The 71,888-nt window shown below is 40.9% G+C and overlaps 7 protein-coding genes and 1 pseudogene across 7 annotated transcripts; all 8 read right to left on the bottom strand.

Annotated features, from left to right (window-relative positions):
• Positions 1-6,182: 6,182 nt before the first annotated feature.
• Positions 6,183-7,416, bottom strand: LOC100705006 (olfactory receptor 1468-like). Its single transcript, XM_025911074.1, has 4 exons — positions 7,337-7,416; positions 6,703-7,092; positions 6,438-6,469; positions 6,183-6,376 (listed from the first exon to the last, which is right to left on the bottom strand). The coding sequence occupies exons 1-4, from the start codon at positions 7,414-7,416 to the stop codon at positions 6,183-6,185; spliced, it is 696 nt and encodes a 231-aa protein (XP_025766859.1).
• Positions 7,417-20,648: 13,232 nt separating this feature from the next.
• Positions 20,649-21,629, bottom strand: LOC100705272 (olfactory receptor 1-like). Its single transcript, XM_013265597.1, has one exon. The coding sequence runs from the start codon at positions 21,627-21,629 to the stop codon at positions 20,649-20,651; it is 981 nt and encodes a 326-aa protein (XP_013121051.1).
• Positions 21,630-24,333: 2,704 nt separating this feature from the next.
• LOC100705540 (olfactory receptor 1-like) lies at positions 24,334-25,305 on the bottom strand. The gene has a single exon (XM_003457553.3). The coding sequence runs from the start codon at positions 25,303-25,305 to the stop codon at positions 24,334-24,336; it is 972 nt and encodes a 323-aa protein (XP_003457601.1).
• A 7,310-nt stretch (positions 25,306-32,615) lies between these two features.
• On the bottom strand, positions 32,616-33,581 carry LOC100705803 (olfactory receptor 6C4-like). The gene has a single exon (XM_003457554.4). It carries the CDS (start codon positions 33,579-33,581, stop codon positions 32,616-32,618), a length of 966 nt encoding a protein of 321 aa, XP_003457602.1.
• A 1,689-nt stretch (positions 33,582-35,270) lies between these two features.
• On the bottom strand, positions 35,271-42,499 carry LOC109203809 (olfactory receptor 1F1-like; annotated as a pseudogene).
• Positions 42,500-56,282: 13,783 nt separating this feature from the next.
• On the bottom strand, positions 56,283-57,236 carry LOC100706329 (olfactory receptor 1-like). The gene has a single exon (XM_005462346.2). The coding sequence runs from the start codon at positions 57,234-57,236 to the stop codon at positions 56,283-56,285; it is 954 nt and encodes a 317-aa protein (XP_005462403.2).
• A 2,899-nt stretch (positions 57,237-60,135) lies between these two features.
• On the bottom strand, positions 60,136-61,119 carry LOC109203810 (olfactory receptor 1-like). Its single transcript, XM_019363546.1, has one exon. It carries the CDS (start codon positions 61,117-61,119, stop codon positions 60,136-60,138), a length of 984 nt encoding a protein of 327 aa, XP_019219091.1.
• Positions 61,120-63,979: 2,860 nt separating this feature from the next.
• Positions 63,980-64,963, bottom strand: LOC109203811 (olfactory receptor 1500-like). Its single transcript, XM_019363548.1, has one exon. The coding sequence runs from the start codon at positions 64,961-64,963 to the stop codon at positions 63,980-63,982; it is 984 nt and encodes a 327-aa protein (XP_019219093.1).
• Positions 64,964-71,888: the final 6,925 nt, after the last annotated feature.

Here is a 71,888-nt window from a genome sequence, read left to right as displayed (position 1 = left end):
GCACAAGAGCTTCAGTTTCCCTGGGAGTGCAGTGTTGTTAATCCACCTGAGGTCTTTAGCCATGTTCTGCCGTAGTTGTTCAAGTTGCCAGGTGCCATTGAGGTCTGCATTATACCACCACCCCAGGCTCTTGATGGACTTCTCTAAGACTGTTGGAATTGGTTCTCCACTGATATAGAATTGCTCAGCTGTCAGTTTTCCTTTTATGATGGAGATGCTGCAAGATTTACTTGGCTTAAACTTCATTCTTGCCCATTCAATGTTTTCCTGGAGCTTCTGTAGCAGTCACCTAGTACATGGTTTTGTTGTTGTAATCATGGTCATGTCATCCATGTAGGCTCTAATGGGAGGAAGGTGAAGGCCACTCGTGAGTCTCTCACCTCCCACTACCCACCGAGATGCCCGCATAACCAACTCCATTGCCATGATAAATGCCAGAGGGGAAATTGTGCAGCCTCCCATAACTCCAATTCCCAGGTGCTGCCAGGCGATGGTGGTGTTCTCAGCTGTTACACAAAACTGTAAGTCCTGAAAGTAGGTCTTGACCAGTCCTGTGATGTGGTTTGGTACGCTGAAATAGTTGAAGGCCATCCACAAGATGTAATGCACAACTGACCCAAAGGCGTTGGCAAGGTCTAAAAAGACCACATGAAGGTCTCTTCATTCTTTCCTGGCAATTTGAATCTGGTGCCAGATGACACTGGCATGTTCAAGACATCCTGAGAAGCCCCTAAGTAACATTGAATTAAGTGTGTGTTTTGATGATTTATTCATATTTTCAAACCTGTCAACTTAACTACTCTTTTATGCACACTTCCTTCTCTGATCGTCATTATGAACTAAACATGGGAGTGACAGAGGTTTTAGCGTCACTTCTTTGATGATGACCAGTCACACTGGGCCCCTTCTGCTCTCTAAACTATAAAAAGTCACACTAGTTTAAACGTCAAGAGCAGAGTTATCCAAGATAATGAAAAACTGCTGCAGCCTTCACCGAGCAGACATGCTTGTGATACTGCTTTTGCCTGCTTGGCTGCAAAGTTTTTGTTGAATTTACACACAAAGAATTCAATTGCACAGGTAGTAATAAATATCTTTGACTGTAACCCCCCCCCCCACCCCAAAGGGACGAAGTGTGTACTCAGTTGTGTATGTTTGTTTGTTTGTCTGTCTGTCTGTTAGCAGTTTAGCACCCACAATTACTGCCAAATTTATTATAACAGTAGTTACCAATTACAGCTCAAGTTGATTTCATTTAGGTGAAAATCAGGTCAATGATTACAACAATGTGTAAAAAAAGCCAGTAAAAACTTTATATTACCCATAATTTTTTATGGATCCTCTTCAAATTTCACAATATCAATACTATACTAGGACTTAGGCACCTAGGTTGGGTACCCTAGGTGGGTACCCTAGGGTACCCTAGTACCCTAGTACCTAGGTTGGCTAAGCATTTGACAAGTCAAAGTTGACCTTGAAAAGAAATTTCAAGTTTCTTTTCAAAGAAATTTCATTAACCTGCCTGCCACACAGCGACTCATGACTGTAAGATAGTTCAAAAGTAAATGATGATAAGTTTATCCTTTTGTCCTGTTACTGGCATGAATTTTTTTTTTTTTTTTTTGCAAAGATTCTTGATAAAGTTAATCACTTCTTCGGTCTTGCAAGCATACACTATGGGAATAACCAAAGCTGGTATTGTGTGGGTCAATGTGTAATTTATTATTCTGGCTTTAGAATGAATGAATAAGCTTACAGCAGCTACATAAGTACCAACATGTCCATGGTAGGAAGAAAATCACAACAAAGATCAGGTGAGAAGTATAAGATTTTAACGATCTGACTCGTTCCTCTCTTGATGTTATCCTCCTCAATGCTATGTAAATGCAGACATATTTGTTACTATGAATGCTAGGGGAACGATGAGAATTATAATGACTAAAAAACTGCTAAGTTGAAATTTAAAGAGGTGTCATTACAAGCTAAAAAATATACTGGTCCATGATCACAAAAAAATGTTTATCACCAAGATCTACAGAATAAGAGACAATTATTGCTATTGCGTGCCACAAAAATTCCATGCAAAAAGCAGGACTGCAGTCATTTTTGTTTCAGTCACAATACTGTGTCATAGTGACAAGTGTCCATGACTGCATGCTTTCAAAGAACACAACAATGAACATTTAACTTAAACAGGCCTCACTAACAATGTAGCATCTGCCAAACAGAAATTAATCGACTGTAAAACTTATAGGATCAGAGCTGTGCTCCCACACAAATTTGTCAAAGCCATGACCATTGATCAACTGTCATGAGTAGCGTTCGCAGAGAGTTGGGGAATGGCTGCAATCACAGCATTGTAAGATGGTAAAAGATGCACCCTTAGCCCCCTCTTTGATTCAGAGATGGTCTTTCCCATCCATCCATCTTCATCCGCTTTATCCGAGGCCGGGTCGCGGGGGCAGCAGCCTAAGCAGAGAAGCCCAGACCTCCCTCTCCCCAGCCACCTCCTCCAGCTTATCCGGGGAACACCAAGGCGTTCCCAGGCCAGCCGAGAGATATAATCTCTCCAGCGTGTCCTGGGTCTGCCCCGGGCCTCCTCCCGGTGGGACATGCCCGGAACACCTCACCCAGGAGGCGCCCAGGAGGCATCCTTGTCAGATGCCCGAACCACCTCAACTGGCTCCTTTCGATGTGGAGGAGCAGCGGCTCTACTCTGATCCCCTCCCGGATGGCCAAACTTCTCACCCTATCTCTAAGGGAAAGGCCAGCCACCCTTCGGAGGAAGCTCATTTCTGCCGCTTGTATCCACGATCTCGTTCTTTCGGTCACTACCCACAGCTCGTGGCCATAGGTGAGGGTAGGGACGTAGATCGACCGGTAAATTGAGAGCTTCGCTTTTACACTCAGCTCCCTCTTCACCACGACGGACCGGTGCAGCGTCCGCATCACTGCAGCCGCAGCACCAATCCGTCTGTCGATCTCCGGCTCCCTTCTCCCATCACTCGCGAACAAGACCCCGAGATACTTGAACTCCTCCACTTGGGGCAGGAACTCATCCCCGACCCGGAGTGGGCACTCCACCCTTTTCCGGCTGAGAACCATGGCCTCAGATTTGGAGGTGCTGATCCTCATTCCCGCTGCTTCACACTCAGCTGCGAACCGTTCCAGTGCGAGCTGGAGGCCTTCACCTGATGAAGCCAACAGAACCACATCATCCGCAAAAAGCAGAGATGAGATTCTGAGGCCACCGAAGCGAAAGCCCTCCGCCACTTGGCTGCGCCTAGAAATCCTGTCCATAAAAATTATGAACAGAACCGGTGACAAAGGGCAGCCCTGGCAGAGCCCATCACCCACCGGGAACAAGTCCGACTTATTGCCGGCAATGCGAACCAAACTCTTGCAACAGTTGTATAGGGATCGAATGGCCCGTAGCAATGGGCCAGACACCCCATACTCCCGCAACACCTCCCACAGGACACCCCGAGGGACACGGTCGAATGCCTTCTCCAAGTCCACAAAACACATGTAGACTGGTTGGGCAAACTCCCATGCACCCTCAAGTATCCTTGAGAAGATAAAGAGCTGGTCCAGTGTTCCGCGACCAGGAAGAAAACCGCATTGTTCCTCCTGTATCTGAGGTTCGACTAGCGGACGAACTCTCCTTTCCAGCACCCTGGCATAGACTTTCCCAGGGAGGCTGAGGAGTGTGATCCCCCTGTAGTTGGAACACACCCTCCGGTCTCCCTTCTTAAAGATGGGGACCACCACCCCGGTCTGCCAGTCCAGGGGTACTGCCCCTGATCTCCACGCAACATTGTAGAGGCGTGTCAACCAGGACAGCCCTACAACGTCCAGAGCCTTCAGGAACTCGGGGCGGACCTCATCAACACCAGGGGCTCTGCCACCAAGGAGTTGTTTAACTGCCTCAGTGACCTCGCCCCCGGAAATTGGCGGGTCTTTCCCTTCATCCCCAGACTCTGCTTCCTCCTCGGAAGACGTGTCAGTGGGATTAAGGAGGTCCTCGAAGTATTCCTTCCACCGCCTGACAATTTTCTCAGTGGACGTCAGCAGCGCTCCGCCAGCACTATACACAGTGCAGGTAGAGCACCGCTTTCCCCTCCTGAGACGCCTGACGGTTTGCCAGAATCTCTTCGAGGCAGTCCGAAAGTCTTTTTCCATGGCCTCTCCGAACTCCTCCCACACCCGAGTTTTTGCTGAAGCCACTGCCCGAGCTGCATTCCGCTTGGCCTGTCGATACCTGTCGGCTGCCTCCGGAGTCCCACAGGCTAACCAAGCCCGATAGGACTCCTTCTTCAGCCTGGTGGCTCCCTTCACCTCTGGTGTCCACCATTTGGTTCGGGGGTTACCACCACGGCAGGCACCAACCACCTTGCGGCCGCAGCTCACTGCAGCAGCTTCGACGATGGAGACGCTGAACATGGTCCATTCAGACTCAATGTCCCCAGTCTCCCTCGGAATGCTGTTGAAGCTCTGCCGGAGGTGTGCGTTGAAGATCTCACGGACTGGGGCCTCTGCTAGACGTTCCCAGCACACCCTCACTACACGTTTAGGTGCACCGGGTCTGTCCAGCGTCCTCCCCCGCCACCTGATCCAACTCACCACCAGGTGGTGATCAGTTGACAGCTCAGCCCCTCTCTTTACCCGAGTGTCCAGAACATATGGTCGCAGGTCTGGTGATACGATTACAAAATCGATCATCGACCTGCGGCCTAGAGCGTCCTGGTGCCACGTGCACTTATGGACACTCTTATGTTCGAACAAGGTGTTCGTTATGGCCAAACTGTGATTTTCACAGAAGTCCAATAACAAAACACCGCTCAGATTCAGATCAGGGAGGCCGTTCCTCCCAATCACGCCCCTCCAGGTCTCGCTGTTGTTACCCACGTGAGCATTGAAGTCTCCCAGCAGGACAACAGAGTCTCCAGATGGGGCACCTTCCACGCCCCCAGGGACTCTAAGAAGGCTGGGTACTCTGAACTGCCACTCGGCGCATAAGCGCAGATGACAGTCAGGACCCGTTCCCCGACCCTAAGGCGCAGGGAACAAACCCTCTCATCCACCGGGAAAAACCCCAACGTACCGGCAGCAAGCCGAGGGATATTAGAATACCCACCCCAGCCCGCCGCCTCTCACCAGGGGCAACTCCAGACTGAGACAGAGTCCAGCCCCTCTCTAGGAGACTGGTTCCAGAGCCCAAGCCATGCGTAGAGGTGAGCCCGACTATATCTAGCCGGTACCTCTCAACCTCACGCACTAACTCAGGCTCCTTCCCCACCAGAGAGGTGACATTCCATGTCCCTATTGCCAGTCTTGGCAGCCGGGGGTCACTCCGCCAGGGCCTCCGCTCCTGGCCGCCGCCCAGCACACAATGCACCCGACCCCTATGGCGCCTCCTGCGGGTGGTGGGCCTGCGGGAGGATGGGCCCATGTCTCCTCTTCGGGCTGTGCCCGGCCGGGCCCCATGGACTAAGGCCCGGAATTCTTTACGTGGTTTTATTTCTCAAATGAAAGTGAATACATGGTGCCAGCCAGGCAACTTCTTGGTTAGCAAAACATACTGAAATGCACAAGTTTAGACACCCATGTTAAACTATAATCAAGTGAAAGATTTTTACAACTGAATTTCCTTTAAAAAAGAGAATGGGGACCTAAGTTTTCATTCATTCAATATATTAATATTTTCTCATCTAACCATTAAATTACACTATAATGTACTGTAGTAAAAACATAAGTACATTTTTTTTTATAACTGGTTGGGGATAAACTGTAATCAAAAAACACTTTCAGTTTAAATTTTCACAAATTACTTTTCAGATATGTTGTGAAAGGCAGCTCAGTTTGCACACATTTATTTTCTTTTGGAGGGCCTAAGATGACAGGAATGCATGTGTGTGCATGTGGAAAACATAAAGTAGGTACACACGTAATTTGTTTTGTTTTGTTTAAATTATATGTGTTAAGCTTGTAAAAATTTATCTAAAATATACTATTATTTTATACAATATACAACATTTAATTGAAACATGATATACAGTAATGAACATATAACACATTATTATTATTTCTTAATATTATAGCACATATAGTGAGCAGGTCAGTAGTTGTAGTTTATTTGCTAAAAGAAATCTACTGTAATAGTTGAAGTAGAGGCATATGATTCAGCATTTTGTGACTGTATTGCTAACATTATTTCTTTTGCAAAGCTTTTTTATTGCATTTTTCACTTCTTCTGTCTTTAAAGCATATACAATAGGATTGAGCAAAGGTGGTATGGTGTGGGTCAATGTGTAATTTATCATTCTGGCATTAGGATCAATGTAGGAGGCCCATGCAACTATGTTAGTGATCCCAACTGGCAAGAAGAACATGACCACAAGGATCAGGTGAGAAGTACAAGTTTTTAACGCTCTGACTCTTTCTTCTCTTGACGTAGTCCTCCTCAGTGCTATGGAAATATAGACATATGTGACTACTATGAATGCTAGGGGAATGATGAGAATTATAATGACTAGGGAAATTGCCAGGTTAAAATTTACAGATGTATCATTACAAGCTAGACGAAAGACTGGCCCATGATCACAATAAAAGCTATTTATTACTAAAGATCTACAGAATGAGAGATGATTTATAAGCCCAACCATGGTTGCAATTACACTCACCAAAAAAATCCATACAAACAGAAGAACTGCAGCAATTGATGCTTCAGTCACAATACTATGATACCTTAAAGGGAGACAAATGGCTATAAGCCTGTCATATGCCATCGCGACAAGTGTCCATGACTGCATACTTGCAAAGAAAACAACAAAGAACATATAACCTAAACAGGGATCATAGAAAATGTATCTCCTGTCAAACAGAAAAGTATCTAAGACTTTTGGAATGAGAGCTGTGCTCCCACACAAATCTGTCAAAGCCATGTTGAACACAATCATGTATTTAGGAGTATGAAGAGTCTTCACCAGCCAAATAACTAAGAGAAGAAAGCCATTACCCAAAACAGTCATGATGTAGACAAAACACAGGAAGACATAGAAATACCTAATATGAGGGATGTTGGAAAACCCACTGAGATAAAATTTTTCAGGCCGAACAAATGTGTTATTAAACATGGTAGTGGCTTGATCTTCTGATCCCATTCAAATATTTGTTTCCCTAAACATAAAAAGAGCAGAATACATAAAAGATAATGATGTACAAGATTCTTGCTGTGGCAAAACCTAACCCCACACCAGACTCTATCAAGCACATGATGCAGCAAAGAATGTTGTAGTGTGAGAGATGTGGTATTTATATTTTATGTCTATGTGACAGTAGAAATTCAGATATGTGTGTCACATGCTCATAAACTGAATTCAGTTTATGCCATCCATCAGTGAGCTGATGTAACATGGGTGGTGGCTATGTTGCATAGAGTTTATGTAAATGGGGAATGTCATCCCAGCTGGTTTATGTCTGTGAGTGTGTACTGTCTTCCTCAGGAATGAGAATTGATAAGAATTGATAAGATAAGAATGGTTGCCACTTTAAAAATCCCAGCATTTACCCGGGGTCATAGTCAGCTACAAGCAAAAGATGTGGAAGAGACACGAAAATTTGCACACATCAGGATCCATGTTGAATGAGTTATAGGCTGTCTACGCTCAAAGTACACCATACTGAATGACACCATACATCTAGGTTTAGTGGTGCTGTGTGGAGGTGAAAACTTGACTTTGCTGGATAAGATAGTCGCTGTTTCATGTGCGCTCACAAAGATATGCCCAAGTGCTGTATTGAGGCAATCAAGTGATGAATAACTGTTTTCCAATATGTTGTTTTGAATTTTTTTTTTTTTTTGCAGTGTTGATGTGTTTCTCACCAAAGCAGCTAATAAAGCACAATGAAATACAACTTTGCCTTTGTCTTGTAAGATTCTATTATAAAATGAAACAATAATGCCAGTTATAAATAAAGACAATAAATTGAATGAATTATGAAACACTTATTTTACTTCAATTGGATCTGAAAATGTTGTGTAATACTACAACCTGAAAAGCCAAATTGATTGTGTTGGCCTGTACAGGAGATAAAGGAAACATTTTAATGACAGCTGTCCAAATCACAAGTATGTGAATGACATTTGTAGTAATTTTAACATGATCTATCACAGTGAGTGATAGAAAAACTGGTAAAATAAAGCGCAGAGTACAGGAAGATGGGTCCACCCTAATATGACACTGAACCAGAAATCTTAAAACAAACCTGCAATATAAGAGTTGAGTCTAAACAGGTGTAACCGGAATACTGTCTGATAACTTTTCTTAACAAGCTTTTTTCTTTCTTTTTTTGATTGTCACTGCAACATCCATGGAAGGTTGTCCTTGTGAAACACTGGGTTCTGGATTCTGTAGTGATTGGCCAAGAGCTCCTTCACATTTGAGGGCACTATCCAGTAAGCCTGATCATCTGTAGGTGTGATTACCCCTCGTAGATGCACTGCAGTGTCAATTTTGTACAGGAGAGCTGCCACATGTACACACTTCTCTGCCGCACCAGCCATGCATGTGCACTGGGCACTCTCAACCTCCCCATTAGATTTAAGGATAACCCAGGGCTGAAGAGGCTTTTGGCTGAGGTGCATGGAGTGATTTACCTGAAACAGTCAATACAGAAAAACATGTTTTAGAGGATACACTGTACAGTAAATCTGCAGTGATTTATAAATAGTGAATTGTCTTGACAGAGTATTGCATTTTACTTTTATTATTACTGTACTATGGTACATTGAAAAAAAGAAATACTTGTATTCTCAGAATTTATTTTAGATTTTTGTTTCATTTTTGTCCAGTATGATTAAAACATACACTACTATTGTCACTGCTACATTTTCTTAATTTGGAAGAGAAATTATTTCCACTTCTAATTAATTTCCATTGATCTTTGAGTACGTATCATTTCACGGTTTTCTAATGGGTATTTATGAAGACAATTTGTGAGACTGGTAAACTTACCTTTGTACTGATGATGGTCTTTTGTTCTACTCGGAACATCTCAAGGTCCTGTACCCATCTGTCGGTAAACTGGACCGGGGCTTGTTGCAGGGATCTGAAGTTACCAAACACTTCATGAGTGTATGCACTCACACTAAGGATCATATAATTATGAATATGAGCGTGATGAAAGTGAGCGTGATGAAAGTGAGCGTGATGAAAGTTGGGCAGCACGCTAACGTCTTTAGTCCACTCTGTAAGCTCGTATGGGTCTAGCCTTTTCACTCCTTTGATTTTTTCCTCTTACCTATTTTTTGCTTGTCAAGTCTGTCTTTGTATGGACCTGCTGTGTTCTCTTTCGTTTTGTGCGTAACTTTTTGGGGGGCAAATAATATGCAAGTAGGGATTAAAACCGCAGAATGAATGGTTACCGGTGCTGGAAATGCTAGCGCTTGATGCAGTGTTTCGATTTTGCTGCCACTAGTACCTACAATGCAACACGAGCAAATCACTTGGTCTGTCGATGTGTGGGCATGTGTTTCGCGGTTAGCTGACTGGTGTCACTGGCTTCAGTCTCATCTGACTGCAGGTTTCCCCAGCCTTATAAAAAGTATCTTTGCACAATAACTGAAACCAGCCCACTAAATGAATAATGGGCTGCTTGGTCAGTTCCTTGACAATTAATATGCAAATTGTCATGACCATTGATCAACAACCATTGATCACTGAATAGTACTCATGACCATTGATCACTGGTCATGAGTAGCATTCGCAGAGAGTTGGGGAATGGCTGCAATCACAGCATTGTAAGATGGTAAAAGATGCACCCTTAGTTCCCTCTTCGATTCAGAGATGGTCTTTCCCTTTTCATGTAAAGGGCCTCATTGACTCTCCGCTCAAACCAGCATGTCCCTGGACGTGTACATCTTCATCACTAAAAGAGTGGCCACAGGCCAGGTGTGAATAGACTGCGGATTCCTGGCTTGATGAGTTAGCTCTCCTGTGTTGTGCCATCTGCTTAGCCAGAGGTTATCTGGTTTCCCTGATTTATAAAGCATAGCAATCCTCCTGGCACTTAACAACGTACACTATATTACTCTGTTTGTGTCAGGGGACCCGATCCTTGGGGTGGACCAATTTTTGACACAGCGTGTTTTGGGGTAAGGCACAGGGACTCTGTGTTTAGAGAAAATTCAAGACAATGTGGATATTATTGATCAAGGAACTGAGCTCACAGCCCATTGTTCATTCAGTGGGATAGTTTCAGTCATTGTGCAAAGGATGACTGAAACTTGGATGGAGAAACCTGCAGTCAGCTGAGACTAAAGAAGTCACTTGAATGACTGATGAAACGTTTCTCCCACTGAAAACGCCACGTCCAGATGACCAGACCATTTTCTTACCTGGATGATTGAGCATGCATCAAGTCATGCATTTAGAAGTATAAAGAGTCTTCACTAAACAAAAAACTGAGAGGAGAAAGCCACTCTCCAAAACAGTCATGATGTAGACAAAACAAAGAAAAAAAACAAAGAAATAAAAAGTGAGGCATATGTTTTAGTGTTACAGTTTTTACATTTGCTGTCTTTTTTTTTCTTTTTCTTTGCATGCTGAGATTCCAACTTTACTTCTTTTTTTTTCCCTGTCCCGTTCGGTACTTTAGTAATCAGAATTGTTGTCTGAAAGCCAGGAAAGAGCCCAGCGGATTGATATTTTCAAGTAAAGAAAATATGCCAATGCCATATTGTCCCACTTTATTAATCTAATTTATCATTGTTTATTTATTTTATTTTATCTTAAGTTATTACAAATTGAAAAGACAATTATATGGAAAGGGAGAAAGAGAAAGAAACAAAGAAAACAAGAAAGAAAACAGAGTTGTGGCCGGCTCTGGTGGACAGAACGTGGATGTAAATGTCTGTTGTATTACTTTGACAGTGTGAGCAGTTGTTAGAAGACGTAAAGCCGATCTTGAACATCCGATGACCTGCACTGTTCCAAAAAATAGTAATGTCAAAGTATCTTACTGTATATTTTACAGTTTTGTTCTGTCTTTCTAGAATATCATTAAAGTTACGTAAATAGATTGTGATTTCACATTTCAAATGTCAATTAACGTAAAATCACTGTAATGTAATAAAACATAATTTTCATGATTATTAAATGTATCTGTCTGTACATATGCATATTTAGATTGTTAAAATACATTCACAAATGTATCATGATTTCACAAATATCTGTCCATTATTTGAAAGATTGAACTGTTGAATTCAAATGTAATGCTATGGAAAAATATATAACATGATTCCTATAAGCTTGTGTTACATCACATAAGTGTTATTATCATTGCTATCTAGGGCGATCGTGGCTCAAGAGTTGGCAGTTTGCCTTGTGATCAGAAGGTTGCCGGTTCGAGCCCCGGCTCGGACTCTCTCGGTCGTTGTGTCCTTGGTCAAGACTCTTCACCTACCCTACTGGTGATGGCCAGTGGGGCCGATGGTGCGATATGGCAGCCTCTGTCAGTCTGTCCCAGGGCATGCAATCCATTATTATTTAAACCAACTGCTAACTGTATATTTCTGTACATTTACGTATTATGATTCATATTGCTACATTCATCGACCTTGTTTATAGGTAATTTCATTGTTTGATCACGTTAAAATGTTCCTAATTTAATGTCTAAAAGCACTTGGAAAAGGCAGAATCCCATGTAAAATTAGCGCAACAAACTCTATTTTCATTACTGAAAATAACTGTATTTTTATGAGGAAGTTATTTTCTGTTATTTTACGGTAGTATTTTGGCGCCCCAGCTGCTGGAATATTACTGTTTTTTTAAGATTTTTTTTTAACAGTGTGTATAGTGCACTCTGTGTAGTATTTCGTGTTGTATTAATTGCAGACTGGGATTTCTAATCAGTTGAAAGGTTTTTAACCATAACTGAGACCAGAAGTTTTGGTTTAAGCTGATCGATAAATCTGCTTCCCATTTTGTAATAGGAAGGAATATTGATTCATCTATTTTAGAAAGTGTTCTGTATATTTTAGATAATAATTTGGGGGTTTTAATAGTAAGAAATTGTACCACACTTGGTGGTGTTTGTAATTCAACTTGACTGGGTTTAAATTTCTTTTTTACTGTGGATTTAATTTGTTTATATTCTAAAAATCTTTTCTTGTTGATCCCATATTGTATAACTTGTTTGTCAAACAGAATAAAGTCTGTTCATTCTAATATATGTTATATATAAGTATTTCATTCCTTTGCAACTCCAATCTGGGAAGTTAATAATATTATTGTCTTCTAATATGTTATGGTTGTTCCAGATAGGTGCACGTTTGCATGGAATTAATGAAGACTCCGTCATTTTTAGAAACTCCCACCATGCTGTCAGAGAAGAGCTGATGTTATGCTTTTAAAGCATTCCTGTTGTTTGATGTTTAAGCTGATAAATGGTAGGTCTGATATCTCTAGATTGCATAGTGCCTCTTCTACATCTAGCCAAGGCTCATTAGGAAGGTATGTTTTAACCATCCTGAGATGAATTGAAGCCTGTTGGCTAAGAAGTAGTGTTGAAAGTTAGATAGATCTAGTCCTCCTTTATCCTTGGTTCTTTGTAGTGTTTTTAAGCTGATACGCGGGGGTTTATCTTTCCAAAGGAATTTAGAAATATGCAAATGTAACCGGTTTCTGCTTCACCCCGCTGCAACAGGTCGGCCCAAACAGACTCCTCGACTCTGCGTTGTGTGGTGTTTTTAAGAAGACAAGGAGTCTCTGATTGATTGTTGCCACTTTATTTCCTGAATGGAAACAACGGTGTTGTATCACTGCAAAGGGCTCGCCACACACCAGTCCACACAGCACACTATGGCAGAATATCCCATTAGCATTCCGCTTTAGCATACAGTTTTACACAATAATAAACAAATTAAAAGTACATACTGGTGTTGGACATGTGTTCACTAAACACTTATTATACCCGGTGCCCATCAGTTGGTCAAACATGTTTTATGTGTCTGTACTAGTTAGCTACATTATGTGCGGAACAATACAACTCACCTCTCCTATGGCTACGGCAGACTGACAGCGAATACTGCAGCCAGCCTCACCTAACCAGCCACAGCGAGAGGGGGGCGCTGTTTCCCAATTGCACTAAAATTTGTGGGAAGTGGAATAATACCACATAAACACTGTAACACAAATCTAGAGATCTGAACCAGTCTTGTGATGATTTACTCAGGAACATTCAAAATAAATAATTTATTTTTTACAAGACCATCATTTTTATTGCAGCGACCCTTCCCATGAGTGATATAGGTAGAGATTTCCATCTGGCCAAATCGCCTTCTACTTTCTTTAGGAGTGGGATGTGGTTTAATTTAATTAAATCTGCAAGCATAGGAGAGATATTAATACCTAAATATTTAATATTTCCAGACTGTAGTGGGATTCCAAATTTACTAAAAGCATGTTACAAAAAAAAGTTCACTTTTCTTTACCTGAAAATGTTTCTGTTTAATGTATGCTGCATAGAATATGGCACTAAAAAAGCAAATACTGTTGCATTTTCAGAATTTTAGTAATAAACTGTGCCCTTAGTATTGCTTGTGGGGACATCCCCATACTGCTCACTACTTGCTTTCTCTGGATCATATCAGACATTTCTGCTGGATCCTTTTCAGCTCTAACACTGTAGATAGGGCTGCTCGATTATGGCAAAAATGATAATCACGATTATTTTCACTGAAATTGAGATCTCGATTATTTGACGATATTTATTTAACAATAACAATGTATTGAATAATGGCTTTAAAGATTGTCAAAAAATAATATAAAATATTGTGCAAATACTGATTACAGTGCAAATGTTTGCAATATAAAAAATAAATGAAAAATGTAAACATCTATGTTTAGTGAACTTCAAAATACTGCACAATATTTGATCCACGTCTGACTCCGCGAACCCATAATGTTTCCACCAATGTTCCCTCAAATTTTTCATGTGTCTGAGCGATCCCTTGGACCACTGTGAGCGACAGCAGACATGTGCACTGTGGTCATGCCAGCATCTAATCCATCCAAGTTACATGGTTTATTAAAATAATCAAATTACAGCATTTACATTTATGTTAGACTACTTTAAATTAACTGCTTTAGCCCACTTACAATGAAAATTTAAAAAATCCTGTTCATGACCTGTGTAGTATGTTAACACTATTGGAAGTAAAAATAACTTGAACTCCAATTTTGAAAACACAACTTTCTCTCTTTCTTGTTTTTTTTCATAAAGCTCTGACTTGAATTATGAGTCTGTGGTCTGGGAGAGAGTCTGTAACTCTCTGTCTGCCAAATACAGTATATAATGACCAATGTTGGGCAATTAATTATATAGTTACTCCTCAGTTTGGCAAACAAAGTTTTTTGCAGCTTTTTTTTTTTTTTTTTTTTTTTTTAATGCAGCCAAGGCGTTTTTTTAAATAAACATTTCAAACTATTTACAGAACAATCAGCTGTTCTGCATCAAATCTGATGCCACACAAATTATTTTTGCCACTCCAAAAAGTAATTTCTGATGCACTATGAGATAAAGGAGAACAACAGCCTGATACCTGCAGGCTTGACAACAGGAGATGTATCACTCCTGTAACACTTGTAACATTCAGCAGTCGCCTCATTGTTCTGACACACACAACAAAACTATTGACTACACTACACACTAACTACACAAGATTTGCGCTAAACGTCTCAAATCTCTCACATCTCAGAACACCGCCGTCACTCCTAAAACTTCCCCCCGTTTCTTAACAACTAGATGCCACGTTGCCATATCATTTTTTGATTGGTCGACATGGTACTTTTTTCGACCAATAGGAAAGGGTGGGGTTTTTTTTGGTTTTGGTTTTGCTCACAGGCAGAGTGCTTTCGACGTTTTCCTTATAAAACGCCGTTTTTACCGTTTCTTCCCGCAGTAAATATAAACAACGATAGTATTCAGGAAGAAAACCAAACATTGCAGATATTTTTATCATAACTCTGGTTTTACTTGGCCTATCAACACAATTTAAAAACTGGTATAAAGTCCACACTTTTTCCGTCAATTGTTCCGTCTGTCCTGCTCACATCTCCAATGGTTGTACACGTTGTCATTAATGTGGCTTCACTGCACATCAGCACGCCGCTTTGCTAGCTAAAACACCGTTGTCGGCACATAAGGACGCTGTCATAGCCTGTCAACGACGTTGATTGGCTGCGTATATACGAATGTGAATCGCATTATTGGCTGGACTATGGGATAAGGTGGCATCGTTCTAATCCCATACAGGAGCAGCCAGTCACTTACTGACTAACACTGCAAAACAGAATTGTTAAAGTTTTAATTTTAATTTCAATTCAGGTTAGACTTTTTTTTGTGCGCAACGCAGATTTTCTGTGCGCAGAGACCGTGCCAGCAGTGCGCAATTGCGCACGTGCGCAGCTTAGAGGGAACATTGGTTTCCACACCACTGAAGTCGTTTTACCTCTCTTTTCAACCAACGGCATTCTTTCTTCAGCAGCCATTATCCTCTCCTCTCCAACTAACTTCTGCTTAGCTTTCCGAGCTTCCCTTGGGTCCTCTTAATTGCTGTGACGTATGTTCGAAACGCAGAGAGGTGCGCTCGATTTGTCACACGGAGCAGCGCGAGAGTAAAGCACGAGGGAGGTGCTAATAATTGGCTCAGTCATTTTTAATGATCGTTGAAAACCCAGATCGTAATCGAGATTAAAATTCGATTAATTGAGCAGCCCTACTATAGGGTCTTTACCTTTCAATATAAAGTGCCTTAAAGTAATTATATATAAAAAAAAAATTGGGTTTAATCGAACTGATGGCTGTGTGCCATTGTGCTGCGAGTTGTCAGAATGTGTTTCAGAGTGGCAGAAAATCTACAAAACAGACACCCGATTCAATTCAGTTATATTCATATAGCTCTAAATCAGGGGTGTCGAACTCCAGGCCTCAAGGGCCGGTGTCGTGCAGGTTTTAGATCTCACCCTGGGTCAACACACCTGAACCACATGATTAGTTCATTACCAGGCCTCTGGAGAACTTCAAGACATGTTGAGGAGGTAATGTAGCCATTTGAATCAGCTGTGTTGGATCAAGGACACATCTAAAACCTGCAGGACACCGGCCCTCGAGGCCTGGAGTTCGACACCTGTGCTCTAAATCATAACAACAATCCCCTCAAGGCGCTTAATATTGTAGGGTAAAGATTACAATTATACAGAGTGTCACTGCTGGGTGGCCAACACAGATGAATGGACTCAGGTGCAGACAACACTCGGACACGGGGAGCGTGAATGTAACGCGATTGTTTATTACAGCAAACAAGATGTGACACACAGTGGGGAATAGTTAAACGCAAAAAACCACAAACCATGAACTAAGAGTGAGAGGCACTAAAAAATCTCTGGAGGAAATTCAAAAACATATGCTGCACTATGAAAACAACTCAAACATTCCCATGTTATGCTATGAACAAGTCTATACTATGATTTAACTAGACAGCGCTAAGAGAGAAACAACAATATAAACCATGAGCATGAACTGTGAACAAGAATGACACTTTATGTGCTGTGGGAGAGTCCAGTGAATTAGTCTCTTGCTGGCAGGGGCAGCAGCCAGGGAACCCGACACAGGGTATTTTCCAGTGCAGGAACCATGTACTGCGGGACAAGGCAGGATTGCAAAGCGGGGCTCTCAGAGTCACTAAAAATAAGGGAGACAAGGATTAGAGTGAAGCTGGGCACAGGGCAGGCAGGTGGGTGAAACGAAGACCAGCTGCTGTATGAAGACAGGTTTATGGCGGTGAGGCACTGGCATCCGACAGACTACTGAGAGCAGAGGAAAAAGAGGTTAGTACTGAGTTTAACTATGATGAGGCCCTATGACTGTGAGGCCTTCACCAACAAGGGTAAGTTGATGTTCTAGCCATGAGTGTTTCTGAGTGCTGGCTCCACCCGTAAGTGGAATCACTGGCAAGTTGGAAAAATCCAGCACACACCCGGACCATGACACAGAGAAATCCTTACAATCAAACAAACCCCAAAGCAAGTACTTTTGTGACAGTAGAAAGGAAACTCCCTTTTAACCGGAAGAAACATCCAGCAGAAACAGTGCATCATGAGAAGCCCCCAGCATCCTAAGTCTATTCACTAAGAGTGGCACAACTAAGGGTGGATTCGGGGTCACCTGATCCAGCCCTAGCTTTGGCAAAAAGGAAAGTTTTAAGCCTAATCTTTAAAGTAGAAAGGGTATCTGTCTCCCAAATACAAGCTGGGAGTTGGTTCCACAGGAGAGAATCCTGAATGCTGAAGGCCTTTCTACTTTTAAATAACCCAGGAACCACAAGTAAGCCAAAGTGCTCTGTTGGGGTGATATGGTACTATACGATCTTTAACATAAGATAAGGACTGATTATACAAGACTTTATATGTGAGGAGCAGGATTTTAAATTCAATACTGGATTTAACAGGGAGCCAATAAAGCGAAGCCTGTATAGGGGAAATAGACTCTCGTTTTCTATTCGCTGTCAGTACTCTTGCTGAAGCATTTTGGATCAACTGAAGGTGAAGAAGGAAGTTTTTAGGACATACTGATAATAACAACTTACAGTAGTCCAGCCTAGAAGGATTCCTTTTTCAGGAGGGCGGCGCAGACACATGCAGGGACTGCTCTCTGTCCCAACAAAGCAGTGTTCCCGTCTTTGTTATGCTCTTTTTCTTGTTTTTCACAAAAACGCTCATACAGTCGTGAGTTCCTGCTCAAAATCAACAAAAGCAAATCCACAAACTTTTCATACATGAAAGAGCTACAAATTACACTAATGAACTGCAGACCGCTTCAGAGGCATTTACCATCAGCGACCCCCGCTACTAGATCTTCCCCACACTGGAAACGTCTCAGGTTTTTTACAGGTGACTCCACTCATCCGTCCAACACTTTTTCATTTTGCTGCCATCAGGAAGGAGACTGAAAAGCATCCGGGCTAGAACCAGCTAGAGACAGCTTCATCCATCAGGCTGTCAGGATGCTGAACTTTCTCCCTGCTCTGTCCCTCTCGACACACACACACACACACAAACTCCAGACCTGCATTCCCCTCTTCCCTCTGAACCCCCACCCCACCTCAGACATTCAAAACTCTGAACCAGCATCATCTCCCTTTCACTGATTCCCCCACCCCGCTTGCACAAAAACTCTTGCCCACAAACACTCAGATTGTGTTGGACACTGTTGTTTATATAAGATTGCATTGTACTGTGTTGTATATAAGACTTTTATTTTATTTTTATCTTTTTATCTTTATGTTGTTTTAGTGTAACAGTGAGGGCTGTAGGAGCACTGCAATTTCAAATTCCTGTGCATAAGCTGTACATATGGTTTTGGGCAATAAACCTGACTTTGACTAAATGCATGAACTAGTCACTCTGAGAAAGGATGTTTCTAATTTTGGAGATATTGCACAAATAGAAGAAAGGAGTCCTACATGATGATGATGATGAAGCCTTATGTCACTTGGAGTTGCCTGCAGCGAAATTGGACCTCTTCCAATCGTACATACATTACACAAACAACACATTGGGGAAACAGGTCAGAACAGGTGGCGTAAAGAAAAACAATGAAATGTACAATACAAAAGGGGAGTGGAGGCGAAAAAAAAAGAACTCTACTCAGACTGAGCTCCTCATAGGGGATCAGTATGAGACAGAAAACAAAAACTCCTCAGCACAAAAGCACAGGAACCTGACACCATAAGACCATGAAAACACATGACAAGCAACAGGGGTGGGTAAATAGGGTTAGAGTAAGCCACTGGAGACAGCAGCATCAGGTCACGGCATATTTGTTTGATATGCGTATTAAAGGAAATGTTCTGGTCATAAACAACTCCAAGGCTTCACAGTGTTACTGGAGGCCAATTGAATGCCATCCAGAGTAAGCACCTGACTAGAAACCGCATTTATATGATTTTTAGGGCTGAGTACAATAACCTCAGTTTTATCTGAATTTAGAAGCAGAAAATTAGAGGTCATCCAGGTCTTTATGTCTTTAGCACATTCCTGCAGTTTAACATATGGATAGTTAAAGTTGGGTATCATCTGCATAGTAGTGAAAATGCATGCTATGCTGTCTAATTTTAGCTCCCAATCAGCTCTTCATGTTCTTTTGGTGCTTTAATTAATTTATTATTAACAACAAGGTAAAATTATGCACAAAGTGAATTACTAATGTCAAAAAACCTTGGTTTTATTTATATATGTTTATATATAAATATATACGTGGCCCCTAGAGACAAAGCATGTACAAACTCCAAATAGCACGTACAAACTCCAAACCATATACAAACTCCAAAACACATTGCTAGCGTTAACTGAACTTCTAAAACAGAGCTACCTAGATCACTTAAATTACACAACTGAAAGCATATGTGTATTGTCTGTGTATTTATACACAAACACTCATATATATTCAAATAATTTAAAAAAAAAAAAGTTTATTTACCTGTTACCAAATCCCATCGTTGGTACTTCCTGGCTTGTGTAGCCACTAGGTAACAAAAGCTCAACACTGCCCCTAGCATCCTAGCATCCTGGAGCACCTCCAATGTGTTTTGTACGTGTTTTGGAGTTTTTACATGCTTTGCCTCTAGGGGCCACCGTAAATATACTTTTATTTATTCACTCCACATAAAATGTAATAAATAAATCATATAATACAAAAACCAACTATTTACATTTCAACTTTTAACTATTTAAATTTTCAGCTTTTTCCTTTTAAACAAATTTAAAGTGAAACAATACAAAACACTGCAAACCACAACACAATTAAACATAAATTAAAATATGCAAAACAAAAAAAAGATGCGCATTCTCTGTCATATGGGCCTTCATGAATAAACTTTTGAATCCTTTATCATCCGCAACTGAAAATAGTTGTGGATGATTACTATACCTTTCTAATGTGACGTTGTTGTCCCTGGCTCTCTTTCTCTCTCTTTCCCTCCCGCTCTGTTCCTGTGCTACTGAGAGTGTAACTACCGCCCCTCCCCCGAGAGAGAGGGTGACAGAAAGGAGGAGAAAACAAACAACCAAACAAAAAAAACGCTCCCAATAAGGAGCCAGCTTGCGTCGTTCACTTCAAAGAGGCGGCTCTAAAAGCCGTTTCGTTCGCGACCGACACATCACTACTCTCAATGCAGCTTCTTTGTTAAGATTCCTCTGCATGGCACAATATGTTTAAGGACACTATTGCTAAAGAAATTATTTTTTTACTTCCTGATCAAATAAAGGTGAATATACAGTTCCAAACGTCCTCCTGGTTTTTATATTTAAATATATAACTTTAAAAAAAAAATCAGGTACATAAATTCAACTTTCATTCATTCATTGCTTTTTTAAAACTTTTTTTTCAAGGGTTGTGGGTGTTAAAATTATTTTCCATACAAAATACAGTATTCAAAACAGTTTATGTAAACATGATATACAGTGAAGATCATAACATAATACACTATTTCTAAATGTAATATTATAGCACAAATAGCTGGAACTTTTTTTTAAAAAGTATACTGTAATAGTCCCAAATGGGTCAATATAATAGAAACATTTGGTTCAACATTTTGTGACTCCACTGCTAATTTTTTTTTTTTTCCAAAGCTTCTTGACCGCATTCATTACTTCTTCTGTCTTTAAAGCATATACAATAGGATTGATCAAAGCTGGTATGGTGTGTGTCAAAGTTGAGTTTATAATTCTGGCATTAGGATGAATGTAGGAGGCCCATACAGCAATGTTTGTACCTACAAATGGTAGGAACAAAATAGCAACAAGGATCAGGTGAGAAGTACAAGTTTTCAGTGCTTTAAGTCGTTCCTCTCCTGATGCAATTTTGCTCAGCGCTATGGAAATGCAAACATAAGTGCAGGCTATGAATATTAGTGGAATGAAGACTCCTATACTTACACCAACATTTGCCATAATGATATTTAAAGATGGATCATTACATGCTAGACGATATATTGGTCCATGATCACAGAAAAAGCTTTTCACCACAACAGAGTCACAGAAGGAAAGACGATTAATAAGCCCAACAACTAATGTTGTTAGACTCAACATAAGAAGCCATATAAACAGCAACATTGAAGTAATAGCTGTTTTAGTCACAATGCTATGATACCTTAAAGGGAAACAAATTGCTATAAGTCTGTCATATGCCATCGTGACAAGCGTCCATGACTGCACACCTCCAAAGAACAAAACAAAGAACATATAACTTAAACAGGCCTCATAAACGATGTATCTCCTGTCAAACAGAAATGTGTCTAATAGTTTGGGGATGAGAGCTGTGCTCCCACACAAATCTGTCAAAGCCATGTTGAACACAATCATGTATTTAGGAGTATGAAGAGTCTTCACCAGCCAAATAACTGAGAGAAGAAAGCCATTACCCAAAACAGTCATGATGTAGACAAAACACAGGAAAACATAGAAATATTTGACATGAGGGATGTTGGAAAACCCACTGAGATAAAATTTTGCAGGGCGAACAAATGTGTTATTAAACTTAGTAGTGGCTTCTTCGTCTGAGTCCATTACAAATAGGTTTCCTTAGTCATAAAAATCGCAGATAAAAGCATATAACGCAAAGGGAAGCATCTGATCCAAAGTTGCTGTAATGAAACTACATAAGCAGTGCACTAAAGTGAGGCGTCTCATGACCAACCTGGTATTTGTATTTTACCTCTAAGACTGTGATGCAGCAGAGTAACTATGTCACATGGGCATTAATTGGGTAGATTAATGTCCATGTTATTTTCTACTCACTGGGTGGCAGCTCAGGTTTCAGTGTAATATCATAAAATTATATAAATTTAACATCACATAAAAATACTTAGCTTTTCAGGAGGTAAAATACAGAAGATTATTGTAATTTAGCATGATAAATTAAAATACAGATGCTTTAGCTTTAAATCAACATGAAATCGTGTGTAAATTTATTGTAATTTTATTGTTTTTAACAATAAAATTGTTTTTTAACAATAAATTTACAAAATTTAACAATCGTATTCATTAAATAAACTGATTTTTCATGTTATTTTACATTAAATATTTTAATGTGCTCTCTTTATTTTTTGGATTTATATTGATATTTCATGCATCCAAGGAATAGTGCCAGGAAATTAGAATCTAAGTCATGACAAAGCAAGGCAAGGTAAGGCATACTTGAAGATAAACAGGTTAAAACCTACATCTTTCATTTAGTAGTCTGTTTTCTTTACATAATAAATTCAATTACTATTGTTCTTTGAAAAGTTAATTAATATGCATATTTTATAACTGGATCTATAGTTGCAATCAAAGCTTTGACATGTATGTGCCCCGGAAAAAGTAGATTAGTGCCAACAAATTCATTTAAATTATTTAAGGATCCCTGGGTTTTTAGACCCAGGGTTTTATATTTACAGTTCTTTTGGGTTTTGTGATTCCTTTGTTATTGAGAATCTCTTATGCTGTTTGAGTCTTCTTGTATATCAATAGTATACATAGTTTCCTTTATAATTTATTTTATCCTTTGCGGTCTTTGTTTATATTCTGCCTCTTCTTTCCTGTTTTATTGTGAAAGTCTTTTGTCTTGTGTGTGTTGTGTCGAGGTTACTTCCCTTGTCTTGTTATTCCTCAATATTCCCGATTTGTGTTTCCTATGTGTCTCCAGTTCTCCTCCTGTATATACTGTCTCAGTCTTCCTTTGTCCTGATTCAGAGTGTACTGCTCAGTTCCCCAACATTATTCTGTTGCCTGGTCCAATTGTGTCTCAGCTCTCTAGTGCAGGTGTAGGCAACTCCAGAACTTGAGTGCCGGTGTCCTGCAGGTTTTAGATCTCACCCTGGGTCAGCACACCTGAATCAAATGATTAGTTCATTACCAGGCCTCTGGAGAACGTCAAGACATGTTGAGGAGGTAATGTAGCCATTTAAATCAGCTGTGCTGGATCGAGGACATCCAAAACATGCAGGACACCGGTACTCAAGGCCTGGAGTTGCCTACCCCTGCTCTAGTGAATTCTATAGTTTGCATTTGTTTTTTGGTTTAGTTTCATGTTTTGCATTATGTGGTTTTCATATCAGTTCATAAACGGCTTGGCGTTAGTCAAGCTCCACCTGCATCTGCATTTTGGATCCTCACACACTGCATCCTGACGTTATTTACATTATTTATCTATTATTTAAATTTAATGTACCATGTAAGGGAGTGTGGTAATTATTTATTATTAAACAATTTCGTTATGTTTGCAACATTAAAGTCTCTCGCATTAACCTCATGTCTCAGGGCAGTCATCTTAGTCTATATACCAATTAAGATAACTATCTATTACTATTATTATTATTTAAGCTCCTGTTTGATTATGATTGTGAAGTGTGAAGTATGTTATTTGGATGGCAAAAGTAAACATGTAACTGGGAGATGAAATCATGCAGAGTTTGCACATTTGAAATTTTGGGGGGAAAAAAGAATTATGAAGGAACACATACACAATTTAAAATCTGCAAATTCATTTTTTAATTGGCTGATTTTTAATTTGAGGATTAAATCATTGTTTCATAACAGTATAACAGTTATATATATACAGTATATCTGTTAACTGTTAAGTTTCATATGATGGGATGCCAAAACTGTTAAAATATAGAAAAAACACTACCATTTCAACATCGCTTATTTTATTTGGCTGGCAAATTTACTGTATGCCAACCCACACACACACACATATATATATATGTATGATAGTAAGTACAGATAACAATAACTGTGCAGCTTATCAGAATCAGAAAGTCTTTACTGTCATTGTCCAATTGTACAACGAAATTAAAAGTGGTCTCTGATCAGTGCATCATCCATAAAAATATGAAAATATAAATGAAAACAATAAAATTTAATAAATCAATAAATAAAATACTTAAAGTGCTAATAAGAATAGTATGAGCAAACATTCACATACATTCCCACACACATGCTTCAGTCAGTGTATAGATCATTTCAAGAGTGCCGTGATGGACATTTTTTTAGCAGCAGCGTTCAGACATGTTATTGCGTTTGGGTAAAAGCTGTGTTTGAGTCTGTTTGTCCTTACACTAACTGCTCCGTACCGTCTGCCCGAGGGCAAAAGTTCAAACAGGGAGTGCCCAGGGTGTGAGTTATCTTTTACAATGTACTGAGCTTTTTTAAAACAGCGGGTATTGTGAAGAAGATTCTGTAACAGAGTGATTTTATGTCAGGGAAACGTGAAATAAGTTCATCATTTTTATGCTGTGTTTATAAACGGGGTTTTTTTCCAAAGCTTCTTGACAGCATTCATCACTTCTTCTGTCTTTAAAGCATATATAATAGGATTAAGCAAAGCTGGTATGGTGTATGCCAAAGTTGAGTTTATGATCCTGGCATTAGGATGAATATAGGAGGCCACTGCAGCTATGTTTGTTCCCACCAATGGCAAAAAGAAAACAGCAACTAGAATCACATGAGAAGTACAAGTTTTCAGTGCTTTGAGTCGTTCCTCTCCTGACGCAATTCTGCTCAGTGCTATGGAAATGCAAACATAAGTAAACGCTATTAATATTAGAGGAATACAGATGAAACTAACTAAGGCAACATATGCCATTATGCGGTTTAAAGATGTATCATTGCATGCCAGATAAAACACAGGTCCATGATCACAGAAAAAGCTTTTCACCACAAAAGATCCACAGAAGGAAAGGCGATCAATAAGCCCAACAGTAGATGCCATGATGCTTGTTATAAGCACCCATTCAAAGGCTAGCATTGCAGCAATAGATGTTTTAGTCACAATACTATGGTACCTTAAAGGGAAACAAATGGCTATAAATCTGTCATATGCCATAATGACAAGTGTCCATGACTGAATACTTGCAAAGAACAAAACAAAGAACATATAACTTAAGCAAGCCTCATAGAGAATGTATCTTCTGTCAAACAGAAATGTGTCTAACAGTTTTGGGATGAGAGCTGTGCTCCCACACAAATCTGTCAAAGCCAGGTTGAACACAATCAAGTATTTCGGAGTATGAAGAGTCTTTATCAGAAAAATAATTAAAATGAGCAAAACATTTCCTACAACAGTAAATATGTAGACAAAACACAGGAAGATATAGTAATAATTATCATGAGCCATGTCAGAAAACCCACCAAGATAGAATCTTCCTGGGTGAACAAATGTGGCATTAAATCCAATAATTAATTTCTGCTCTAAACCCATTGGAACGTTTCCTCCTACATGTGCAAAGTATATAACTATACATATAACACAATATCAGACAGTTGCTTAACAACATTTGGTGTAATCAAACTCACCACAAACGCTATCATGTGTGCCTCTAAGCTGCAAAGAGTGTCATTTATATTTTACCTCCATCACTGGAAGTTGTGTCACATGGTCATAAACTGAATATTCATGCATTCAAATGTCAGTGAGGTGTCACAGCTGATTAATTTCCTTTTTGTAACAAAATGAAATAATTATTGGAAAAAATAGTAAACTGTAAGAACAATACAAACTAAATAAACAGCAATATTAATTCAGAATAAATAAAAAAAAAATCATTTATACATATATATATATATAACAGCCAAAACTAACAAATTGTATTTCTGATAGATAAAATATTAAAGTTTTGTAACACTCTTTACAGTAAGCTGAAGGAAACTCTCTCTCTTTCTCTGTCTCTTTCTATTTGTCCTCTTCTCAGGCCTTGTTGTGGCTCTGTGCTATCTGTTATGCAAAGCACAGTTAGAATCATGTTCAGTGCGGTTTATGTGAACATGGCGCAGCTCCTACAGAGTCTAGTTATTATCTAGTATTTCCAGGCACATTTTGACGGGTTTTTTTTAATATATCAACTGTTTTGTATAGTTCCGAGACAAGGCTCTTTTTGCTTTTTGCGTTTAGAATGTCGCCTAAGGTTAATAAGAGCGCAAACACCTCTCAGCCGAACTTGCGGCCTGCTGCTAACACTGCATCCCCGCCTCGTGGTAAAACTTCGCCACTGCCTGGGTCGCCCGACACGCTGCTCGTCGATACGGAGAAGTTCGCGAAGCCTGAACTCCTCTCTGAACTTCATGAAGAAATTTCAGCACTGTTTAAAAAGGAACTGATGGCAGCCTTTGCAGAGAATCTCACGTCTATCAGGTCCGACATACAGCAACTAAAAATGGACCTTTCCTCAGACATAACGACCATGCGGCAGGAATTCGCTGGCCTCAGAAGCACAGTTACGGAGATGGAGCAGTCTCTCTCTACATGCACGGATGATATTGTCCACCTCCAAGCCAAAGTGAATGCGATGTGAAAGGAGTTGGCCAAATTGGAGAATAAATCCGAGGATTTGGAGTCCAGGTCTCGCCGCAATAATATACGCATTGTTGGTGTGCCAGAGGAGAACATCCTGTCTGCTACGTGTCCGTGCTGTTGATGGAGGCATTTCAGCTTGGGAAGGAGCCGCTTGTAGACAGAGCCCACCGAACCTAACATCGATGAACGTCCCCGCGCTATGGTTGTGAAGCTGCACTATTACGCAGACTGTGCTAGGATTCTCCAGAAGGCCAGGGAGCTGCAGAGGGTACAGATAAATAATATGACCATTTCTGTGTTCCCCGACCACACCGCTAGCGCGGGCCCGTGCGGCTTTCAATGAGGTCTGTCGGCAGCTTCGCGGCATCCAGGGAGTCCGATTTGGGATCCTCTATCCGGCAAGGCTACGGATCACTTATCAAGGAATGCAGCGCGACTTCGTCTCGCCAGAAGAGGCCAAGGAATATATTAAGACAATAACCATGCGATAAAAACATAGCGGGACAATGTTTATTTTTTTTGTTTGTTTGAAATAGCAAATGATCCAAATCCAAACATCATTGTGGTAAGGTAAGTTTGTTACTCTGCCAAACACTTGTTTTGTTTTACCTGTCTAATAGTAAAATATAATTGTGTTATTTTTATTTTATTTGTGCCTTTTAATTTATTCAGAAATGACTGTTGGAGCTTTAGTTTGACACAGTTCGTTTTGTAGTCGGGAGCGTTTTTGTTCAGATTGATCCAGGTGGGAGCGTGCACTGCCGTCTCCATCGTTTGGGGATGGGGGCTTTTGCTGTGCAGGGGGGAGGCGGCACGGTGTGTTTGACGTGTTATTATTATTTTTATTCTGAAGCTGTACTTCTGTTGTTGTGGTTTTGGTTTGTGTGTTTGTGTGAATGTGTTTTTCCCACTTGTTCTTTCTTTGGGGGTGAAGAAATAAGTATTTTCTCTTTTATCTTTCTGCAATGATCAGCACTTCAGGTCAGTCCTTAGGTAATAGTGGTATTAGATTTTTAACTTGGAATGTCAAAGGTATGAATAGCCCAATTAAACGATCTAAAATATTCTCGCATCTTAAATGTCTAAAGAGTGATGTAATGTTTTTGCAAGAGACCCATTTGCGAAATAGGGATCATCTTAGGCTCAGGTGCCCATGGGTGGGACATACATTCCATTCAATGTTTAATTCAAAAGCCAGGGGGTGGCGATCTTAATAAACAGAAGGGTACAGTTTACAGCCTCTGAGATTAAAGCTGACAAAAACGGGAGATATTTGGTTGTTGTAGGCACCATGTACAATGTACCAATGTTTCAGAATGGTTTTGTAGATCCCTGGAGGTTTTCTAACCCTACTACCAGAGCGTACTCTTTCTTTTCTCAGGTACATCAGTCCTTTTCGCGGATTGATTATTTTTTTGTGGACGGTTCCCTTATTCCAAAAGTACTGTCATCTACATATCATCCAATTGTCATTTCCGATCACGCACCACTTAGCGTTGACATCAAGCTCATAGCCCAGTCCTCTTTTTCCTCACCCTGGAGATTTAACTCTTTGTTGTTTTCGGATGAGGGATTTGTTACCTTTATCAAATCCTCAATTGATGAATTTATGGTGTTTAACGACAGCGATACTGTTACGAGGTCATTGCTTTGGGAATCTCTTAAAGCATATGTGCATGGGCAAATAATTTCTTTCTCTGCCCATTCACTAAAAACCACAAAGCCAAACTTCAAACTTTGACTACACAAATTTGTGACATAGATGGACAGGTTGTAGCCAGTCCCACTCCTGATTTGCATAAAAGACGACTTGACTTGCGGACCGAATTTGATTTATTTTCTACGGCAGATGCTGAGCGCCTTTTACTTCGTGCGCGTGCGACTTATTATGAACATGGTGATAAGCCCAGAAGGCTTTTGGCCCATCAGTTAAAACGTCAGGCCTCTTCTCGATTAATTTCTCAAATTAAAGATACGGCAGGCAACTTGGTCTCTGATTCAAAGGAAGTAAATGAGTTGTTTAAGAAGTATTATTCCTCCCTATATGAATCTGAATCTGCTGCTGACGCCTCTGAGGTGGATTCTTTTTTTAACGGTCTTACAATGCCCACTGTCGATCCTGTTATAGCTGTACAATTAGATGCCCCTTTTAGGTTGGATGAAATTGTGCATGTAATCAAGGCCAAGCACAATAGTAAGGCACCAGGACCTGACGGGTTCTCAGTTGAATTTTTTAAAACATTTATAGACAAGTTAGCCCCACTACTTCTTTCAGTGTATAATGAATCTTTTGAACATGGTCTATTGCCCCCTACATTGTCTCAAGCACTAATTACTGTTCTTTTAAAGAAGGGTAAGGATCCTACGTCTTGCACCTCATATAGGCCTATTTCACTGCTGAATGTGGATGTTAAAGTCTTGGCTAAAATTTTAGCAGTTGGCCTTGAAAAGGTTCTTCCTACTATTATTTCAGATGAACAGAATGGCTTTATTAAAGGCCGCCAGCTGTTCTTTAATGTTCGCATGCTTTTGAATGTCATTCTTTCCCAACACTCGACCATTAATCCAGAAGTAGTTATCTCACATGACGCTGAGAAAGCTTTCGATCGTGTAGAATGGAGCTTTCTCTTTGCGGTCTTACAAAGATTTGGTTTCAAGGACAGATTCATTTCATGGATTCGACTGCTGTACAAGGCACCCCAAGCCAGTGTCTATACAAATGGTGTTTCCTCTGGCTATTTCTCATTGTCATGCGGCACGAGACAGGGTTGCCCCCTGTCCCCCCTACTTTTTGCTATTGTAATTGAACCCCTATCTATAGCTTTGAAGGCCCTTCCTCATTTTCATGGTATTTCCCGGTCAGGCCTTGACTTAAAATTGTCTTTATATGCAGATGACCTGCTTCTATATGTTTCTGATACCATCAATTGTGTCTCTATTAAACAAGTTCGGCTCTCTGTCAGGTTACAAAATAAATCTTCTTAAAATAAATTCTTTAAGTCTTACACTTAAACAATCTGACATTCCTTTTAGACTTAGCCTTGCCGGCTTTAAATATTTGGGAGTTAACGTAACTCGTACTTTGTCTTCTTTATACTCTTCCAATTTCTCCCCTTTAATCACTCAAATTCAATCAGATTTTCAGAGATGGAATTCGCTACCTTTGTCCCTAATTGGTCGGATCAATGCTGTAAAGATGAACATTTTGCCTCGATTGTTATTTCTGTTTCAGAGTATTCCTATATTTTTACCTAAAGCTTTCTTCAAAAAGTTAGACCAGCTAGTTATATCGTTTTTGTGGGGAGGGAAACATCCCAGGGTGAGGAAATCATTATTACAGAGACTGACGTTTGATGGTGGTCTTGCCTTGCCTAACTTTTTATTTTACTATTGGTCCTCTCATATTCACAAATTGACCCATTGGCTTGAATCTCAAGAATTGCTGTGGTGTAAGCTGGAGCGCCTGTCGTGCACTTCCTCATCCTTAGAAGCTTTATTGTTCTCTCCACTACCACTTAAGCCTTCTCATTTCACAAAGAATCCTGTGGTACAGTCTAGTCTAAGGATTTGGTCACAATTCCGGAGTCATTTTAAGTACATCTCTGCATCAGTACACATGCCCATCACACAGAACCATCTGTTTACTCCTGGTCTCATTGATGGGCGGACCTACCGTGCCTAAACATATAGTGAGGGTGTGCTGGGAATGCCTAGCAGAGGCCCCAGTCCGTGAGATCTTTAATGCACACCTCCAGCAGAGCTTCAACAGCATTCCAAGGGAGACTGGGGACATTGTGCACGAATGGACAATGACAATGCTGCCCTTTGTCACCGATTAAAAAACTATCCGGGCTAGTGTGGACACAGCCTCAGGGTCTTGTTCACGAGTGACGGGATAAGGTAGCGGAAGATTGACAGACGGATTGGTGCTGCAGCTGCAGTGATGCAGATGTTGCAGCGGTCTGTTGTGGTGAAGAGGGAGCTGAGTGTAAAAGCAAAGCTCTCAATTTACCGGTCGACCTACGTCCCTACCCTCAACTATGGTCACGAGTTGTGGTTGGTGACTGGAGGAAGCCCATTTCCACCGCTTGTATTTGCAATCTCATTCTTTCAAAGGGTGGCTGGCCTCTCCCTTAGAGATAGGGTGAGAAGTTCAGTCATCCAAGAGGGGCTCAGAGTGTAGCCGCTGCTCCTCCACATTGAAAGGAGCCAGTTGAGATGGTTCAGGCATCTGACAAAGATGCCTCCTGGGTGAGGTGTGGAATGCCTTGGTGTCCCCCCAGATCAGCTGGAGGAGGGGGCTGGGGAGTGGGAGGTCTGGGCTTCTCTGCTTAGACTGCTGCCCCCGCGACCCAGCCAGAGATAAGGGGAAGAAGATGGATGGATGGAACTTGCTACTCTGTATGTCTCACTTCATAAGAGAATTTTTAATTTCGGAATAGAAAAATTAGTTTTGTCGGTGATTCATTTTTTAACTCTCAGAGTAATCCAGTAAGCTCGATCAAATTTGGGTATAAAAATGTGAATTTTTTTATTTGCTTCATAAATAATTAAATTCTAAAACATTTCTAATTTTTTTGTTTTTATGACTTTAATACTTTAATATTTTTTTAAGCAACGTATCTTAAAAGTAGAAATATGTGTTCAGGAAAAGAGAATCATTTGGTAATATAAAAGTATTTGGTTGAATTATAATTCTTTCTAACATTATTTTACAAATTCCTCCCCCTCCTGACCCTCGGGCCTGACCTGTCATGCTTTCAGGTGTAGGTGTTTGGCAGGCAGAGTTGTGGACCTAAAAAATGCAGGACTCAGGAACATAGAACTGAAGTAAAAATCACAACTGTATTGCTGGAAAAACAGGCAAAAAAAAAAAAAATCCAAAACCAAAAAACAGGGAGCAAACGAGCCCAAACAACAAAACAGTTCAGAGGGTTGACCAGGCCTCAGGGCAAAACTCAGGGTCTGAGGCTAGTGGTGGAGACAAGGAGCGTGGCCAGTGGCACTGATGGAGCAGTTCTGGAGGCTGGCAGTGGAGTCAACAGAGACGGTGAAGCTTTGGAGGCCTACCACGACGCCAACGGCAGAGATGAAGTGGACTTGGGGGCCAGGCACATGGCCAGCGGCAGAGATCCTCAAGACCCTTAGCAGGTGGCCAGCATGCTGGGTTTGAGTCCAACCTGTGGCCCTTTGCTGTATGTCTTCCTCTCTCTCTCTCTTTCCCCGCTTTCCTGTCTCTCTACACTGTCACTATTGAATAAAGGCTAAAAAGGCCAAAAAAGATGCTAGATAAGGAATTTCATGAGAAAAAGGAAATCAGAAAGTACTTAAAACTGGAACCTGAAAAAATATATATTTTATGGCTAGTATGAAAGATTGACAGGCCAGCAATCACTAAGCTTTATCATCACTCTTGGTTCTTGGCTAGCTTAGCATTACCACACTGTCTGTGCAGATGCTGGCTGTGATAGTGTCAGAGTGGAGTTCTTTAAGCTTGTATAACTTTTTAAATATTTACATGATGTTGGCTCTAGCTGACTGTAAGACGATAGTTTTAAATAATCCCCTGACTTCATCTAATGTCACTATCAAGTGAAAATTTCAACTTCTCCAGTGTTTTGATTCTACAAAAGTAATCACATCACTTAACTTTCCACCTTATAAACACCAGCACTACCATTGCAAACATTTTACATGCTGATATTTGGCTCTCAGTCAAAGCAGTGTTTGCCTGTGTGCTGCCTTACAGAGAGACAAGGTGACACTGTGAATTTATTAGAAATCGTAGATATGAAAAAGTAAAAAAACAAAAAAAACAAAATATGCATTTGCTTTCTTCATTTAAAAAAAAACCCTCCTAGAAGAAAATTAGACCGAGATAAAATAATTGCATTCTGTTTTGAAATGATTATCAGCACAGAGACAAAAAATAGGTCAGACATTCAATGATTTTTTAGATACTATTGCTTTTTAAACAGCCCATTATCACCTTGATCACAAATAATACGTGCATCCTAACAGACTTTTTGTGTTATCGTTGATTACATTTTGTTTAAAAAATCATCTCCAGTCCTATGAAATTACTTATTCTTTTATTGCAAACAGTCTTAACTCATAATGACATTAGACAATTCTACTTTAAATTCTATTTCAAAGGACAGATTGCTTGAAAGAAACACAATATATAGTGCAAACAAATGCTCACATCACTACTAATATTAAATTGTTATTTTGGATTTTCCTCGCCTTTTTAATAACCTTTTTAAAGATTCTTTTATTTCTTGTGTTTGCAGAACATAAATTATTGGGTTCAACATGGGAGGGAAGACCGAAGTCAAAGACAGGTTTATGATCCTAGCATTTGGTTGTATTTTTTCCATCAAAGTAAACGTAGTTAACAGTGGAATAAAATAGATTGCCACTAATGAAAGATGGCCAATGCATGTTTTAAAAGCCTTGAGTCCTTCTTGAAGTGTGGCCACTTTAACCAGCGTATAGCCAATATAAAGGTAACTTAACAGGATAAAAGCTAGAGGAAGCCAAAATATAATCACTGGGTACAAGCAAGCAATGACATAGCTGGGGAAATGGTCATTGCAAGCAAGTCGGTATATCTGACCATGGTCACAAAAATAACTATTAATAACCACAGATTTACAGAAAGAAAGTCTTGTAAGTAGTCCAACTGCAATTAGTACAGCAATAATAGTAAAAACCCAAAGAGAGGCAATCAAAGAAAACATGAACCTGTGGGTCACCTTTACTTGATAGTGAAGTGGAAAGATGATGGCCACCATTCTGTCATACGAGAGTGCCACCAGATTAAATGACTGCAGTGATAGACAAGTGTAGCAAAAAAACAGGAATGTTAAACAATCGTTGTAGGGGATAAAGTAGTGCCCAAACAGAAAAATGTCAAGAACCTTTGGCACCAGGGCAGTGTTACCAAACAGGTCCACAAATGCAAGGTTAAAAACTGCAATATACTTTGGAGTTCTCAGATTATGATCCAAGCATATTACAGCCATCACAACTGTGTTTCCCACCACAGAAACAATATAAACAAAAAATAGAAAGACATAATAAAATGTTATGTTTGGGATTCCAGTTAAACCACCTATGATGAAAAATGCAGGATGTACAAAAGTTATATTTTTTCCAAGAGCTGAGTTGAATAACTCCATTGTAAAGATGCCTATAGCACAGTGATGTCTACACAGATGCCTCTCCTTTGCGCTAGTATCACGACTCTATACTCTTATGTAGATGGAGAAAAGCACCTTACTCTCAGGGGGAAGAGCTCTGTTTATGTTTACCTGTTTTGAAAGACGATGCTAAAGAGAAGCTGTCTTCTTCTGGATATCTGGTAAATATTGTGTTTAAATGTTTATTTCAGTACATCTGAATGCAATTTTGTTAAAAATATACACAGAACCGTCAATGCATTTTTTATATTTCATGTTGCAATTGGATGGATGATGTTTCAAGTAGTTTACTGTTTTTATATGAGCAATTAGTGTATGAAATAAACAGCAGTCAGTAAAGTGTGAAAAGATACACTTTATTATCACATCAGTCTATAACTTTGCACAACTACGACTTTGAAGTTTTGATAGAAATATTGTGATGAACAATAATATTTTTTTTTAATTTCCCCACTTGCCCATGTGGGCAGACTTTTAGCCTTCAATCTCAGGTTCTCTACCGCCTTGGAGGTTGAGGGTCTTTGCTGTCGCTAGGCAGTGTTGGGAAGGTTACTTTTAAAATGTATTCCATTACAGAATACTGAATACATGCCCCAAAATGTATTCTGTAACGTATTCCGTTACATTACTCAATGAGAGTAACGTATTCTGAATACTTTGGATTACTTAATATATTATCGTGCTGTTTACAGCTACGTGAATGTACTATTGCTGTGATTTATTACTGATACTGAAGGTCCGCGGGTCTGAACCGTAGTAAAGGGACCTCTGGCTAATACGGTGGGTTCCGTGTCGGGCTGGTAGCCGAAAACTAGCTTTACTTTGTTGTCTGGGTCAACTTTGCTTGCCAGAGACAGAGAGAGGCGTTGAAAGACTGCTCCAACGGAACTTATTTTTTCCGGAGGAAAACACGAACACAGTGTACAGTTGAGTCTTAATAGCTTACTTACAAATGGGCTCGTCAGGCACTCTTCTTGGCTGCAGTGGTTATTATTATATTTACATGCTTCCAGCTCCCGTTTTTGCTCCGTGACAGCTCGGACTTTTCCTTTCTCTCCCTCCCTCGCTCACAGACACATAACGTGTATGGCAGTCCATTCTCCCTGCAGCACGGACTACACTGCCCATGATGCTACATTCTTTAGGGCCATGCCTGTAGCATTCTGCCTTTTAGCTTAGCACAACAACAACAACAACAACAAAGCGCTTTCTCACCCAGGAAACACGCAGAGAAAGAGCGCGTCACCCTGTAACCATGGCAACCGTAACGCTGCCGCCTGGAACAACATTACGTAGCTGTCAAACAAACCCAAACAGTCCTGACCCGTGACAATATGAAACAGGAAAGAACCGCCGTGTAATCCATTTATTTCAACAAAGTAACTGTATTCTGAATACCACCTTTTTAAACGGTAACTGTAACGGAATACAGTTACTCATATTTTGCATTCTAAATACGTAACGGCGGTACATGTATTCCGTTACTCCCCAACACTGTCCCTAGGACTGTATTCTTCTGGATAGAGATCTCAGATGTCGTTCCTAGGATCTCCTTTTCTTTCTCGGGTTTCTGCTGCCTGAGGTATTCAGTAAGCACATAGTCAGTTGAATCTTTGTTGTTTCAAATAACAAAGATAGCTGGATAGTGGTTCTGACATTCATTAGTCCTCAGCCTCCTTCCTTCCACTTAGCGTGCAATCTCATGGTGCTGGACCTGGTGTGAAACCCTCCATTCGTGGCAAGGAGATTTCTTGTCTTGATGTCAGTGGATTCTATTTCCTCTTTTGGCCAGCTTATTATCCCAGCAGGGTATCTGATAACTGGCAGGGCATAGATGTTGATTGCCCCATTCTTGTTCTTGGCATTCAGCTGACTCTTCAGGAACTTGCCTGTCACTATGCAGGTATTTTCCAGTTCCAGCTTTCCTGGTGATCTTGTTTCGGTTCCCATTTGCCTGTGGGATTCCAAGACACTCATAACTATTCTCGATGTCTCCAATGTTGCCTTCTGGTAGTGCAAGTTAGCGACCATTGTCCCAATGGCCCCATGGTTATGGTTTGTTACCATCCAACCATGCTCCTCCAGTCCCAATGACGCTCTGTCATTGCTGTAGATGTTAGAGGTATAGATCAATGAATCGATGTCCTACATCGCCTTGTTCTCAATAATCGCATTCACAAGATTTTCAACTCGTTCGAGATTTTTATTAGGTACACCAAAGGGATCAATTTGAAACTCCTACATCACATCATTCTTGAGTTATAGCATTCACAAACTTGGGTGCCCATGTTGTCTGCTAGCCCACCCAGCAGGGTGGCAGCAATACCTCATCAGCCCTTTACAGCTGAAGGGTAAAAACGTTTCTCATCTCTCAGCTTGGTCAGTCTGTTACAATTTATTATAAATTTCGTCAGACACTTGTTAAAGCAGTAATAAATTTTAACAGACATCTATTTACAAACAAAAAGCCACAGGAGTGAGAAGCTGGGGTAGATCATCAGTTATTCTCACAGCTGATGATGAATAAATACAGTTAAGTCCAAACGTTCAGGGACAATGACAATTTATGGTGCCTTTGTACCCCACAACAGTGTTTTTTAAATTACTCAGAAAAATGTCATTGAACTGAACGCGTACACATTTATTTCAAGGAGTTTTAGAAATATTTTATTAATTCCAATTACTGTGTGACTATGTACACAGATACAGCTTACTTTTTCTTAAATCCTGCTTGGCTCCTGAGTCTGCATTTGGGTTCTTATCCTTTAAATCGTGACACAGCAAATTGAAATGATAAAAGATATCACCCTCTGGTTATCCTTTTCTATAAAAAATATTTTTTTAAAAATCTCAACAGAAAAATGATAATAAATTGGCCATGTGAGAGTGTATAGTTGTCTCTCTCTTTGTGTTGACCTAATGACCTATCCAGGGTGAACCACTTTGTTTTGCTCTATGATAGCTAAGGTAGGCACGAATTCACCTACAGGCTGTAACTTGCTATTTACTATACAGACATGAAAATACTATCAAAAACCTAAAAAGACTGAAAACAACGGTTAACAGCTATTTTTATGTCCAAAAGTTTTAAAGATAAGTCAGCCCCATATTAACTGTTAAGTAACACATTATAGCTTCTTTGTTAATTCAGTTAAAAGTCAATATGTCAGAAGACCCTTATGAAGAGAACATCGAGGGAACAGTTTACCCTGCCCGGGATAGGGTTACCGGGGCCCCGCCCTGGAGCCAGGCCGGGGAGGGTGCCTGATGGCGAGCGTCTGGTGGCCGGGCCTTAGTCCATGGGGCCCGGCCGGGCCCAGCCCGAAGAGGAGACATGGGCCCATCCTCCCGCAGGCCCACCACCTGCAGGAGGCGCCATAGGGGTCGGGTGCATTGTGTGCCGGGCGGCGGCCAGGAGCGGAGGCCCTGGCGGAGTGACCCCCGGCTGCCAAGACTGGCAATAGGGACATGGAATGTCACCTCTCTGGTGGGGAAGGAGCCTGAGTTAGTGCGTGAGGTTGAGAGGTACCGGCTAGATATAGTCGGGCTCACCTCTACGCATGGCTTGGGCTCTGGAACCAGTCTCCTAGAGAGGGGCTGGACTCTGTCTCAGTCTGGAGTTGCCCCTGGTGAGAGGCGGCGGGCTGGGGTGGGTATTCTAATATCCCCTCGGCTTGCTGCCGGTACGTTGGGGTTTTTCCCGGTGGATGAGAGGGTTTGTTCCCTGCGCATCAGGGTCGGGGAACGGGTCCTGACTGTCATCTGCGCTTATGCGCCGAGTGGCAGTTCAGAGTACCCAGCCTTCTTAGAGTCTCTGGGGGGCGTGCTGGAAGGTGCCCCACCTGGAGACTCTGTTGTCCTGCTGGGAGACTTCAATGCTCACGTGGGTAACAACAGCGAGACCTGGAGGGGCGTGATTGGGAGGAACGGCCTCCCTGATCTGAATCCGAGCAGTGTTTTGTTATTGGACTTCTGTGCAAATCACAGTTTGGCCATAACGAACACCTTGTTCAAACATAAGAGTGTCCGTAAGTGCACGTGGCACCAGGACGCTCTAGGCCGCAGGTCGATGATCGATTTTGTAATCGTATCACCAGACCTGCGACCATATGTTCTGGACACTCGGGTAAAGAGAGGGGCTGAGCTGTCAACTGATCACCACCTGGTGGTGAGTTGGATCAGGTGGCGGGGGAGGACGCTGGACAGACCCGGTGCGCCTAAACGCGTAGTGAGGGTGTGCTGGGAATGTCTAGCAGAGGCCCCAGTCCGCGAGATCTTCAACGCACACCTCCGGCAGAGCTTCAACAGCATTCCGAGGGAGACTGGGGGCATTGAGTCCGAATGGACCATGTTCAGCATCTCCATCACCGAAGCTGCTGCATTGAGCTGCGGCCGCAAGGTGGTTGGTGCCTGCCGTGGTGGTAACCCCCGAACCAAATGGTGGACACCAGAGGTGAAGGGAGCCACCAGGCTGAAGAAGGAGTCCTATCGGGCTTGGTTAGCCTGTGGGACTCCGGAGGCAGCCGACAGGTAACGACAGGCCAAGAGGAATGCGGCTCGGGCAGTGGCTTCAGCAAAAACTCGGGTGTGGGAGGAGTTCGGAGAGGCCATGGAAAAAGACTTTCGGACTGCCTCGAAGAGATTCTGGCAAACCGTCAGGTGTCTTGGGAGGGGAAAGCGGTGCTCTACCTGCACTGTGTATAGTGCTGGCGGAGTGCTGCTGACGTCGACTGAGAAAATTGTCAGGCGGTGGAAGGAATACTTCGAGGACCTCCTTAATCCCACTGACACATCTTCCGAGGAGGAAGCAGAGTCTGGGGATGAGGGGAATGACCCGCCAATTTCCAGGGGCGAGGTCACTGAGGCAGTTAAACAACTCTTCGGTGGCAGAGCCCCTGGTGTTGATGAGGTCCACCCCGAGTTCCTGAAGGCTCTGGATGTTGTAGGGCTGTCCTGGTTGACACGCCTCTACAATGTTGCGTGGAGATCAAGGGCAGTACCCCTGGACTGGCAGACCGGGGTGGTGGTCCCCATCTTTAAGAAGGGAGACCGGAGGGTGTGTTCCAACTACAGGGGGATCACACTCCTCAGCCTCCCTGGGAAAGTCTATGCCAGGGTGCTGGAAAGGAGAGTTCGTCTGCTAGTCAAACCTCGGATACAGGAGGAACAATGCGGTTTTCTTCCTGGTCGCGGAACACTGGACCAGCTCTTTATCTTCTCAAGGATACTTGAGGGTGCATGGGAGTTTGCCCAACCAGTCTACATGTGTTTTGTGGACTTGGAGAAGGCATTCGACCGTGTCCCTCGGGGTGTCCTGTGGGAGGTGTTGCGGGAGTATGGGGTGTCTGGCCCATTGCTACGGGCCATTCGATCCCTATACAACCGTTGCAAGAGTTTGGTTCGCATTGCCGGCAATAAGTCGGACTTGTTCCCGGTGGGTGATGGGCTCCGCGAGGGCTGCCCTTTGTCACCGGTTCTGTTCATAATTTTTATGGACAGGATTTCTAGGCACAGCCAAGTGGCGGAGGGCCTTCACTTTGGTGGCCTCAGAATCTTATCTCTGCTTTTTGCGGATGATGTGGTTCTGTTGGCTTCATCAGGTGAAGGCCTCCAGCTCGCACTGGAACGGTTCGCAGCCGAGTGTGAAGCAGCGGGAATGAGGATCAGCACCTCCAAATCTGAGGCCATGGTTCTCAGCCGGAAAAGGGTGGAGTGCCCACTCCAGGTCGGGGATGAGTTCCTGCCCCAAGTGGAGGAGTTCAAGTATGTGACCTGCAGTGTAAATTATTTATTTCATTTTTTGCAGGTTAAATGTCACATCTGTTCTGCATTTCTTACACAAACAAAAGCACCTCCTCAGTGTTTAGGCATTACAGAGCCAAACATGAAAATGAGGAGACAAACACACCGAGAATGAACACAGGTCGGCCTATATTGACACTGAACAGCTTTATCATCATTTTCTTTTGTTAATATGTGTTTTTTTTATTTTGAAATCAAGCATCGAAGACTGTTCTGGACCAGGCAGTCCTGAATTTTATTATAAAGGACTGCCAACCCCTTAGTATTGTGGAGAGTGTCGGAGAGAAACATTCCAAGATCAGAGGATCCTTTAACGTACTGGAGGAATAGGAAGATATCTTATCTGAACCTTTTCCACCTGGCTTTACAGTTTTTGTGTACCCCAGCTTCATCTGTGCCTCTGAGTTTTCCAAAGCTGGGGAAATGGTTTAAAAAAAATAATAAAATAAAATAAAATAAAACGCAATAGACTGAATGCAAAAACATTGGATAAACTTATTTTTCTGAATAGAAATTTATAATAAACTCTGAGTCAATTACATTTAAATGGGTAATATTATATTCACAATACTTTCATTTAATTTTCGCTTAATGTAATTCACAATATATTTTAAAGATTTCTACAATATTTGCAATGTAAAACATATAAAATGATTCCATGGAAAGTACAATACCTTACAGTGTATACAAGTATGAATAGGTCATTGAATCAGTGTCTGTTGTGAGTCTCAAGTAAGTTGCCTGCAATGATATTTAAGGTCCAGCAGGTGTCAGTATGGAGCAAAACAGCAACACTGTGTCCACACAGTATCGATACAGTTTGGGGAATGTGCTGAAACGCTTCACGAGGCCTCATCTACCCATCACTACTGGGAAACTATAACATAGTACACAGAGAAACACACGGCCATGAATGAGGGAGAACGCGACACAGAACTGAGGGAGACGCAGACATAAATACACAGAGGGTTAACGAGGGAAGTGGGAGCACAAGGGGAACACAGGTGACACTGATAATCATAACAAGACACGGCAGGAGTAAATGCAACACTGACGGGAGACTGTCAAAGTAAAACAGGAAGTACACAGAGGTGCAGACGGGAGGAGAGAGTGAGAGCACGGGGAGAGCACAGACATACCGGGCTGGGGAAACATGGAATAAAACACAAGGAGGGGAGACGAGGACTCACCGATACACAGATGGGCACACAGGGGGTAAAGTCACATGGGGAAATCAAATAAGGAACATCTTAACAGAACCACCTAGAAACCAAGGCATAAATAAAGAACAAAATACAAAACACACGAAAACTAAGAATAGTTTGGTCCAGGATCATGACAGGTTGAGCTTGCTTGACGTTTCTAGCTTTCTTTCAGTTTGGTCAGATCTTCACATTTTATTACAAAATTGGTCAGACTTTTGTTAAAATGGTATTTGCAGTAATATATATACATTTTCATGACAGACAAAGGCAGGAGTACATGCTGAAATATTCTTAGATCAAACAATAAATAAACATCTTAAGCAAGTTACTTTTAGTTTCAGTGTGAACTCCGATAAAACAAAGTATAGAAGAGAAAATATTTTTCTCTACATACCTGTTTTAAAAAGTGTACTGGTGCATTATGTCCTAAAATGGCAACACTTACATTTAAGCCAAGATTATTACAAAAAGTTCATAAATCACAACATAAAACTCAAATATTTTTTCCTGATGTACGTATAATGCATTGAAATTAGAAAGATGCCCAAAATATCAATCCTTTAGTATTCTTTCTAGAAAAACAAAATTCATTTTTCCCTTTTATTATTTCAATGAAAAACATTTTTAAAAAAACCCCAAAACAAACAAGCTTCATATGCACAGCAGCTAGCTATTGCTTGTGGAAAGGTATAGTGTAGAAAGGTTAGTCCTGCTGCTACTTTTTTCATTGGATGCAAGTTGCAATCATTTCTACATGTTAAGGGAAGGAATTACCCCTGCAGAATACAATTAGGAAACATTCAAATAAAAGATTAATTCACTTATTTTAGGGTTTCCCACTTTAATTTTCAAATGGTTGTCCTTTTTAGTGTCATGGTTATATAATGTTGTTGTTTTGTTTTTTTTTGCTTACACTGAATTATAAGTGTTTTGCTACATGTGTTTCATTAAACTACAGCACTCTGTGTGACATATTTGTATTTTAGCTCTTAACAACCGTTTCAAAGATTTTTTTATTTCTGCAGTTTGAAGAACATAGATTATTGGGTTTAACATGGGAGGCATGACACTGGCTAAAGATTTGGATGTATTGTACTCCCAAAACTATAAACAACTAAAATAGGAATGAAATATATTGCCACTAATGAAAGGTGACCTGTACAGGTTTTCAAAGCCTTCACTCTTTCCTTACATGTAGAAATTCTTGACAAAGAATAACCTATACAGCAGTAACTTCCCAAGACAAATATCAGAGGAAGCCATAGAACAAAAGCTCTTGACCAAGCAGAAATTGTTTTGTTAGGGGTAACATCATTGCAGCCAAGCCGATATATAGGGCCATGGTCACAATACCACAGATTCACAAAAATGTAGTCTGGTGAGAAGGCCAACTGCAGTTCCTGTTAGAGCAATAGCAAGAAGCCAGAAAAAGGTGATCAAAGACAGAATGATTTTGTGGCTCACTCTCATTTGATAGTGCAACGGGTACATGATAGCCATGATTCTGTCAAAGGACAGAACGACCAGATTAAAAGCCTGCATTGAAATTAAAGTAAAGCAGAAAAACATGAATGTCAAGCAGTTGTTGTAAGAAATATAGTGATGGTTAAACAGAGAAATGTCAAGAACCTTTGGCACCAAAGCAGAGTTACTTAACAGGTCTGTAAATGCAAGGTTAAAAACTGCAATATATTTAGGACTTCTTAATGTATGGTCAAAAATTATTATAAGCATCACAGCTGTGTTTCCCACCACTGAAAAAATGTAAATAAAGCACAGAAAGACAAAGTAATACCTAATATTAGGTATGCCAACAAATCCACTTATTATAAAATTTGCAGGTCGCACAAAAGTGGTGTTTTTCTCAGCAGCTGAGTTTAAAAAATCCATTTGAAGACGTTTTTGTCTTCTTCTTTTTTTCAATTCAGCCAAGCTTTCTTTAGTGAAGCCTGCCTCAGGATAGAAGCAGAGCAGCTTTGTGTTTTGTTCCTTATAGCAGCTATCTGTTCCCTTGTGGAAGTAACAGGGTGATAAAGCTGAATACAGAAAGGCTAGGCAATAGGGGTAACTTAATAAGGGTCAAGCTTGTCTGACTACTATAGCAGAAAGTTTCTCAATTTCCTTACAGCAAAAAATAGTCTATGGTTGACTGGGTCAACAGCTATAGTGGGTTGTTTTCCAATTACATCAAAACTCATATATAACTGCTAAAAAGCCAACAACAGTTATGATTAAAAACACAATATTAACTTCTAGTGCATTGTTTAGGTCCCACTCACAAATGCACAGTTCAGATGGTCCAAACAGTCCTATATCAAAGAAAAAATGAAACAAGAAACTGCATCATGTTAAGTCAAAGTGAGAACTGAACAAGAAATAACCTAATGATTTTTAACTCATTGTTAACTATAAAGCTTGACAACCCATTCACATAAAACATATACAAATACATCTTCATTTGGAGGCACATAGATATGTACTTTATAGTATTCTACCTACAATCCCTGGCTTATTCCAAATGCCTTGTGTGGCCCCCTGCTTGGTCTGACTGAGCAGAACAAAAGAACTTCCTGTTTACTGTCCAAAGCAAATAAAGCAAATATAGTTCCCTTTCAGATACGCCCATCGATCTTTCATGGTTTAAGTAATATTCTTTGTTGTTTTCTGTTTTATGATATATTTGCACTTTCTGGTCTTTAGGTTGTTTCCATGACTCCCCTGTGTTCCACGTTCCATGTTTGCCAGCCTTGTGTGTTTAAGTCTCGTCTTCTCATTCAGTGTTCCCTTTCTGTGGCCCAGTCAGTTGTGTTCCCATGTCTATTTCTCCCCCAGTCCCAGTGTCAAGCCTGCATGTCTTAATTTTTGTCTCCATGGTTATCGTACGTCCTGTTTTATTTTGACAGTCTCTCGTCCTGTGTTTAGTATGTTCAGTTTTGCTTCAACCCTGTCTTGTTATGTCTGATTAGTTCCAGCTGTGTTCCCTCCTGTTTCCCATCCTCTCGTTACCCTGTGCATATTTTAGCCCTCTGTCTTGCTCTGCTTGTTGTCCATGTTGCTGTGTTTTTCCCTGTGCTCATCATGTTCCTGGCTGCTCCTAGTTCTCTGTTCTCATTTCTTAGATCCATGTTTCTAGTTTAGGTTTTGTTTTCTTGTTTGTAGCGTTCAAGTTTTTGTACAACAATAAAGCTGCCTCTTTTATTTTATCCCTTCGATTTTTGAGTCTTGAGTTCGGCTCCTACTCCTTCCTGCCACACAGCTATCCATGACAGAACGACACAACCACAACATGAACTCAGCGGACTCAAATCACCCCGTGAGGGACAGAGATCTGGTCCACTTCTAGAGTTTGGTGAGGCACATTGCCCACACCTCGGGGCATTCATGAACTTTGCCTCGTTGGCGTTCAGCCCGACTTACAGTCTCCTGGAAGAACCCTCACCTGCGCCTGGTTAAATTACTCTGGACCACCGAAGGTCTCCTTCCTGCATCTACTGGGAGCTCAGCCGAGCTATCTCAGACTTCTGTGTCAGCTGGGAGCTCAGCTGAGCAGACCTAGCCTATTGCGGACTCCACAGTGCCGCCTGAGCCTGCAGGTTTCCATCTGCCTGAGCCTGAGGAACACCCATCATCTGTGCGCAAACTTGAGCTGGAGGGTCCCTGTTTGCCCGAATCTGGGAAGCATCTGGAGCAGGCTGTGTGCCACACGCAGCCACCTGTGCCCCTGCACTGCCCCAGCCAGCTCAGTCTCCACAACAATTGGTACTGTTTCTGCTCCACCAAAGGTCTCTGCACCGTACTGTCCTACTCCACCAGAGCCAGAGGTCTGCACTCTGCCCAAGTCGGTGCTCACTGCACCACCAGGTCCTGAGCCAGAGGTCTGGGCTCCAACCGAGTTGGTAGCCAGTGCACTGCCACGTCCTGCTTCGCCAAAACCCAGTCCTTCTCCATCAAGGGTCTCCATCCTCATCGACGTCAGCCTCCAGCAAAGCCACCTGAGGGTCTCTCTCACTGGCCATCTGCTAGGCCACAACAGTGCCGGCCATCTTCCAAGCCACCTTATAGTTTCCGTCTCTGTCTTCTCCATTGTCAGCCTCCGGTCCCGTCAGCTGAGGATCTTCGCCATCATTGTCAGCCTCCAGATCTGCTCCGTCTTCATCACTGGCTTCTCAGTCGGCCTCCCGGTGAGCCTCCTGATATGCTCCGTCTTAGTCACTGGCCTCCCGTTCAGCCCCCTGAACTGTTTCAGCTGGCCACACGGCCATGAATTGGTAGTGAATGTGTGGTGTTTTGGGTTCTGCGTACTAGTCATGACCAAAAGATTTTAGTCAGATTTTCTTCTGATTCTGCTTTAGTGCCATATATAGGACTCAATGATTGTGGCCAAGTTGCTCTTTTAGTGGCAAGCAGATTCAGAGTCTTCGTTCATTGCAGTAGATCAGGGGTCACCAACCTTTTTGAAAGTGAGAGCTACTTCTTGGGTACCGATTAATGTGAAGGGCTACCAGTTTGACATACACTTCTCAAATAACAAATTTCCTCATTTTAACTTTAATTATGTGTTATCATTAATAATTAATAATATTCATCTATGTAAAGACACTAATTATTTTAATTATTTTTCACCATAATTATAAAGAATGCAAGTAGGAATCAAGGTAGGAAACAAATATCAATATGCAACGCTTTATTATGTGTGCCTATGCCAAGAGGCACACATATTACTATTCGTCGGATTTATTATTCTTATTATTATTATTATTCTCCATCTTCCGCCTAAATTTCGGCACGTATCACGCCCCGCAGTTTTGAGAAAAGCTTCATATATGTTACCTCATTTTGTGCGGCTGGATCTGGAATGGTGTGCTATGACTTTTGGTGTTTATGACTATTATAGTTTTTTAAATATTAATATTTTAGTGAAAATTTTCCCGCGCTCCTCTGCCAAACAGTTTTGACAATAGGGGTACATATGTTACATCATTTTGTGCGGCTGGAGCTGGGCTAGTATGGTGTGACTTTTGGTGTTTATAACTTTTATAGTTTTTGAAATATTTAGATTTTAGTGCAAATTTAGGCGAATTTCTAGGCTCCTGAGAAAGATTCTGCTTTTGGCACCATAGAAACAGACTTCATTTGTGGTGGGTTGGCTCTCTCTAGTGGTATACCGGGAGAAGTACGGCCTAAAGGGTGCCATGCTTGGTGAAAACTACATATCCCACAATTCATAGCATGCCTCTACCGAGTCAAACAATGGCGGACACCACTTCGTTTTATATGTCTTTTATTCATGTTTCTAGGTCACAAAATACACTTTTAAGATATTTTCAGGCGAGAATGTAGGTGTGTAAACTTCAAATATCTGCTCGTTTTATCAAGACATCCCATATTAGCGACAATTCTCTTAAGTGTTGCTGATAGCCGGCTAGCTAGCTAGCGCCGCTAGCTTAGCTAGCTAGCGCCCCTTCGTGAAAAACCACCCAGGCTTGGCTGATAGTGAGGTGGCTAAAATTTGTTTAATCGCCCGATCGCTCGGCAAGGGTCTGTGTCTTAGCTGGACTTATTTTTCGTTTATATGGGCCGATGATGCTGGTCGATGTGGAAAAAATAACTGAGTTGTTTGGTGGTGGAGCTACAACAGAGGGCAGCTATCCACCGGTGTGTGACAGAAAGGACATGCCGCGAACGAGACATACAAGGCGGTGAGGCTACCGCCGATCGACCGGTGTTTGCTAACGCGGAGGTCAATCGTGGATCAGGGAAAGCGAAGGCAGGAGCGTGAGGTGAACTGAATTTCAGGTAAGAAGTTATGACCTGCACTCTATTTGGGTCAGATATAAACCGAGTTTAGGTGTAGTTTATTTAGCAGCAGTTCTCTTATGTGTTGCTGATAGCCGGCTAGCTAGCTAGCGCCGCTAGCATAGTTAGCTAGCACCGCTAGCGACCCTTCGTGAAAAAGCACCCAGGCTTGGCTTATATTGAGGCGGGTGAAACTCGTGTCAGCACCCGGTCGCTCGCCGACAGTATGTGTTTTAGCTGGACTTATTTTTCGTTTATATGGACCGATGATTTATTTATTTATTCATTTTAGTAACGGTATAAACAGTGAAAGGTGGTGGATTGGCCAGATGTAAACTTCAAATATCTGCTCGTGTTACCAAGACATCCCATATTAGCTCTGATGTTTTCGGTGCCTGCAAAGAGCTAGACAGGTAGCTAGCTAACCCGAGCTGGCTGTCTTTTTGACTCAGGGTCATAGCTGGACTTATTTTTCGTTTTTATGAGCCGATGAGGGTTTTTTTTTAGTAACGGTACAAACAGTGAAAGGCGGTGGATTGTCCAGATGCTGGTCGATGTGGAAAAAATAACTGAGTTGTTTGGTAGTCGCTGACGCGGAGCTACAACCGAGGGCAGCTATCCACCGGTGTGTGTCAGAAAGAACATGCGGGGAACGAGGCGGCGAGGCGACCGCCGATCGACCGGTGGTAGATCGTGGATCAGGGAAACCGAAGGCAGGAGAAGCAGGCGGCTGCCGGTCGGAGCGTGAGGTGAACTGAATTTCAGGTAAGAAGTTATGACCTGCACTCTATTTGGGTCAGATATAAATCGAGTTTAGGTGTAGTTTATTTTTGTTGTGCTGACTTTTTACAATCAGTTATAATAACTCGTACTGCGTGGTAGCTAGCATGATGGAGTTTCTATACAGCTGTGTGCCCGCTAAGTTACTGATGTTGAACTTTATGACAGCCTCCCCTGTCATTCTCTCGCCTGTTCAAACTTAAGTCATGAAACTGATCAATGATCGGCTTTTCTCTCTTGTTTGTTTATCGCGCTAAACAACAGCAGCACGTTTAAGCTTGATCAGCTGTTGTTAGAATTCATTTGATTTTAATTTCTAGTATCAGCTGATGTTTGCTGGAGCCACAGCTGTAGAAGCGGCTGGTCGAAACCAGGAGATGACCTTACTGAATCATCAGAGCTGAACTGGTGATGGAGAAACAGGTTTACCTTTTTTTTAGGTGACATGAATGAGTTGAAGGGAAGTTATGAACTGTTTCTGAGAGAAATAAACACCAAGCTCCTTTTTTTATTTAGCTGACAGCTGGTAACTGTGCAGGGGCGGATCTAGCAAAGCTTTTGCCAGGGGGCCAGGTAGGGCATTAACAGAGAAAGGTGGACACAAAGATATACTTTTCTTTCTTACTCTCATACAGGGAGTGCAGAATTATTAGGCAAGTTGTATTTTTGAGGAATAATTTTATTATTGAACAACAACCATGTTCTCAATGAACCCAAAAAACTCATTAATATCAAAGCTGAATGTTTTCGGAAGTAGTTTTTAGTTTGTGTTTAGTTTTAGCTATTTTAGGGGGATATCTGTGTGTGCAGGTGACTATTACTGTGCATAATTATTAGGCAACTTAACAAAAAACAAATATATACCCATTTCAATTATTTATTTTTACCAGTGAAACCAATATAACATCTCCACATTCACAAATATACATTTCTGACATTCAAAAACAAAACAAAAACAAATCAGCGACCAATATAGCCACCTTTCTTTGCAAGGACACTCAAAAGCCTGCCATCCATGGATTCTGTCAGTGTTTTGATCTGTTCACCATCAACATTGCGTGCAGCAGCAACCACAGCCTCCCAGACACTGTTCAGAGAGGTGTACTGTTTTCCCTCCTTGTAAATCTCACATTTGATGATGGACCACAGGTTCTCAATGGGGTTCAGATCAGGTGAACAAGGAGGCCATGTCATTAGTTTTTCTTCTTTTAAACCCTTTCTTGCCAGCCACGCTGTGGAGTACTTGGACGCGTGTGATGGAGCATTATCCTGCATGAAAATCATGTTTTTCTTGAAGGATGCAGACTTTTTCCTGTACCACTGCTTGAAGAAGGTGTCTTCCAGAAACTGGCAGTAGGACTGGGAGTTGAGCTTGACGCCATCCTCAACCCGAAAAGGCCCCACAAGCTCACCTTTGATGATACCGGCCCAAACCAGTACTCCACCTCCACCTTGCTGGCGTCTGAGTGGGACTGGAGCTCTCTGCCCTTTACCAATCCAGCCACGGGCCCATCCATCTGGCCCATCAAGACTCACTCTCATTTCATCAGTCCATAAAACCTTAGAAAAATCAGTCTTGAGATATTTCTTGGCCCAGTCTTGACGTTTCAGCTTGTGTGTCTTGTTCAGTGGTGGTCGTCTTTCAGCCTTTCTTACCTTGGCCATGTCTCTGAGTATTGCACACCTTGTGCTTTTGGGCACTCCAGTGATGTTGCAGCTCTGAAATATGGCCAAACTGGTGGCAAGTGGCATCTTGGCAGCTGCACGCTTGACTTTTCTCAGTTCATGGGCAGTTATTTTGCGCCTTGGTTTTTCCACACGCTTCTTGCGACCCTGTTGACTATTTTGAATGAAACGCTTGATTGTTCGATGATCACGCTTCAGAAGCTTTGCGATTTTAAGACTGCTGCATGCCTCTGCAAGATATCTCACTATTTTTGACTTTTCTGAGCCTGTCAAGTCCTTCTTTTGACCCATTTTGCCAAAGGAAAGGAAGTTGCCTAATAATTATGCACACCTGATATAGGGTGTTGATGTCATTAGACCATACCCCTTCTCATTACAGAGATGCACATCACCTAATATGCTTAATTGGTAGTAGACTTTCGAGCCTATACAGCTTGGAGTAAGACAACATGCATGAAGAGGATGATGTGGACAAAATACTCATTTGCCTAATAATTCTGCACTCCCTGTAAACACCAAGCTCCTTTTTTTGTGTAGCTGACAGCTGGTAACTGTGCAGGGGCGGATCTAGCAAAGCTTTTGCCAGGGGGCCAGGTAGGGCATTAACAGAGAAAGGTGGACATAAAGATATACTTTTCTTTCTTACTCTCATATAAAATATTTAGCTTTTATTAAATGCTTATCCGAATCTTACAACCAAAGTTTGTATAATAATACACAAGGTTGGCTGTAGACCATTGTTCATCATTCAGAACACTGTGTAAAAATAACAAAAAACAAAAAGTGAATGCAAAAGTGCATATATATTTATTTTATGTGTTTGATGTGTGTGTCGGGGCGTGGTCTGCAGTGCCGCTGCAGGGGAGGTGGACCCACGGGTGTAAAGTCTGTGCTCTCTTGGCTGTTTTTTGGGTGTGTGTTGGGCTATGAGTTGAAAAGCTACAGCTGCCTGTGTGGGTACACCAACCATGTGTGAAAAGTGGTCCATAACATAATGCTTCAAAGCGTGTTCATGCAAACATTGTTGGGTCTGCCGTGGTACAATGGGACTTCTGCTCATGAACCTGTGTGCACAGCGTCTGCAAATTGGGGCTGTACAAAGTCACTTCATCTTCACCCAAAACTGTAAGCTGTCATCTGTGAGGCGCGAGCGGTGTTTGTTTTTATCATAATTCATGGTGGAGAATGGCTGCTCTGCTGAGTTTTGCTCTCTGTAGCTGTATGAATGGCAAACTACACTGATTACCAGCGGCATAGGCACACATAAAATTTCTTCTGAAATTTTCCCTTTCTAGTTTCTATATATCACTGCAAGTATTTACATTTGAAGTGATCACTTCTACAACATTTTCACTTACCACTAACAAATTTTAGGAAATTATGCACTGTTACATACAAAAATAATGTATGTATGTAACATACAAAAATCAACTTTCAAATTTTACAGAACTTTTCACCAAATTGGCAGCATTTTAAAACAAATTATCACATGTCACACTTAACAAACACAATTGTTTTTCAATAATTAAATTCAACTTTGACATGACACTGTAATGTTGCCACTGAGAACACCTGTTATGGCTTTCTTTGTCTGTTAGTGGGAAACCTGGCATTGCATGCTGTTCACCAGTGTGTTGTAATCTGGGGTATAACTTGACACTGCAACTCTGAGTGAGTCTTGCAGATGTGCATCAGAGAGGCGTGTTCTGTGTTTGTTCTTGATGAAGTTCATGTCAGAAAAGGCTGATTCACAAAGATAGGTTGAACCAAACAGGCTGGCAACCTTCATAGCTGCTGTGCATACACCACTGTACTTTTCTGTGTCAACAAAGCACCAAAAGTTTGGTGCACCCTGATAGGCTTTGAGGTGGACGTCATTTTGCAATGTTACAATTTCGATTTCCACCTGTCCAGCATCCAAGCTGAACATTGAACTTAGTTGCTCAGCAATGCATGTTGTGTCCACATTCATGAAGGGATTGGAAACAAATGATACACATGGCTCAAGCTGATCAAGGTCACAAAACCCGTTCTCAAACTCTTGACCAAGTCGGTTTATGACTTGAGTGTACTTTTCTGCAACTTTGTCAAAAGTCTCAGATGCAGAAGCATTGTCTTTCAGCACCATCTGCACAGAGGGAAAGTGCAGCACCTTTTTTCTCTGTAAATGCACAGAGAAGATGCTCATCTGGGCTTTAAATCCATTTAAAGCACTTATCATGTCAGCAACAGTCTTACCTTTGCCTTGCAGCTCACAGTTCAAATGGTTCAGTTTCCCAGTAATGTCCGTTAAAAACGCAAGCAAAATCCGTCCCCTGAGCCATCGGATTTCCGTATGTAGTAGCAGGTCACCATATTCAGCTGACAGCTCCTCCAATAGCACCTTGAATGTTCTGTGCTGTTTAGCTCTGGAGCGGATGCGGTTTATGATCTTCACGACAGGAGTCATGACGTGCTCGAAGCCGATCACCTTTGCGCATAGCGCCTGCTGGTGAATGATGCAGTGGTAATGCATGAAGTTTGGGAACTCTGTGTCACCTTTACAGTGAGCGATGAATCCTGTATGTCGGCCGATCATAGCAGGAGCCCCGTCAGTAGTCACTGATACCAGCTTTTCCAACGGTACCTTTTTCTTCGCGAAAAACTCCTTCACCGCGTTATAGATGTCAATTCCCTTTGTAGTTGTCTTTAGCGGCAGTAGTGTCAGAAGTTCTTCTTTTGTGGAGAAACCATCAAATACCATCCGGATAAAGACCATCAGCTGTGCTGTACTGCTGCTGTCCACGGACTCGTCACACTGGATGCTAAACCACCTGCACTTTGACAGATCCTGATCCAACTGATCGGCCAAGTTCCCGGACATAGCCGACACTCTTCTAACAATTGTAGTTGCCCCCAGCTGGACATCGGAGAGAGTGGAGATTACATCGTTTCCATATTTCTCGTCTTTAAGCACAGTTTTTGCAATTATCATCATTGCTTCTTTGAAAACCTCTCCATCTAAAAATGCCTTCTTTTTCTTAATCATGAAATGTGTAGCTCTAAATGAGGCTTCGGTTGCTTTTTGGGAGCTTTTCACCGGTCTCGTGAAAAAAGACTGCTGTTTGCTCAAACCTGCCTTTAACTCGCGGGCCTTTTCCGCTCGCAGTGTGCTGCCCTTTGGGTAGTTAGCATGGTAGCTTGTGTGACACGTTCGGAAATGTCTCTCCACGTTGTGCTGCTTTGCCGTTGCCACAGTCGCCCCGCAAATGAGACACACGCATGAATCTTTCACAGTGGTAAAAAAGAACTCTTCCTCCCATTCACTGTGAAAATGATATGTTTTCTTTCTTTTTTCCGCCATGTTTTCCTCATCTCCTCACCTTTGCTGGTCTTCACGACAACTGTTTCCGTGGAGACCAGCTAACGCTGATCTAATATTTAATAATATTTTTTTTAATATATTGTCTCTAACAAATTGACACCAATGCAATTGTGATTTAAAAAAATAGCAAGAAAAAATAAAAATAGATGCAGGTTGCTGGTAAGTTGTTATGGTGAGCTATTTTTAGAACAGGCCCGCGGGCGACACATGTGGTCCTTGCGGGCGACCTGGTGCCCGCGGGCACCGTGTTGGTGACCCCTGCAGTAGATAGTCAGGCCCAATAGTCCTTGTTCATTGCAGGAGATAGTCAGACCCAATTTAGTCAGCAGGTCGCAGCCCAGTAAGTTGAGTGGGCAATCTGGTGCATAGAGAAACTGATGTTCAAATTTTGATCTCCACAAGTCACATCCAATGGTTTTGTGAAATACTGCCTCTGGAAGGTTTTCAAGAATTTGCAGGCCACTGCTCAACTCCAGGGTCTTAAACATCAATGTCTCCAGTGTGGGTAGGAGTATCCCATAAAAAGTGTTGTCTTCTCCCTGAAGAATGTCCAGGGCCACTGTAAGTGGCCTCATGACAGTGCAGTACTCCCTGATGAACTGATGTTCCCGCTCTGTCATGGCTGTCAACCCAAACTTGGAGAAGATGGTGTTCAGCTCAATAAGAGAAATCTCAGATTCGAGCCAGGGAATCATAAAACGAATTCCATCTTGTAGTGCAAGGAACTAGCAGTTTCTTTCCAATAATGCCATCCACTGTCTCTGCAGCCACTGTTGAACGACTGGCCTTGTTCCATAACCCTGTGCACTTTGTGGTAGCGCTTCTATATACTGCCTTTGTTTCTGATTGTGAAAGTAGCCACTTGTCAACATCATTACAAGAAACAAGATTTAATGTGTGTGATGCACATCTCTGGTGTGGCAGCAGAGTGATCATCACACCTACATTTTCATCGTTGTCATTATCATCACCAACACTGTTTTTTAAGGCATCATTCATGTTTGTAAAAGTTACCTCATCCTCATCATTCTCAGAGTCATCCTCCTCAACTGGCTGGTACTTTTTGAAGGCCTTGACAAAATTAGAGCCATTGTCCGTCACAGTTGATGTTATTTTGTGGGATATGCCATAGTGTGAGTGAATGTTGTCCAACTCAAGAGCAATATTATCATGCGTATGGCGACCCTTAAATCTTCTGCATGCCAGTGCTGCTTTCTCTCTCTGCGTGCTGTGTGGATTTATCCAATGTACTGTTACACCAAAATAGCTTTTATTATATGCAGTCCAGATGTCTGCTGTCGTAGAGACGTATTCTAACTCATTAAATGTCTTTTTGAGCTCGACATTCATTTTAGCATACTCGGTGTCGATGTGTTTGGAAAAAGTCTTTCTGCATGGTGGGCCGACCCCTCCTCTAGCTGGTATCTTGGCAAGAAGAGACTTGAAGGAATCCGACTCGACTGTTGATAAAGGCAGCATGTTCTCAACGACATACCTGGCTATCAATTTGTTTGATTCAGTCTGTGTCACAGTCACAGATGTTTGTGGAGAAGAGAAATCAAGCTTAGACTGCTTGGATTGCGTCGCTACATCTCCATCGCTCGCTGAGCTCATGTTAGCCTCACCTGGGTTTGAGCTGCGCCTGCTAGCATCAACACCGTCGTTCTTGGCGACCAGTTTTGTTGAAGCATGTGACGTTGAGAGGTGCTTTGTAAGATTTGAATTGCTTGTAACTGATGTTGAAAGACACTTTGTTCCAGGGCATAGGTTACATTTCACATACAGATTCTTGCCTTTTATCTCTTTGAGTGAAAAATAATGTCTGTACCTCCACTTAAAAAATGCTACCTTCGAATTATCCGGGCTCTCCATGACTTTTGCTACTGTGCTATCTGTTTGTATGTGAACATCTGCCCAAGTCTACCTCTGATTGGTTTACTACCTTACACTTACTCAGCCAATCAGAACCACTTGTGCGACTATTTTACGCTCCTACCTCCCAGTAAGCCGAAGACAGCTTCAACCGCGTGTGTATGTTGAAAAATAGTAACGCACCGCATTTTATTGTTAGTAACTGTAACGGCGTTGTAACGATAGGAATAGTAATTAGTTAGATTACTCGTTACTGAAAAAAGTAACGCCGTTACTTGTAACGCCGTTATTCCCATCACTGGTAATGACCCTCAGTAACACTGATCACAACAAAGAGGGGAAAGACCTCCAACATGCCCAAACATTTGACTACGCAGCACATAATTAACTTGCATGAATGTAATGTCTTTGATATGCTGCTTAGAGATGGTGGTGACTCTCAAACTGGAGCCAACACGAATCGATAAGGAATCAAATCGATAAGTCATATCAATAATGGAATCGGAATTGCTAAACTCTTATTAATTCCCATCCCTAACCAGCACAATCAGCAGTAACAAGCAGTCTAATAAAATACTTTCTTCTGGGAGTAATTAAGTAACATACTGCATAACTTAAGAAAAATGTCCAGTGTAATATGTGTAATACATTACTTCATTAACAACCTCCACACCGATCACTACAAAGCAGGGAAATACCTCCAACACAGACAAACATTTGACCACACAACATCCAGTTATCTATAAGAAATCAAACTGATAATCGACTTTGAAAATGGGATTGAAATCAGTAAATTCGTAGCAATTCCCATCTCTGGACATATTGGAAACTAATTTGATCTATTTTCACATAGAATGTGTAAATGCCACAAGCTTTTTAATGTTAACAGTGTGTCTTTGTTTGCAGTGGACTTTATCTGCTATTACCTTTTCAATTAACCATAAGCAGTGGATGCCAGTCAAGTATAATTTCTTATGTGTTGAACCGTAAAGTTCTGGTGAGCACAGTGTAACAGCAGTCTGGCGAGGAAGGAGCGGCTAGCAGGTCCAGTGGGCATAGGGTGTGAAGGTTAACCGGATAACTCGAAGCCAGTCAGTTAAATCAAACAACAGACCTTTATACGCTGCCAGCAACACAAGACCAATCAAGCCAGGTCTCCACGGCTCTACTCTGTCCAAACATACATGTGCGGGGATCGGTAGTAGCCGGCGCCAGCCCGTTACAACGGTAAGGTTTCTCTGAGTATATGGCTGCCACCCTATACTCACACACCCACTACGAGACTCCCACAACTACTACAATAGTAGCGCAACCCCCCCTCCAGTGGTGCTATAATACAATAAGGGTTGTTAGAACAGCTACCAGTAGTACTACACTAAAGTACTACGAAAGTAGATTTTTGCAATAAAATAGCTGTGTAATATCATACAGTTGTGTTTTCAAATGAGAAAGACTGTAATTAGATTTACAGTTTTTATTTTACTTTTAAAATTATTTACCTTAAACAGGTTTAAAGTGCATTTAATACTAAGGTGTCACAGCTAAAATATATTCTGGACATAAGTTTCCACCATAAAAAGACCACACACAAAACAGAAACTTCCACTAACACACCTAGATATCCTGAAAGTCACAGTAGGGCTTTTATTAACTGCCTTGTGGTTTAAAGTCAAATGAGAATGTAAAGAAATGATTAAAATTAATAATTATGCTTTGTAATGTTCATTAACCAGCATCAAATACACTATTACATTAAAGTATTTCACAAAAACACACACAATAACCGTATACATGATGTTTTAAGAGCAAAAAATTATAGCATAAATTGTGGCATTGTACTAAAAGAAATGACCTCAACCCTGGAAATTAGATTTAAAATATTTTCTACTTGTAAATGTATTACTCCAGCACAATTCTTTGTTCACAATAAAATGTTCACACATTGTTTTTAGGATTTTTATACTTTACATTTTAAATAGTTTCAATTTTCAACAACAATTATATAATGTTATATTGTTATTATGAGACATGAAACATTATTGTTTTGTTTGCCATATTTTGGATTATTTTATATGAATTTTTAGTCTATGTTTTCAGCTTTTTAAAACCCCCCACAAAGGATGATTGGGTACTGCCAAGGTTCAAATCTGAATGCTTTTTTTTGTTTGTTGAAATTTAAAATTGCATTTTAACTTTTAATAACTTCTTCAACGATTCTTTGATTTCCTGTGTCTGAAGACCATAGATTATTGGATTTAAAGTCAAAGGCATGACAGTGGCCAAAGATAGACTTACAGTCCTTGCATTTGGAGGTATTGTACTCCCAAAGGTAAAGATAAATAGTGTAGGGAGGAAATAAATTGCCACTAATGAAAGGTGACCTGTGCAGGTTTTTAAAGCCTTTAGTCTTTCCCTACATGTAACAGTTTTTGACAAAGAATAACCAATACAGCAGTAGCTTCCCACGATAAATGCCAGTGGAACCCAAAGAACAAGAACTGGTGCCAAATAACCAATTACACGATTTGGAGTAAGATCATTGCAGCCAAGCCGATACACAGGTCCATGATCACAGAAATAGCTCTGAATAACCACAGAGTCACAGAAAGAAACTCTTGTGAGAAGACCAACTGCAATGAGTATGATAGTAATAACAAGAAGCCAGAAAAAAGCGATCAAAGATAAAATGAGCTTGTGGCTCATTCTCATTTGGTAGTGCAGAGGGTACATGATAGCCATGACTCTGTCAAAGGACAATACAACCAGATTAAAAGCCTGTGCTGCAAAAAAAGCCAAGCAGAAAAACATGAATGCCAAGCAGTCATTGTAGGAGATATGGTGATGGTTAAACAGAAAAATGTCAACAAGCTTTGGCATCAAAGCAGAGCTACTTAACAGGTCTGTAAATGCAAAGTTGAAAACTCCAATATGTTTTGGACCTTTCAATGTATGATCCAAAATTATGACAATTATCACTAGTGTGTTTCCCACCACTGAAAAAATGTAAATAAAGCACAGAAAGACAAAGTAATACCTAATATTAACTATGCCATTAAATGCACTTATTATGAAATATGCAGGTTTCACAAATGTGATGTTTTTCCCAACAGCTGAATTAAAAAATTCCATTTGTAGAATTTTTTGTTAATCTTGTAAGGTTAAAGTTAATGTCCTTTATTTTCTGTTTGGGCAAACCTTGTTTAGTTAAGACTGGCTCCAAATGGAAGCAGAGCACCTTTGTGTTCTGTCCCTTATAGCCACTTTGCATTCCCCTATGACATCAAACCATATGGTTACAGCTTTGTGCAGACAGTTTAACTAATAGGAATATTACATAATGGTTAATATTTTCTGACTGCCATCCTGCTATCCTGAATTTTTTTCTGAATGCTGGTCAACCTCAGACTGACAATACAACTAAACATCATGTTGTTTTGGATGAATTAAAAAGCTGGGTACTTAGTGAAAAATGTGTACCCTTTTTCTACTCCTGATATTAATCTAAGCTTACCAAATACCGGCTTTGCTGTCCTGCCAAGCTTGTTGTTGGGCACTGTTACTTTGTGTCAATAAGCTCGTAAGTAGCAAATTTAGTTAACAGAAGTCAGTCAATAATGGTAAAAGCTAACATATGTTAAAAGACTCATCAAAGGTAAAATATTTTTTCACAAGACAGAAGAGGATGGATGGCTGGAATGGAAAGATAGACAGATGTTGTGCACTGGCTTGGAAGTTTGGAGTGGAGCAGGTGTGATTGGTCTTCACCCATGATGTTGTGATGGGCCAACTCACAGGTTTTTTTTTCCTCCAGAAGTCTACCACCATCTCTTTTGTCTTGCTGAAATTCAGAAAGAATTTCGGACCATTCTACAAACTTCCTCACCAGATCCCTGTACTCAGACTCCTTCCCACCCTTAATGCACCCAACCACTGCAGTGTCATCAGAAGATTTCTGCAGGTGGCATATTCCACTGTTGTACTGGAAATCTCACTTGGCAGAAATGGCTGGATGGTATAAAGGGTAGTGGAAAAATATTTTTTTTTTTGAAAAACATGTTTCTCGCTATGCCACCAGTACCATCCAGGTGAGAGTGACAGCAGCACAGAAAATGAATAATTGTACGCTTCCATTTACTTATTTATTTATTTTTATTTATTTTTTAGTTAGGGCGCCCTTGCATATGTGCACTTACAGGTATAAACACACTTATATTTAAGCATGTTGTTTGTCATGGACAATATGTTCAGGTTCAGACTGGGTGTAGGACACTCCTCCCAATCACACCCCACTGTTGTTGACCAAGAAAAGTCCCCCAGTATAATAATGGAGCCCCGAAGTGGGGTGACTTTCACCAGCTTACCAAGAACTCCATGAATACTGGGTCCCCGCAATAGCGACCCTGAGCCTGCTCACTATCAGTCACATCCAGCTTTAAGGACACTAGTACATATAACATGATTTGATTCAGGAGGTATAGACAATCTGTGAGTACAGTTAGTGAGTACAGCATGTGTTGTACTCAAGTGTTCCTAGTGCAAGTGTTTTGTATAAGTTACAACCTTCTGTCCATTGACCTTATATGTTTAGGCATTTTTCTGTAAGTAGTCTCCCAGGATTATTGTTTCCTTTGCTTATGTTTCTTTGTCCTTTGTTACAGGAAGACTGACTGTGATTCTATTACCAGCAAATTACTTATTACAGTATGTGAGCTAACACACTTGGTTAGACCTTGCTCTTGTACAGACTGGCGAGATTTTCTTTTCCACCCCTTGAAGAGTACCCAGTGTGCAGAGTCTACACTTTGAGTTTACACTTTGGGTGGTTTGTTACTGGGGATTTATGCTTTAGCAGGAAAACTACATCATAGCTACTACTAACTGCAAATCCCTCAGAAACCCTACAGTGTAACTTGATTACCGGATAGCAATTGGCCTGTTCAGTACTGCTGATTCCTCCTGTGCTATTTAAACTTATTTTCACCAATGTTTTTTAATTTATTAGTGAGAGAATACGAATTTTCTCATCAATATAAAGCATACGAATCATAGTCTCAACTTAAGGACTCAAAAATTTCCTGCTTATAAAACACCAGCACGTGACCACGAGGAGCAGCTCAAAAGCTGGCCTGTTAATGTCTTCACTCAGAGAACCAATGTTAAAATGTAACCACACGGTCTGTCACTTTTAGTAGCCCTGTGTTCCCACTGTAATCAAACCATGTGATCATATTGTTATAAGTAGAATTTACTCAGTCGGGTCACTACACAATGATTCAGTTTATTTGCCACAAAAAATAACATTTCTGGGTTTCTACCAGTTTAGTCAGTCCTTTACATTATATTTACATTTTGGTTGGACGTTCTTTGAAACACTAATCAAAGGCTGCCCATATCCACATAGAAGCTGGAAGAAAGAGAAGTTGGAAGGCTTCCTGACATATTCTCAGAGCAGAAAATGATCTATTTAAACAGTCATTAAAATGTATTTCTGTAGTTATATAGTAGCTTTACTGAATCTCCCTTTGAAAAAAAAACAACAACAACCATATGTCATGTTGCAATGCATACATCTCAGAAAGGCAACCCTTACATTTGGCTAAAGATAAATGTGATTAGTTATCACTATCACCTCACAGCATAAAGGTCCCTGCTTTGAATCTAATCTTTCACCTTTCCGTGCTTTCCCTGTTTGTGCATGACTTCACAACAGGCTTTATTTTATTTTATTTTATTTATGATAAACTCCTAAACTTTCACGTTCATAAACTGGCCATAGTTGTGAATAAGTATCTGTATATCTCTCTGTGTTGGTCCTAACATTAACAATTACAGTTGCTTAAAAAATTACAAATCACAAATCTTTGCTACATGATGTGCTTTAAAATCAAACGCACATTGCCCCGTGAAGTGGGACATTTGTAATTTGGGTTCTATTTGGAAGTACTTAAACATACTTGAACATTTTTTTTATTTTATATGCATTCCTTAAATAAACAAAGGGGTAAAAATATTTATGCCAAATTTATTCTTACTTTTTAAATTTGACTTTTCTATTTTTGTAGTGTGTTGTGATTCTTCCCTTTAACTTTTTTAGAGATTCTTTGATTTCTCGTGTCTGAAGAACATATATGATAGGGTTCAGCATTGGAGGAAAGACTGAGGTCAGAGACAGGTTTATGATTCTGGCATTTGGCTCTATATTTGCACGTAGAATAAATGTGATTAATACTGGGAGGAAATAGATTGCCACTAATGAAAGATGAGCTGTGCAGGTTTTAAAGCCCTTCATTCTTTCTCGAACTGTGGCTACTTTAGCTAAAGCATAGCCTATAATCAGATAACTCAACAACACAATTGTAAGAGGAAGCCAAAGAATAAGAGCTGGCAAAATCCAAGCAGTTATATCGCTAGGTGTAAAATCATTGCATGCAAGCCGGTATATCTGACCATGGTCACAGAAATAGCTTTTAATAACAACTGACTCACAGAAGGAAAGCCTTGTAAGAAGGCCAGTTGCAATAAGTATAACAATAATGACAAACACCCAGAAAGAGGCAATTAAAGAGAACATAAGCTTGTGAGTTACCTTCAGTTGATAATGCAGTGGGTAAACGATCGCCATAACTCTGTCATATGACAGTGCAACCAGATTTAGAGCTTGCATTGAAAGGAATACATAGCAGAAAAACAGGAATGTCAAGCAGTCATTATAGGAAATGTGGGGGTGATTAAACAAAAAGATATCGAGAACCTTTGGCACCATAGCAGAGTTACCTAACAGATCAACCAATGCAAGATTGAAAACTGCAATATATTTCGGTGTTCTTAGATTGTGATCCAAATATATTGCGGCCATGACAGCTGTGTTTGCCAGAACAGAAATAATATAAACAAAAAACAGAAAGGCATAATAATATTTTATATTAGGAATGCCAATAAATCCACTTATAATGAAAAATGCAGGACGCAAAAAAGTGATATTTTTCCCAAGTGCAGAGTTAAAAAAGTCCATTGTAAGATTTCTGCCAAGCTTATGTTGCCCAAGTGCTGATGAGACAGGTGGCAGCACTGGCTGACTGGGTTTTGTTATGCACATGCAGTACACCAGATGATGAAGCTCTTGCATGCTTTAACTGTTTGCAGATCCCCTCAATATTTATCTTCAGGCATGATCCCATGAGTGTATTCTGCAACCTGTTTTTCCTACAATATTTCCATGGTGTGTAAAATGTACATTATATTCAGTTCAGTCACCTGATTATTCAAACTAATAACTGCTAATAATAAGAAGACTATATGTATGTGTGTGTGTGTGTGTGTGTGTGTGTAATTCTTAAATCCTCTCATACAGGCTTACTTGCTTAATCATGTTTGTTTCCATAACAAATACCCAATATCCATAAAGTCAGACAGAAAACAAATCATTTCAAAAAAACATTTTGAGAGGCAGCCATCAAGGGTGTGTATGAGTGTTTGAATGTTTTATTTATAAATAAATAAATAAAGGGAATTGAATGCTATGACTTTGAAAACTGAATTTGAAGCATTTATATGATATAGAACACCTACAGAAGTATACCCAAAGAACATTAAACTTTTTGGATTTTCATTTGTATTTACACTCAGGTGAAGTTTCCCCATTTTATATCATCATTTTAATACAGTCCAATGTAGGCTTCTATAAACCTGGTCAGCACTTAAAACTAGAGATGGACCGATCCGATATTACGTATCGGTATCGGTCCGATACTGACGTAAATTACTGGATCGGATATCGGTGAGAAATTAAAAATGTAATCCGATACATTAAATATAAAAAAAAAAACACCTCACAAAACTTGCGACACGGCGTAACTCGGCTCATAACCGTAGCACGTCGGAGCAGTATGCGTCACGTGATAGAGCGGCTGTGTGTATTTGTAGCCTCGCTACCAAACCAGCATTTCATCTCCGAGGACGTTATCCCAGAGAGAAGTAAAGCAAGTGTGTAAGTTCATCTCTGAATGTTTGTAAAGCGTTCCCATGTTAAACTTAACAACCGATATATGGAGCGACTGCCTCTCTCTCCCTCCCTCACCTTCCTGCTGCTACTTCAATCGTGAAACTGCTTAATGATCAGCTGATCGGCTTTTCTGTCGCGAGTCCGTCTCTCTTCTTTGTTTTTGGCCCACTTTGCACCAGAAAGAGGAAACCAGCGACTGAACAACAGCAGCACGTTTAAACTTGATAAGCTGCTGTTAGAATTTTTATTTAATATTACTTTCTACACCAGGATCCTTTTCTACGTAGCTGACGGCTGGTAACTGTGCAGGGGCGGATCTAGCAAAGTTTAGCCAGGGGGGCCGATAGGGCATTAACAGGGAAAAGGGGGCACAAAGACATACTTTTCTTTCTTATTCTCATTTAAAATGTATAGCTTTTAATAAATAATTATCTGAATCTTACACCCAAAGTTTTAATCTGATGTAAAATGTATACAAGTCCATTACTGTATATAGTAACTGTTAAGTCTAATATACCCTAGTAAGCTATAGTACTTTTTCCGTTTGGAAAGTACCATCTGTGCAGTCTGCAATTCTGTTGAAGAAAGATGTTGAATCTATTTAATTATTCTTGAAAAATAATTTAATTCTGTGCATTTTTTTTCACCCTGCATCAAATTAAAGTTGATTACATCGATTAAGCATCATGAGGTGGAGGGTGGGGGGTGGTTCCCTATTTTTTTTTTGCTGGGAGTTTGCAACCCTATTAGTTAGGTTGCTTAATATTTCTGCTAAATACTCTTTAAAATACCAGAATAGGGAGGATGGAGTAGGTTTAAGTTTATTAGATTGATCAGTGTTGCTGAACTATGAAATATTTTGGGTGCAGTGTATTTTTTACATACAGGTATAACAGAATAGCTTTAGTGTTATTGTTTATTTAAACTTGAGTATGAACTTATACAAAATGCAGCAAGATATTAAAAAAACAGTTTTATTGATTAAAAAACACACTATATCGGATTCATATCGGTATCGGCAGATATCCAAATTTATGATATCGGTATCGGTATCGGACATAAAAAAGTGGTATCGTGCCATCTCTACTTAAAACACAAACTTATCTACTATTAGTGGATTTAGGTGCTTCTTTTTGAATGCACAACCACACATACAATAACAGTATGCATGAAGAAGAATGAGTAATTAAGAGCCTATACCTGTACCATAAAAGTAATACAAATGAGGAATGACGAGACTGCTGCTACTCTATGTTATTAAATTTTTTATTTTATTTTATTTTATTTACATTTTTTATTATTTTATTTTGTTGTGACATTTTTAGATTTTCGTGCTTAACTGATGGGTAAAAAATATGTTATACAATGTTCTAATTAGCGAGAGCTGCATTATAGTCAGAGATAAACTCGGTGCCTGGAAGTACACCCAAGTTGCAAAAAAATGTGATCATATTATACTACTCAATTATCTACTCAATATCTATTTACTACAGCACACACACTCATAACTGTACCCGTGAGATGCCTGTAGAAAGAAAAATTTATTTTGTGACAGTTTTAAGGCAAAGGAGGGTGGAATTGACAAAATCTAATATGAAACCTTGTATTTGATGCTTTTGCTCCCTTGCAAGAATAAATGTCCTTTATTACGGTTCTTGGCTGTGGCTGTCTTTTGTCAATTTTTATTCTGACAGTAACGTTTTAGATCATTTTGCTTTTCGGTGAATAAAGTAGTTATATTGTTTATTGTTCCAAATGAAATCTTGATGTTTTGGCTGCATAAAAGGCTGCAATACTGTGTATGAAATACTTCACCTACATAGTAAACTGAAAAAGAAATAAAATTGAATGAAAGAATAGAAATCGGGAACTACAAATGTTTAAATCTAAACACTTCCAATTTAGCCTGCACTCTAGCTTTCAACAATCTTCTCAATGATTCTTTGATCTCCTGTGTCTGAAGAACATAGATTATTGGGTTTAACATGGGAGGCAATACAGTGGCAATAGAAAGGTTTATGATCCTTGCATTTGGATGTATTACACGCCCAAAAGCATACACAAATATAACAGGAAGGAAATAAATTGCCACTAATGAAAGGTGACCTGTGCAGGTTTTAAAAGCTTTCACTCTTTCCCTAAATGTAGAAATTTTTGACAAAGAATAACCGATACAGCAGTAGCTTCCCACGATAAATGCCAGTGGAAACCCAAGAACAAGAACTATTGCCAAAGCAGCAAATATATAATTAGGGGTAGCATCATTGCAGCCAAGACGATACATAGGACCATTATCACAATAGTAGCTCTGAATAATCACAGACTGACAGAAGGAAAGTCTGGTGAGAAGGCCAACTGCAATGAGTGTAAGAGTTATGGCAAGAAGCCAGAAAAAAGCAGTCAAAGACAAAATGAGCTTGTGGCTCACTCTCATTTGATAGTGCAGAGGGTACATGATAGCCATGACTCTGTCAAAGGACAATACAACCAGATTAAAAGCCTGCATCGCATATAAAGTAAAGCTGAAAAACATAAAAGTCAAGCAGTCATTGTAGGAAATATAATAATGGTTAAACAGAAAAATGTCAACAACCTTTGGAACCAAAGCAGAGCTACTTAACAGGTCCGTAAATGTAAGGTTAAAAACAGCAATATATTTAGGACTTCTCAACATGTGATCCAATGTTATTACAATCATCACTAATGTGTTTCCCACCACTGAAAGAATGTAAATAAAACACAGAAAGACAAAATAATATCTAATATTAGGTATGCCAATAAAACCACTTATTATAAAATATGCAGGTCGCACAAAGGTGATGTTGTTCTCGGCAGCTGAGTTAATCAATGCCATGTAAAGAGCTTCTCTTAATCTTCTATAATTCTCTGTACTCTATTGTTTGTGTAGGCTGCCTCTAGTTTGTGAAGGCTAGCTACAAATATGAGCAGAGCAACTTTGTGCTCTGATACTTATCCGGTTGTTCAGTGATGACGTGACGAATCCTACTTCCAGGCCTAAAGTAGTCTGCGTTTAATATGGCTTTTGTGTTGTTAACATGTTTAATGTTTTGTATTTTCTTCTATTTAATCTCAAAAAGCTCCTAAAACAGTCAGTGATCACCGTTGACCTCCCTCGGCTTTTATTACTGCTAATCATTTATTTAAGCTCAGTTTTTAAAACCTTACGATGTAACTACAGCACAGCCCATGCAGCAGTATATGAATCACTAACCTCGTATTGTGGATGGATTATCTCACTTGTTCTCCTGGCTGAAGTTTAGTCCTTTTACAGCATCCTGCCATGCGATTACATTTGTTCCTGACCACCGAGAACACTCACGTTAACTTTTATCGAGTGGAAAAAAAGTTAGCTTGTTTATGTTATGCTAACATAGCAGTGTCGCTAGCGGTCACGTAGCACATCATTATATACCAGCTAGCCAAACTTCAGTAACCCTACAAACGTCACTGCTGTTTAGTTTTCTGTCTTCATTTATGTTGGAAGTTATAGCAGAGCTGTACGTTTGAATTTTTTTCCAAAACCCCGCAGTCAGGACATGCTATATTGTATTTAGATAGAAGCTAGCGAGCTAACTTCCTGCTAACTTCTAACGCCGTTAAATGTCATAAATTCCATTTTCATGGATGCCTGCCTGGATGTTAAACTCAATTGTTACACCTGGTAGAGCAGAACACTGATCATTTTATTAAAGATGAAAGACTTTAGACAGTTTTTCAACTCTCAGTAATGCCACAGTGATCGTTTGATATATGGACCTGCAGCGGAGTTTAGGCCCAGACACGGCCAGTGACGTCAGACTGAACAACCGGATAGCAGTGCTCTGTTCTCTTGTGTACTGCTCTCCTCATGTGTGTGCATGTGTGCATAGGGTACACACTTCACTGGAAGCCAGTGAAGGGAAGCAAGGATAGGTTTAATATGGGACTGCTGGCTAGTTTTCGTTAGCAGCCTTGCTGCTGCGTTCTGAACTAATTGAAGATGAGCTATGAAAGAACTGAGAGATGTACGTTAATAGTGAATTGTAATAATCAACACAGGAGAAAATTAAAGTGTGTACTATAAGTTCAAGATGATAGACTCACAGTAAAGGGCTGTTGTTTGCAATATTTCTCAGACGAAGGAAACAAGACTGAGTAACCTTTGAGATATGACTTTCAAAATTCAAGTGTTGATCTTGGTATCAAAAAGGATACCAAGGTTTTTAACCAGATGATTTAACCAGATGTTATTAGCGAGGGCACTGATGTACTGGCTAACTTTGAATGTTTGGGTCGAGCACTTGAACCTCAGTTTTACTAGAATTGAGATGGAGAAAATTAGAATACATCCAATTAGTAACACATGAGCGGAGCAGATGAGAACATACATTGATTAATATGAATTCATATTACTCATTTTACAGACCCAGCTAGTCTTAGACTGTCCAACAAGATTTTGATGTAATGTAATACAGGTGTTATAGCGGACGCCCTGGACCACTATCTCTGAAATGTGATTCGGTACTGTTCCCTGGTAATAACGTCCGGTCAGAGACGGGGAATGATGTCAGAGTGGAAGAACTTTATTTGCCACGAGCCCACATCGAACACACACTCTCTCTGCCAAGTAAGGATGTGGTTCTGCAATTGACTATGTGCACGTTAGCATATGCTACTTCCGGTGCAAAAACTGCTGTGGGGAGCTTTGTTTCCGGTGTCCTATTCGCGCCCTGTTTAATGTCCAAAAGAAGTTAACCAAATGAATGAATTAAGCGTCGATTTACATTTCTATAGATGTCTTGGTCATTTACCCAATATAACTGTAAATGATGTTCATGGAGTTGTCGATATTTTGCCCCCACGCCTCAGAGCAAAAGAGAAAAGGGATTCAAATGTTATATTTCTCAGCTGTCCCTCGTTTATTGCGGGTGTTATGTTCAAAAAATAACCAGCGATAGGTGAAATCAAGTAGCCAATTTTATTTTTTTGATGCGTGGACATCGTGGACATCCAGTACTGCACTTTTTAATTTAGAAGGTAAGTCACAACATACCCTTCATACATACTAATGTAGAGAAACCCTCACCAGCAATCGTTCATTTTTTGTGTGGCTTTTTTCACGGTTTGTTAACATGCTGTGTAGGTGTGGACATAACGGGAAACATCTGTGACTGTTGTTCACCTGTAGTTTGAATGCTGAACATTTGCCTGTTTAAAGAATAAGACCAGTCACTATACAGAGATGTGCTTCTGAATGTGGACGATGTGTCTTATGCTGCAGTGATGCAGTTCTGCTTGTGTTGAGTGATGCAAACAACCGATCGATCTAAACTCTTTAAACGTCAATCACGTGGTTACCGGCTACCGGCGAAAATAATCGGGACAGTAAGCCAATTTCTGTCTTAGAGCATTTGCGCCGCTGTGTGTTTTTGTGGTCTTCTTTTGCGGCTAATTCAGTGAATTTTGGTCTGATCGTGGTGAAACTTTGTGTGTGGAGTCAGTGATAGCTCTGGGAGCTAACCAGCCTATCTTTAATCGGTTACTTACATGAAATCTGAAGAATTTCTGGTTCGGTTTTGTTTGTTTAGCGGACTTCTGCGCATTTACGTAACTGCTCGTTTAATCGCGGCTTATTTTCGGTGTGTTTGGTGGTTGTAGAAATGGTTTATATGACATTTTAGCTGAGATTATGAGGTTTCTGTGGATACCACACATGTCTGGACTTATATTTCTCAACCCGCGTTATAACCGATTAAACGTGATCTCCTCCTTTTTGCCCCCGGTACCGGAGACGTGGGGCTTAGGTGGTTAAACGTCAAAATCTATCATTAGATTTTTTTGTGACACAACAGTGGTGAGTGTTCCCACCTTCTGCTCTTTGGAACTTAATGCAATCTTTCCGTTTTCAAGTTTTGGACATGATTTTGGAGTATATCTTCGCAGTAGCGATTTACCGCAAAGTAAAGCTACCGGAAATGTGCAACCCCACATCCGGCCTCAAACCAGGAAGTTAGCATTTTCTCGTGCACATAGTCAATACAAATAAGAAATAACATAAACATCTCTCTTGCTTGTCTAGCATTTCTCATACTTCAGTATCACAGAGAACACCATACCAGATTGCAAAGGGACAGTTCCAGATACCAGAAGCTGAGCTTAGAGTAAAATACCATAACAGGATGGCATAAACACAGAATCATAATCGATTTAGGCCAATTCCTTCATTTGTGAGTCAACACCACCCTCTAGTGGACACAATTACAATTACAATTACTCAGTCAAAGGCCGCCGTGCGTATGCAGGCTTCATAAACAAGAACTGATTCGTATGCTAACTTAGTAACTCCATCAGGTAAAATCTTTGGGAACATTAACTCTCCACAATAACTGAAACAACTTACTCCGTGTTTTGCACCGACATTTACGTGTTTGCGCGTGAGCAGTGTGAGCGGCTGCGGTGACACCCTCACGAGCGATTGATGATCGGGAGCTGGTGTTAATCACTTCTCGTTACCCCACGTATACTACACGATGCATGATGAAGGCCAAAATCGGGCCGATCACCAAATCGGTCGCACGACTCAAAAATCGGCTCAAAATGGGCCACAAATCGCACAGTGTAAGCCCAGCATTAGACCAGCAATGTTTGTTCCCCTCAGAGAACGAAAAAAAAGGCTGCAAAAGTACAGGGAGGAATGGGAAAAGGAAAACACCTGGCTGGAAAAGTGCAGGATAACACCTATAAAGAGCACTGCACTGTGTGCCGGCGCACTTTTTCTATAGGCATGCTTCTAATGGTGGGCAAATGAAGAACATGAGGGGCGTGAAAGCTCGGGGAACCCTTAACCAATTTTTTGTCCACCAGGCCACGGCAGAAGCAGATATGGTATGTAAATATTGGTTTGTTTTTTTTAAACCCTCTGGTTAAGATGTAGGCCAAGATGTTCCTGAACTGGTCGGCAGTATTTTGGATTCTCCTGACGCTCGTCTACCATCCTACGGCTGGACTGCTCCGCTATTCAACTGCTGAGCTCCTCCGCCTTCACGGGCAGCTGTCGCTCCCGTCGCCAGCAGAGCTCCACTACCACCCGGACATCACTTTCCAGCCTCGCCGGAGATACATCCATCGCGGGTCCCGCAGGATTTTCCATAACTCCAATGGAACTAAATCGTTTTGGTCTGCTACTCGACGCCATCGCAGTAACCCTGATCGGGCTGTCAACCATCGATCTCTAGCCCACCTGCCCAGGGCGCCCACCGCGATTAGCAAAAAAGAAAATACTCCACTCAACTTCGGTCTTCTAAATACTCGTTCATTGACAAATAAGGGACCTCTCATCCAAGACCTCCTATCTGACCGTAAGTTTGACTTTTTTTGCTTAACTGAAACCTGGCAACAACCTGATGACTTTTCTCAGCTAAATGAATCTACTCCTCCGGGGTTTGTTTACTTTTCTAAACCCCGCTGCTCAGGTCGTGGGGGTGGTCTCGTGATCTTCCTTCGCCAGCACTTGAAAGTCCTGCCAGTTAATGTTGGTACCTTTAGTTCTCTGGAGGTCCTTACATGTGAACTGACTGGACCCATTCCCACCATCATAGCTACTGTATACGCCCCCCCCCCCCAAACCTAACCCTGTCTTCCTCAGTGACTTTGCTAATCTACTAACCCATCTTTCATCTCTCTCCCCAAATGTGATCTTGGTGGGAGATTTCAATATTCACATGGACAATAATGACCTTCTGATCACCAGAAACTTTTCTTCCTGTTTGGAAGGCTCTGAATTTAAACAATTTATCGACTTTCCCACTCACTCTAAAGGACACACCCTGGACTTGGTCTGCTGTTCTGATCTTACTCCCTCGAATCTTTCTGCTACTGAAATCCCCATAACTGACCACTTCCTCCTTTCATTTAACCTCACTCTCTGCTGCTCTTCTACCAACCCAACCCGTCTCATCTCAATCCGCAACATCAAGAACATTGATATGGACATTCTCACTACCAGTTTGGACAATGTTCAGATTCCGGACTTCTATTCCACTCCTGATGATTTGTCGTTATATTATAATAATTGTCTACGTACTGTCCTTGATTCTCTGGCTCCTGTAAAAACCCACACTGTTTCCTTCACTCGCTCTGCTCCCTGGTTTACCTCTGACCTCCGAGCTTTGAAGGCCAAAGCTCGGCAGCTAGAGCGTAAATATAAGAAATCTGGTTTAACTGTTGATTCTGAAATCTATAAATACCATGTACTTCAGTATAAAGACTCCATCAGCAAGGCCAAACAAAGCTTCTACTCTGGTATTATCAACTCTTATGAGTTGTAATGCAAGGACTCTGTTTTCAGTTTTTAACAAACTAATTCAACCCCCCAACGCTTTACCACCACACTTCTATTCCTCTGAAACCTGCAACTCCTTGATGCTGTTCTGGACTACGAAAATCAATAACATCCACCAGCAACTCAGATCAAATGTTGTGTCTACCCTCTCTCCAGAACCTTTTCTCCTTTGTAAGCCGTTTTCCACTTTTCATCTTCCTGATTTATCTGATATTTCCGAGTTCATATGTAAATCAAAGCCTGCCACATGTCATCTTGACCCCATGCCCACGGGGCTTGTAAAATCCTCTCTCTCTTCTTTACTCCCACTCATCTCTACTATCATTCACTCTTCTCTCACCACCGGTATCGTTCCCTCCTTATTCAAGACTGCTCTAGTCACTCCTATACTGAAAAAAACTTCTTTAGATCCCAACAACTTTAACAACCTCCGTCCGATTTCCAATCTACCCTTCATTTCTAAAATACTCGAAAAAGTGGTTGCAGCTCAACTTCATTTACACCTGGTTAATAATAACATCTACGAGAGATTTCAGTCTGGTTTTCGCTCATGTCACAGTACAGAAACTGCTTTACTTAAAGTCACTAACGATCTTCTAATCGGAGCTGACTCTGGTCTTCTCACCATTCTCGTCCTTTTAGATCTGAGCTCAGCCTTCGACACCATTTCTCACTCTGTACTTCTAAGCACACTTTCCTCTCTCGGCATCTCTGACACACCCCTTGCCTGGTTTCAATCATATCTCCTCAACCGTTCCCAGTTTATTCAACTAAGATCATTCCGCTCTCGTCTATTCCCCGTCACCTCTGGTGTACCCCAAGGCTCAGTCTTAGGCCCTCTTCTCTTCATAATATACATCCTCCCTCTAGGTACCATTTTCCGCAAATTTGATCTCCAGTTTCACTGTTTTGCTGATGACAACCAGTTATACCTCTCTTGCAGACCTGACTCCTCCCTCCCACCTTCCTCCCTTTCAGAATGTCTATCCGAGCTAAAATCCTGGTTTACCTCAAATTTTTTAAAGCTCAATGAGGATAAAACTGAGATCCTCCTTATTGGCACCAAATCCAACCTTTTAAAGGCGAACCATTTCTCACTCACCATCGATAACTCCACAGTTTTCCCTTCTCCTCAGGTTAAGAGCCTTGGTGTCATCCTAGACAGTTCACTTTCCTACAAATCTCACATCAATGATCTCACCCGTTCTGCCTACTTCCATCTACGCAATATTAACAGATTACTTCCTTCTCTTTCCACCCAGTCTACGTCCATTCTTGTCCACAGTCTTGTTACATCCCGTATTGACTATTGCAACTCTCTTCTGCATGGTCTCCCCCAAAAATCCCTCCATAAGCTTCAACTGTTTCAGAACTCTGCTGCTCGCATTATCACCAGAACCCCCTCCTACCAGCACATCACCCCTGTTCTTCAGGAACT

This window comes from Oreochromis niloticus, linkage group LG10 (genome assembly GCF_001858045.2).
Source record: "Oreochromis niloticus isolate F11D_XX linkage group LG10, O_niloticus_UMD_NMBU, whole genome shotgun sequence".
Classification (NCBI taxonomy): Eukaryota; Metazoa; Chordata; class Actinopteri; order Cichliformes; family Cichlidae; genus Oreochromis; species Oreochromis niloticus.
Note: the sequence above shows the minus strand (reverse complement) of the source record. Positions and strands in the feature narration are given on the sequence as shown.

Excerpts from the sequence above, each read along its gene's own strand:
- LOC100705006 (XM_025911074.1), bottom strand. The coding sequence starts at position 7,416 with ATGTTACATCAGCTCACTGATGGATGGCATAAACTGAATTCAGTTTAT. Across the intron at positions 7,093-7,336 it reads CACATATCTGAATTTCTACT|TGGGTTTTCCAACATCCCTC; the intron begins GTCACATAGACA and ends ATTTTATCTCAG. Across the intron at positions 6,470-6,702 it reads TCAATTGCTGCAGTTCTTCT|CACTGAGGAGGACTACGTCA; the intron begins GTTTGTATGGAT and ends ATATTTCCATAG.
- LOC100706329 (XM_005462346.2), bottom strand. The coding sequence starts at position 57,236 with ATGGAATTTTTTAATTCAGCTGTTGGGAAAAACATCACATTTGTGAAA.
- LOC100705803 (XM_003457554.4), bottom strand. The coding sequence starts at position 33,581 with ATGGAGTTATTCAACTCAGCTCTTGGAAAAAATATAACTTTTGTACAT.
- LOC100705272 (XM_013265597.1), bottom strand. The coding sequence starts at position 21,629 with ATGGACTCAGACGAAGAAGCCACTACTAAGTTTAATAACACATTTGTT.
- LOC109203811 (XM_019363548.1), bottom strand. The coding sequence starts at position 64,963 with ATGGCATTGATTAACTCAGCTGCCGAGAACAACATCACCTTTGTGCGA.
- LOC109203810 (XM_019363546.1), bottom strand. The coding sequence starts at position 61,119 with ATGGACTTTTTTAACTCTGCACTTGGGAAAAATATCACTTTTTTGCGT.
- LOC100705540 (XM_003457553.3), bottom strand. The coding sequence starts at position 25,305 with ATGGGTTTAGAGCAGAAATTAATTATTGGATTTAATGCCACATTTGTT.